The sequence below is a fragment of the Lagopus leucura genome, unplaced genomic scaffold (genome assembly GCF_019238085.1).
Source record: "Lagopus leucura isolate 7727_CA_CO unplaced genomic scaffold, USGS_WTPT01 Super-Scaffold_100015, whole genome shotgun sequence".
In the NCBI taxonomy this organism is placed as follows: domain Eukaryota; kingdom Metazoa; phylum Chordata; class Aves; order Galliformes; family Phasianidae; genus Lagopus; species Lagopus leucura.
Window position 1 is genome coordinate 7,076,410 of NW_024962269.1, and position 72,089 is coordinate 7,148,498.

The 72,089-nt window shown below is 38.9% G+C and overlaps 1 long non-coding RNA gene across 1 annotated transcript; it reads left to right on the forward strand.

The window, feature by feature from the left end:
* Positions 1–30,115: 30,115 nt before the first annotated feature.
* Positions 30,116–43,571, forward strand: LOC122182570. Its single transcript, XR_006179859.1, has 3 exons — positions 30,116–30,260; positions 43,260–43,340; positions 43,457–43,571. It is a non-coding gene; the product is annotated as an uncharacterized LOC122182570 (long non-coding RNA).
* The last annotated feature ends 28,518 nt before the right edge of the window (positions 43,572–72,089 follow it).

Here is a 72,089-nt window from a genome sequence, read left to right on the forward strand (position 1 = left end):
TTTCTATTTAATTTACTCTTGCTGTTTTCAGCTCCTTTGTCTCGAAAGCTGAAATTTCCCATTTTCCCCAGAAAGCTGTTACAGACTCATGTTGTTGCCTTTTTTGTAAACAGTGATTGTAATCTTTCTGTAAGTCTGTCAGCATCCTGATAATATCACAGCTTGACACCCTACCAGAAGAGAAATCAACGATGCAGAATTTTTATAACTTATTTTATTACATGCAAATGCTGAAGCTGTGGAAAAGGAGGCGGATGCAATCACCACACTGGCATTCTTGTTTTCTAGAAGTCTCACTTCCCAACACCCAGTTTCCAGGGATTGCTTCCAAATAAATAGAATTTCTCCACCATTTCTCTCAGAGTGCCCTTGCACTCTGAGAAAACCTTCCTTCTTGTAGAGGCTAAATATTGCTCACACTGTGGGAGAACTTGTAGGCCTGTGTATAATCCTAATTTTTTTAATTTCTGAAGATAGAGGTTATGCTTAATGCTCTGTTGAATAAGGATGGCTGTGTGATGCTCTGTTAGGAAATTACATGTAAATTATTCAGTTCTGTAGCCATATTTATGTTCAAAGAGACAGGTAAGATCTGATCCTGTGAGTTGCCTACTGCTTTGTGCCAAATACCTTCAACCTCCTCGCCTTTAAAAACACAGCCACCTGTTTTTGTGTTGCCCTCAGTTTACACTCTTCAGACATACAGCCACACAAAGCATTTTATCACTCATGTTTTGGGTACAGGCCATATCTGCTCGAACAGTTTGAAGTGTTGGCCCTGGCCTGTAATCATGAAAGCACTTGAAGGGAGCACAAACCAAGAATTTCCAGAGCGAGAGGGAGATCTGTGCCAGGAAAAAATGCAGGGCTCTAACTGTGACAAATTCAGGTTGGTAAACTCTATGGGAAAGGTGAGATAGATGGAGATAACAGGATTTGTAGCAGGTGGAGGCTATTGAGCGTGGCAACCAGGAGAAAATCTCTTCCAGTCTTTTCTGTTCTCAGTGATTATAAAGTTTTGATTTTATGAGTTAGGGAGCAGCAGCCAGTGAGGCTGCACCTTCTTTAGTGCAAGTAGTTTAAGAACTTGTGATCTAGACCAAGTTTGTGTTTTCTTCAGCAATTTAATGGAGTGGACTGCCGGAAAAAGGATGGAAATAGGAGTTGTTGGTGTAGAAGAAAAAGCATTGGGTTCTTTGGGGGCTTGTTAAATCGAGTGTGGTGAGGGTTTTTCTGTAGCTAAAGAGATTTCTGAAGGTTTTATTTGGATGTGGTAAGTCTTCACTAAGTAGAGTCTTTGATAGTCAGGAGAGACACTTCTGTAGATCAGCATACCTGAAACCAAACAGGGAAGAGGCTTGATTGATACCTGCTGCATTGAGAAACACGGCCTTTTAGAATGTTAATTTGTGAAGCATTGTGTAGCAGAGCTTCAGCCAATGGAAATCCACAGGCCACAACCCCACCTGCTATTCATTCAAGTTTTAATTAATGAGTTTGGAAAATCAGCAAATTATTAGACTCCAAAAGGAGGCTGATTTGGAGTACTGCGTGTCTACAAAATCAGAGGAAACGTGGAGCATCTTCTGAATAAGCATACCGCATTTTCATTTTCTGCACATCTTAGAAAGATAATACCTATTCCAGGTTTAAATTTGCAACATCAAATAAGTTGCAATTGCCAGAAGTCCACAATGTAAAAATGTATTCAATAAAATCCTCTAAAATTATTAGAGGAAACAGGATTTTTAAGCAATTTGTATGCAATGACTACATTATGTACCTTTGCATGGAGAGGCTTACCCTTCTTGTAGTTCAGTCATTCATTTTTGTTTCCTCAGAGGAGAATAATGGGTGTTTGTTTTTCATAGAAAAAATCAGAACCGTTTTTCAATCGTTGGGTAAAGAAGAGCTAATGCCAAGTTTGTGACAGGCTTTGTCTTAAATGGATAAGATTTTCTGGCTTTTTACTGGGAACAGAGGGAGCCCAGAACGAGGCTCCAAACCAGGTCCTGATACTGAGTGATAGATGACTCTGTCTAAAGCGCTTGCAGCTTCTTCTATGCCTTCCCTCTAGCGACAGAGAGAACATTAATTTTCTGTAAGTGCATTGCTGCAAATGCAACTTTAATACAATTCTCAGATGTTTGAGTAAAACCCTAATGTCTTCCAGTAATTTTCTTCTATAATCCTGTGTCACTGATGATTGTAGACAATGACAAATGGCAGGTTGTGTCTGATGGCTGTTTTTTTTTGTCTCCTGCTTCCAGTTACCTTACTGGTTTGGGTAATGCAATATTCTTTGTTAGACTCTTCTAAGTTTATTATCCTTCCCATAAAAGGGGTACAGGCACTTGATGGATAGGCATATCCAACAGCAGATCAAGAGTTGCTAACCACCAGAGAAGGGCACACAAGTAGCTGGAGGCAGAGAATGCTGCAGCTGAAGTTATAAACAGATGTGTGTTTGTGGCCTCTTTGTGCATGTTCTTCCCCAAACCATTACTTCACAGAAGACAACCTTTTTTTCCATTCCTTTCTGTTGCATGTATACAATGCATATCTTAGTACTGTTCATCTGTTGTATCACTAGGCTTTGTTGCCTATATTTATACTTTTCATTACTGAAATCTAAATGGTCTTGCATATGTTTATAGAGTCCTGAAGTTCCCATGGTCTGCTTGTACTTTTTTATTCTTGCATGTGCATTTCAGCCTCCATTTTATTCACTGTCTGTGGCTGGAAAATAAATGTAGACAAGGCACAGATCTGCAAGGAGTAAGATTGTCTGCTGCAAGTCTTCTATGTTTTAGCATCTCTCATAGAGAAAAATACTTAAAAATGGCATAAAAAGACTACGGCTCTAAACAGTGTCCCAGATACTAAGAGACTACTTGTGTAGTCACTGAACTCTACTTGTGTAATTGAATTTGGATTTGTAGGAAATTTTGAAGGCTTTCAGGAATGGTATTTGGCATTAAATTGCTTTGAACATTAGGAATCCAAGCAAGTGCTGCTGCCCATTTGCCATTATGAAAAACCTCTATAAGAAGTACAGCATCTGAGAGGCACTACTTTGTGGAAAAAAACATTAAAGGAAATGGATTTTCAAATGCAATTGCCACTAATTTCTTAGCTGCTGGGCAGAAAAATAACTGGAACTAACTTTCTATATGATCACACTTACAATGTGAAGTCAGAAACCACTGCCAGTGTATTACTTCAGAGAATTTAATCATAAATGCTATTTTGATTTTGACCAAAGTAAATTTATCTGGCTTAATAAAAAATACTGTGCATTTTGCTGTCTGAAGAGGAAAGACACTGTTTAGTTTGAAACAAAAATTGTGAGTCTATGAATATTGGGAGGCATGTGAAGTTTGACTGGGCTTCTTAATTATTAACATAATTTTGTTGCTGGATAATTCACGGAATCCTCTGTGTGCAGGTGTATCTAAGTCAGTTGTTTTTGGTTTTAGTTTCTATATTGAAGAGAACACAATGAGTTTGCCAAACTGCGTTCAGAATGTTTTGGAGTGGTTATTATTAGAACATCCTTGTTCTTTGCGTGATGGACATGCGTGTTGCCTTGAGACAATAAGGGAAGCATGTCTGGTGGGCCAAAAGCCTTGTCTGTGAGACAGTGCAAGTGTGTTAAATGGGTAGATCTCGTGAAGGTAAGGGAAAACAAGCAATGGCCTTCCAAGCCAACAGGAACTGGCCTGTGACGGTAGGGTTAGTGTTCCTTTGGAGTTTAGGAGCATCTGTTGTGATAAGAAAGTTATCAGGAACAGAGGAGCGGTCATAATGCTGAACTGAGATGTGGCTTCCTGCTAAAGTTTTCCAGGTTTTGCAGATTTTTCCAGTGCTGCTTTTTCTACACACGCACCCCTACCTCTCCCATCATTGGGACTACAAGGATCAGAGTGACAGAGAGAATCACCATTCAGAGCAGGGCTATTGTGTCAGAAGAGAGTTGGCAGAAAAGGTGAACAAGAGAGAATATATAGAGGGCCAGGTGTTCTCTAAAGAAACCTGAAGCATTTCATCACTGAGAAAAGGGGTTCATGCTGTTTGGAGACAGCATTATTTCTGTCAGTGGCAATCTTTCTTACAACCTCTCTGTGTCTCTCTCGTTAACTTGTCTACTATCCACTCTTTGGGCAAGAAGACATTCTGCTCTCCACTGATGCTGAAATTATTTTGGAGGCACAGTCATAAGGGAATCTATGACTTCTGTAGGCAGAAGTCAGAGCAGCTCTAGGCATTGACAGATGTCACACATTGCTTTAAACTGTAAATCTGCTCATAACTAGGAAAGCAGTAAAGATGGCAGTTCGTTAAGAAAAGAAATATTTAGAGAGAATTAAACAGATAATCAAATTTCTAGTAAGGAAGAAGTGTTCCCTTTCTACCTGTTAGCACTGACAAAAAAGAATGTTTCCTTTCTAGAACTGTTGTCAATAGCTCTCATTTCATGCCTTCATATTTTACAGATATGTAGGACTCTTACTGATAATGTTGTTGATTTGTGTTTTGTTTTGTTTTGTTTTGCTTTGCTTTTTTGGGAACAGTAGAGTTGCAACTGGCTCTATCTAAAATCTAACTGGTATCTATCTAAAAGGGTAATGCCTTTCTGTCTGCCTTTGTGATGTTTGTCTTGTGATTCTCTTAGTACCATGATGTCATGAGATTAAAGAAGTCCATCACCTTGTTCTTGACCGTTATCCTTAATCTGGTCCTGATGTCTGAGTATCTTATAGACATTGTTTCCTTGGCAAAAGACTGCTCCCAGAAAAATGGGGCATTCGTGCCACGGTTGAATACCAGTTTCAATCCTTTTATTTCCATCAGCTGGCAAACAATAGCCCTTAGTAAACTGAGATGTGTAATTTAATTCAAAGCATATCTTCTGTAGAGTTGACGTGTACCATGTAAGTACGGAAGCTGATAATCTTTACGATGACAATTCTAGTGACTCTATGGATGTGTTCATTAAAGCTGTCACCATTCTTTCACTGAATGGCATCATTTTATGCATGTAGTCCTATTGCACTTAATTGAATAATTTAATGAATGGGGAGGTAAAGAGCTTTCTTCAGCAGGACTAAGATAGCAGAATCAAACACATAACCGAACAATGATACTGTAGGGAGGAGCATTAGACCTTAATAGCTGTGATATTGCCACCAAGATAAGCATCTTAAGCTAAATTCTCAAAGGTTTGCAAAGGGTTTAACCACATGTCCCATTCAAATCAAGGGGAGTCACAGAACTAAAACCCCATGTAATGTTTTGAGAATGCATCTCCTGGGTGATAATTTCATCATCTAAAATATATAGCATAATGGATAGTTGCTGCATGAATATGGAGTTTTAAGTCCCTCTAGGGGCTCTGCTAACAGCTCAAACCATGAGAGTGTATCTGAGTTGTTTATGAGCAGAAGCAGAGTCCCAAGAGTGATACACAACTATAAATTCACTCCAGTATGTGCCTATCTTTTGTTATTTGTAATAACAGAAAGAGCAGTTTTCCTCTAAAACTGCTTCCTTTAAGAGCCTTAAGTGAGGAGCTCTGCTTGAAAATCAGATCTGGCAGCTGAGTTTTTTTGCTGGTGAAAAGACTCCATTTTCTCTATCAACATTTGTGTGTGTTATCACACTTTTTAATTTTGTGCCTAACACAGTTATTTAGCGAACTCACATGACCGTGCCAAGTATTTGCAAATAATTTTAGGAAAATGTTTTATTTACTTTCTGGACCTGATTTGATACTATATATTCTAGTGAGCTAATTAGAATTTTCTTTAAAATATAACATTGATATACCAGCAATAAAGACCTATCTAAAAGACCTCTTTACGCAACCAGAACATTGTGTTGTGAGGTTTTTTGCTACTTAAGAAAAATTAGATGAAAAGCCAAATTACATTTGCGGCTGTGACATGCATGAGGAAAACTTATGTGCTTTGTGGCCCACATGAACCTCATGAAGTTCAACAAGGCTAAGTGCAAGGTGCTGCACTTGGGCTGGGGCAATGCCAGCTATGAATATTGACTGGGTGAATAACTCCTTGAGAGCAGTCCTTTGGAGGAGGACTTGGGGGTCCTGGGAGATGAAAAAACTGGAGTCAAGTCTAGCAGTGTGCGCTGACAGCATCAAGGGCCAACTGTATCCTGGGCTGCATCAAAGGAGGGGTGGCAGCAGGGCAGGGAGGTGATTGTCCCATTCTGCTTTGCCCTCACGTGTCCCTGTCTGGATACTGCATCTAGACTGGCACCCCAAGCACACAAAAGATGTGGAGTTTTCAGAGCTGGTCCAGATGAGTGCCATGAAGATGAATGAAGGGCTGGAGCACCTCTCCTGTGAAGAAAGGCTGAGGGAGCTGGGCTAGAGAAGAGAAGGCTCTAGGAAGTCCTTGTTGCAGTCTTCTAGTACTTAAAGGGAGCTTACAAGCAGGAGGGAACAACGTTTTATATGGGCAGATATTGATCAGACAAGAATTGTTTTAAACTGAAAGAGGGGAGATTTAGATTAGACTTTATTAGGAAATTCTTCACACAGAGGGCAGAGAGACCTGGGCATGGGCTGCCCAGAGCTGTGGCTGCCCCATCCCCAGGGGTGCTCAAGGCCAGGTTGGGTGGGCCCTGGGCAGCTGAGCTGGGGGGCACTTGGCCTACAACAGGAGGTTGGGACTGGATGATCTTTAAAGATCATTTCCAACTCAAACCATTCTATTCTATGAACAACTGGAGAATTCTGTTATTTTTAATTGTGAAATACTTGCATCCTTTTCTTGATACCAAACCCAGCTTAGATCCAGTCAAAGAAAAGGAATAACACTGGAATGGACAAATTGATTCTTAACCTTAGAATTTTCTATTACAAGTTTCCGACAAGAGATTTTATGAACACAGAATTTTATATAAGATGTAATTTGTATTAAAATGATCAAATGCTGCTGTGGCTGTCATGGTGACCTAAGTAGTAGCATATTATTACTTTAATTGGTGTTATATATAGACATAAAAATAGATATTATTCAGCATGTGACACTGTGCATGAGTGCTGCTTAAATTCGTAACATTGGCTGACAGCCATAGCTGTGCAGGAGTGAAAGCCATGCCTTGTCATGGGGCTATGGACAGGGAGGAACAGCACTAACCTGCTCTGGGAAACACAGATGGAGAAAATGTAGTGCAGCAGGGATTGCTAGTAGCAAAGAAAGCCCATAGTGCTGGTGAGACCCACAGAGAAACAAACAAGCCACTATACACACTGCTTCCATATTTGTTGGGAGGAGGGTCTTTGTTCTCATCCTGCAGTTTTGGCTGCTACCTGGAAGAATTTACCAGGTCTTGCCTTTTCAGCATTTTGGGGAGTTGCTGGGAGGGTAAATTCCCACATTGTATTTATTTTTAAAAGTGAGGTTCTTTGGAGCTGGGAATAGGCTGTGCTTTTAACAAACAAATGTAGTCTTTGAAGCTCCATCTTCAGTAGATAAAACAAAGAAGGCTTTAAATTCATTCTAGGTCAGTGACAGTAAGAAACTTGTGTGTTTTAGAATAGATATGATTCTGTTTCTTCAGAACTAGAGCTTTGGGTAAAATGTGTCTCTGCAGTAGTTCTTGAGATTGTTTAAGTTAAGAGCCCGTGAAGTTGCCAGCTATCAAAACAAACTTGCATTTACTGTGAAGCCGCATAGTAGGAAGCAACTCACAAACAATTCATGTATCCTGGATGTTATTTTTAAAAACTAACTGCGAAGGTTTCCATTGTGTCCCTGTTATTTCTTTCTTTCTTTTTTTTTTTCTTTTTTTTTTTAAGTCATTTCTCTGAAATAACTGAAATATGGTCTTTTCAAAACCTTATTTTGGACTGCTGTGTTTAGTTTGATGGAGAGAGATTTTCCTAAAGAGATTTCTGTGATAGCACTACAGCTGAGCACACCATATAGGTAGCAGCTCTTTTAGGCAGCCCAGTTTTTTTTCCTTAGTGAAAAGCAGCAATTGAAAAGGGCAAGTTCATGTAATACACATTGCAATCAAAATTCACAGGGAAGTTTCATCTCTAGCTTAATATTAAAACAATGCAAAATCAGTAAGTTTAAAAACACGGTAGATGTTTCCCTCAGTCGGTAATCCTCTGTAAATTGAAGTGCCTAAGCAACCAGGACAGGAGCTATTCTTTACAGCTTGTCTTCATCTTGTCTAGTATCTTTTTAAAAAAATCTAATTCTTCAAAGAAGGCAGCTGAAACTGTTCTGTCACCAAAGATGCAGTCAGCAGAAAAAAATGTGAGTCAGCTGATGTCATCCCATTCAGTTCAGTGTTTATTAGATTGGGCTGAATGGCATGTGGTATTTTTCCTTTTATCGGACCCCGAATACAAGTAAATTCCAAGAACTTGTGGAAATGACATAAATTTTAAAAGTAACTTATAAGTAAAAACTTCTTTTCAGCTGTTCAGAATTTCTACATATCACCATGTTGATGCTCTATTAGTGTGTTGTTGCCTATCTATTGTTGTAGAGACAGTCTCAAATGGAGGCCATTTCAGAATCTTTATAATATATATCTACTGTGCATCTCCAGCAGCAAATTCCAGTGCCTTCATCCCAGTGAAACTTACTTTCAGTATTTCTGGAAAGAAATATAAAGTCTAATATTAGAAAACATGGGTGAGTAAAAATATTCTGATGTAACACAAAAACCTGTGTTGAAAAGCTGTTATCCTAGTTGTGTGACTTTCACCTTTAGTGAGAAGTTTGCGGTGTGCCATCAGCTATTAGCGTGCACAGTGCAGTGTGTTAGCAGGTAGAGCCATGTTCCTCAAAGGCAAACCGAGGTACAAAAATGGGCAACGTGTCTGTTGCTCAGTGCCCGGCAACCACCATAGGCTGGGCAGGTGACAGGGCCTTCCTGCTCCATGTACACCCAGGCAGAGGCCGCGGTCTTGGCACAAAGCAGCGCTCCCCAGGCTCATGCCAGGGCTGTTCAGCCCGGAACTGGGCTGATGCAGTCATTTTCCATACTACAACGTAACTCTGAAAAGCAGTTTTGTGCTGCTTCTTAAAAAGAAAAAAGTCTCTCCAGGGTGTGAGGGAGGAAGCGTCTGCTTGGTTCCTACATCGCCTGTGAAGTTTGAGAACTGAGCAAAGCACATAAGCTGGATCCAGGGATGGTGACTGTAAGACCTGCGATGCCAAAGCTGTGCCACCGTGAGAGTTCAACCCTAAACTATTGCATTCAGATTTACTTCTCTTAATTGAGGCAAGTAGCATAATGAGAAAGGTTCAGCTGACTATTACACATAGCAGATCTTCAGAACTTGTGTTCTAAAGTCTATCTGAAAGTCTACAAAATGTGGCCTAAAGGAGCCAATTCATAAAATATTATTTGGTTTGTTTCCATGGGATTTCCAAGTATTTCCTACTGATAACCGCTCTTTGTTTACAGTTTCTAAGACAGTTTTCACTCTCTTGGAGTTCTTCCACAGTTCTTTCTGCTCCTATTTTTAACTAAGCTTTTATTTCCGTTTTCTTGAGGGATTCCTTTTTGAAAATTTTGAGTATGCAGCAGGGAAAATCTTTCATCTCTCTACATTTAGTGACTTCTGACCTCAAAAAAGAAAAAAAGTCATTATCTTTAATTACATTTTGTAAAACTTTGCTAGCTATTGCACAATAGGTATTGCTTTAAACAATTTACTTTGGAGTTTATTAATGGAGCTCCCAATGATATTCAGTGCAGTGGCAGTGTAGTGATTGGCATGAAGCAGGAAATGAGATTGTACAGCAGAACGGAAAAGCAGCATGGCATTTGCCAATATTCAATCTTTTGGTTCATCAGACTTGGAAAAAATATTGTTCTGCTCTACTGCTCATTTATTTTGCATTCGCTAAGATTTTAATGTAATGTGAACAACTCTTTGCACCTTTTTCATTCTGTCTTGAACAGATATAGGTACCTGTGCACGTCACAAGCAATGCTGATAAAGCTTGAATCTGGATGGACATATGAACAAAATGGCAAACAGGGAATTTTTGAGAAATATAGCTATGTATGGGAGCTCATTTAAGCAACAGGAGATTCTTTCGGAATTAAATAGTCCAAGCTATTTCAGTAGTTTTGTAACTTACTGAATAGAAAAATCGCATATGAGGAAAATCACAGGTTCTGTCCAGCCATATGTAAATAGCAGGACTCACAGCATTCCATGGCCTCTGCCATATGATTTTGTCTCTACTTACGTGATACTCTTAATAAAAATATCTAATGTGCCACCATATTTTACACATTAAAAATTATATCTTAGAAAGATATCTCTTTGCCTTTTTTCTTAATTTTTGCCAAAAGGAAATGAAAAGGTTTATCCCATAAATGTTATTTCCTGCTTAAATGTGAGCTGTTAGAACTTAATGTTACTTACTCGGAAGACGTCTTACATGGTTGTCATCTGAGATAAAGGCAGATAGTCGTCATAGTTAGAAATGGCTGCTTGCCATTCTGTTTAAAAGAACAACTTGTGCAGTTTTTCTAAAGGGCTTAAAATCCACATTGAGCCAACCTCTAAGGCTGGCAGCATCCGTATAGAAAAGAGAAACCAAGTAGGTTTATTTAACCATTTAATCTGCCTAAAATGTGTGTGTCCACTTGTTCATCTCCTTGGAATAAAAATGCTCAGAGAACAGGTTCTGAATTCATTCTGAGTTTATCGTCGACATTCTGCACATCCCTTCAAACCCATTTAAGCTAAGAAATAGCAGGAATTAAAGCGAAGTTGGACCTGATTAAAGATGGCAAAGGTTTAGCTTTTCCCATGAACAGTACCCGTCTACCTTGTCCTGCCAACTAGTGCTCTGTATTCTCTCCTTTTATACAGAAATGACCTCAAATATGCATGAGGTGATAAAAAGTAAGCTTTTGATAAGTTAGATGTTAGGAGAGGACAAAATCTAGAGGTTTATAGTATTAATATTTATACAGAATTAAGTCTCCCTTGCAATTTCCATCAATTTCAAGATTTACTGCAATCTTCTCTTCCCCTCCCTTGTTCTCCTGGAACAAAAGGAAAATCACTCTATCTGTCAGTGATCGTTTTCCCACATTGAACAGTATCTAGCTCTGTGAAATTGTCATATTGAAATTAGAATCGAGACTGACAAATATGCAGTGAAAGCACGACTTGACATATCTATTTTTATACTTTATTCTAATCAGTTAAAGAAGTATGACTTTATCTGTGATCTATTTATCATAGGCAGCGCAAGCCATAACCAATGAGCAGTTAATTGTGTGTTTTTTGCTTATAAAAATTTATACATTTTCTGCAATTAAGCAAACCGTGGTGAAAGTGGAGGAAATCAATGAATATTTAAAGCTTAGGTTAATGTTCACATGGCTGTAAGTGAGAACAGCTGTATAAAGAGATCCAAGGACTTTTGTTATGTAGATTACAAGCCAGTGGCTTGAAGTATGCCCACTACTGAAATTTCTATATATTGCAATACTATTTGAGAATAAAAAAATCACAACTTTGAAATATATATGTGTACTCATTTTCATGAACACTCTACAGGGCAGTATTTCACCGTGCGCTGACTTTTTTCCTGATGACTGGTTTTTGATCCTAAGTTTTCTTATGTGCTGTACTGGTGTAATAGTTTAGGTATCTTAGGATGCCTCTACGTTTTCATTTTAGTTTGTGCCAAAAGTGCACTTCTGAAGTGAATCTGCCAGTTGTTCTTGGTGTGTTTTCATTTGGTGACTGACAGCAACTGTGACATGCAGGCTGAATAATCTCTTCTGCATGAAACTAGAGGATGCGGCATGGGAGCAGGCTTTATGCCAGAATGCTAGCTGGTGGTTAGCCTGTGGGACCAGAGTAGAACAACCTAAGATGTACGTTGTGTAGCTGTGAAGTCCTCCTTACAAACCATGACTGCATGTGTACTGTAGCTGTGCTCCGCAGTTTTCTTCCTTTTTGGATACCAGGAAAGCTCTACAGAAAAAACAGAATTTAATTCTCACTCTAGTGTCTGTAAGTTTCATACTTCAGGGTTTCTTGTTTCTCTGCAAGTTGAGGGAAAAACTAGCCAAAAGTAGGCTTTTCTCAGAACAAACTTTGTTCTGATGAAAATTTGACTGTTTTGGTGGAACATTTGGGCAACCAGTCCAGTTACATATCAAGTTAAAAAGTACTCAGGTGCTTAGTCTCATTCTGGATCCATTGCACTAACAGTAATGGGAAGACTGGAACTTGTGTGGAGTTTCCTCTCATTATTTGAGTCATACTGTGGAAACACTTTTTGCCCCAGTTATCCTGACTTACTCTGTTCCCTGACTTTCATAATGGGGGCATATTTGGTTGCTTGGTTACCCATTTCAAAGTACTGTATTTCAGACAATCTCTGATGGAACTGTTCTGTAGAAGGTGACTAATTAGCATGATGCAGATTTTCAACAGATCTCAAATGTAAATACATATATATGCAAGCAGTAGTGCAATTGTAATCAATAATTAGAATTTGCATATTCGCACTCTATCTAAACTAGATATGTTTATACATTGTTTATATGTGCCACTTTGTTGTTCCTGCATCCTAAAGCTAAAAGAAAGAAGATGTTAAAGAAATGTGTGGTTGGCATCAGCAGGAGTAATGATTATGGGTATCCCATAAGATTTTAATAGAGAAGAAATTGACAATGTGTAATGGAGAAATCAAGCTCTTGTACTTGATTAGCAATCCCTTTATTCTAGAGCGAGCAGCAGCTCAATTGATCTTTATTTTATAAGGAAAAGTTTGATTTGTTTACAAAACATGACAAGTACAATTTGGGACATGTGAAATAAAAGATTCACTGAAATGTTTCTGATGAGAGCTGCCAGCTGTTTGACACGACATAGAGCAGCAGTTTAAGATTAAGCCAGCTTAGAAGTGAAGTTGCACTGTTTGGTGCAGTGACATGGAGTATTTATATGAGTCACATATGTTTAATTCATTTCATCAAGTTTTAATAAACGTATCTGCTAATTTTGCTGTTATAATGGAATTTCTGCTGGCATGGCTCAAAATAATTAAGGAGAATGGCATATATGTATATTCCAGGTGAGCATTTTAAACTGCTTCCCCTGCATTAAACCTCAGAACCACAGTGTGGTCAGTGCTTATGATAGTGGGTTTTTCTCCCTAAGGCTTAGCTTCTGAAATCCTATAATAATCATAGATCTGAGTGAGCATTTAGAAAGTAAAAGGAGGATTCTCTCTGTCACGACTGCACCAGTTCTTGAGAGGACAAACAAAACATGACCAGAAGATGGAAAAGGATAAGGAAACAAACAGAGAATGAATATGGTGGGCATAAAAGAAATCCGAAAACATTTAGAGAGATCTTCAGTGTCTCTTTGGGCACAAGGGCCATTAAATGTCCATTAATATTTAATGTTGTAAATCTGTATTATTTTGAACTGAAATTAATGTTTCAGTCTTTAAGCTGAGATGAGGGTGTTAACTGATTATTTTCTGCCCCAGAAATGCTGATTATGAGTAATTGATAAGAGCCAGAATGGCAGTTCCCAATGCTTTCATGCGGGCTGACAGTTATAGTAGCAGCTCCTGCATTCTCCATCCAGATCTGAGTCTTACTATATGCTGACAACTGTGCCAGTATCTAGCATAAGACATTCTTCATTTGAAAGATTCTGCCATCTGGTGAAGACTAAAGGCAATTTATAGGCATAAACAAAATGAGTATAATAGGGAGAATGGCATAAAAGTGATTGTGGTTGTCAGCATTTTTAGTTTTTGGAAGGGAGAAGTAGTGGAGTGTGTGGGTGAAAGCAGCCATGACTATAGGTTAGTGCTCCGTGATATTTCCAGAGGATGAAGTTGAAAAGAGTTTTCTTCTCTGCAATTCTGCATATTCAAAAGCATATACATCATTGTCCAAATTGCTTCAGATTTGCTGGGTTTTTTTGTTGGTTTTTTTATTTCTTTCCCTCCAGATAGGAATTGTTTGCATTCAGGCTTTCAAAGTTATGCTATTTTCAGGCTTCTGTCTCATGCATATAAGAGCTAGTAATCTCCCGTTTGCTGTTTGCAGTGGAGTTTGGATTTTATTTTTGTTTTAAGGAAAGCAGAGGTGCTCGTTCAATTGCTTGACTCCAGGATCTTGAGATTCCAGGAAACAAACCTGCAGAGCTAGAAGTTAAAAACTGCAAGTTAGCAGTTAAGACGGAGTCTAATTACTGCACAATCCTTGAAAACATTCTGGGGGGAAGATGAAGAGTCTAATACTAGGGATGGCCTTAGGTAATAAGACAGATGAGGTAACAGTATTAGATCAAAACAGGGACGCTTATTCTTTTGGAATACACAAAGCTCTTGAACCACAGCTAATTCAGATGTGTACTGCTAGATTTTCCCACCCACTGGGACAGAGTGATTTCTTGTTGGCAGTGTTTGGATGTTTTGTGTGCGCTTCCTTTCAGGAAGAGATGAAAAGGGAAGTGGTGTAAGCTTGAGCTGAATGCAGCCAGTGCAGTTCATCATCTTCAAATATGCCAGAATCTTTCTGACCTACTTTTATTATGTTAATTCATTTTTCCTTTTTAAAAACATGAAATAATTTACACTCCACTTCAACATATATCTTGTTTTCCTTTCAGTCTCTACCATGGTAGAAAAAGATTTCTGTCAAAAACACATCTCTTTTCAGTCATTAGAAACCCTACAGCCATACAGCAGCTATTTAGTGTTCAAACTGCTGTGGTACTTCTGCCTTGTGAGCCTTTGTATTGATTTTCCTTGTGGGAAATTTAACCCTATCATTCAAGAGTAAATAGTGGAACCAACTGTTTACAGAGTGAAATCACTTCTTTGACATCAGAAAGGGCAGTGTACATTGTGGCTGTCCTCCTGCTAGTTATTGATAGCATTTTGAAGAGCAGTGGCTTGTACGTGCAGCCATATCAAGACTAGCAACTAAAATTACTTTCCAAGAGCATCTAACACCAGGTTGTCTTCTTGCATGATCTTGAGTGCAGATACAGTATGGGGCAGTGGTGCCACCAGGCAGATGACTACTCTGCTCCTAGGAAGAAGAGCTTGGTTGTAACATGGTGTGTATGGACAACGGTACTGTACTCAGCTCTTACTCATGACAAAAAATTCTGCTGTGTAACTTCAAAGTGACTTTTGTTACTTGATAACGTAACTAGACTAGCTCTGTGAGTAAGACTTTCAATCTTTTTTTGTTCAGCCATGCCCTACTTGTTGTAGTGGAGTTGCTCTTTCTTGGCCTTCTGTTGCTCTTAATGCGGTGCTTATATATAGAAAGCTATCTATATGCAGGTTTCAGTTTAATATACTTTGCCTTTTCATACTGCAGCAGAACATTTAACAGATGTCACTTGTTTTCCATACCAGTGGTAACAAACATATGCCTTCATTTTTTAGCAAAGGACTATTAGAGTATTTATATATGTGTGATATTAGATGGAACGGTTTTGTTTTAGCAAAAGCACATTTCACTTCTGCTTTAACTCTTTTCTGATAATAAAGTCTGAATTTACTGATCATTCAACTCATCTTGGAAGAGACTTTACCTGGAATTTTCTTCCTCTGGGTTGTATAAAAATAGGATTATAGAACATCTGGCTGCACAGTAGGAATATTTCATTCTAAAGTACAAAAATAAAACTGCAAAATATAAAGAGAATAGCATTCCTGGCAGAAGTTACCCTTTCTTTATGTTCCTTGTATCCATCAGGCGCTAGCATCTTAGAGATAGAAGGCAGGAGACAACAAAAGAAAAACGGAGAGAATTAAGGAGCCACATCATATCATTACTTGAGCAGTTCTGACAGTCATGCGTAGCCCTGAAAAACAGTATTGTTTCAAAGTCTGTGATTAATAGGGAGCTCGGGGTGCCCTCAGAATCAGACCCTCAGCACAAACTCATGCTGCCATTGGATGGTGTACTCATGAGCAGAAAATTTAAATGATCAATTGTATTTATGAAATAATTCCCAAAATGTATATGTGAAAGTCTGTAACTACCACCGAGAGTTCTTGTTTGTTTGTTTGTTTTTTCAATTCCATGGAATTTTTATTTAAAAAAAAAGTCTGACTTTCAGGAGTATTTGCTGACATCTTGTTTGGTAATTTTCTGTAGCTCATAGTTTTTGAAGAAGACAGCCATGGGAGCGTTTTTTTTGGAGGTGAGCAAATGTATTTACTCTCCCATTTGTACATTTGCTTAATCATAAAGATATCACAACGATACATGGTCTGTTGTATTTTCATTAACACCTTGTCAACCCAAGAGAAACTTGTCACCAACAGTTGTTAGTAGCATAATATAGTGGCTTAAATCTTGGATATTAGTTAAATGCTAGTTAGATGATGATGGAGCAAAGAAGCGTGTCAATAATTTTTTAAAAATCATTATTTAATTGCAATATAAAAATGTTAAATATCATGAAACTTTTAATTAAAGACTTGAAATACCCATTTAAATTAAATAGGTAACATTTTCACACGGGGAACAAAAATTTTTTATGGGTAGGCATGTTTTATATACAAACAGCTAACTACTGTATTTCGTGCTTATGAATGTGACTTGTGCCTCAGATTTACACAGAAATGACTGTAAAAGTGAACTGCAGTTGAGTTGTACTTTAGACAATATAGCTTAGCAGTATCATATAACAAAACCATGGAGCGTGCATGGTTAAAAAATACTTACTGTATGGAACAATCCAGATAAAAATACCCTTTGTACTCACATATTGGTGAAGCTGAGTTCAACAGTCTGGGCTAGGACATGTTGGCTCAAGACATGAGAGCTCTCAGGGAATTAGCTCCCATTCATAGGCTTTCTTGCCTGCTGGGTGCCACTCACCACCTTTCAGCAGTACATGTGTTTAAACCTCATGCTCCAAAGCTTTGCCTGCAGACAGGCCTCTGGTCCTGCTGTTGCCCTCCACTGGTTTTCTGGCTGCTTCCTCTGTCTGTGTAGAGAGAGTGTAAAACGCTGTAACAGTCTGGTAAAAAGCAAGAGCTCCTTGTCTTGTATTTTCTGTGTTAACTTGCTTCAAAAGTCGTTTTAGATGACCCTTCACTTGGAGTTTGTTGATACTCCAGAAGCCAAGTTATTGTTATTGCTGTTTTTAAAGGAGGTTCTTGTAGGATCGTGTCTGTCCAGCACTTGTGCCTGTGCAGTGCTGGCTGACTTTACCAATCATCTGCTTTGACTGGAGGGAGATTAGAAGCTATCATCAGGTGTTTATCTGGTGTTCTTCTGTGCCTCCTCATCTTCATCTTTAGTGGGAAGCTGAATGTGCTGGACTCTGCCATGTTCCTCTGTTGTTTAATGTCTCCTGTTTTCAGGGAAGGAGGAATGTGTTTCCTTGTTTGTTGTTGACAGCTCTGACGTCATTAAACATTTCAATTAAATAAGGTTGAAGCGATCTTCTGGTTATTCCTGTATGGCTGACAACATCTCACAATTACTTCCACTGGACAAAATGAGCCCCACTTTCTGCAGGAGCCCCCAGTAGCTTATCATCTCCAGCATCCCTTCACTGCTGCGTTTGCTGCCCACAGCAGCTGCTGGGGCATCATTCAGCCTGATGGGAAGGCTGCAGAGAACTTTGGCAGAGCCAGCTTTCCTCTCTGCATCATGGTGCTTTAGTAGTGCAATCTAATGCAAAACGTCCAGCTGATTTTAGGCAGGCTCCTGTTTCTCCCAAAGCGGATAGGATCTTTTAGAGTTATGAGGAATTTTGTGTAATTTCTTTCAAATTGTTTGACACATTTATAATATATTAAGGGCTTGCTAAGGAAAGACAATAATCATTTGTAATAGATGTAATATCTTCTTAGCAAATTTCTTTGCCATGTGTTTTAATGTTCCGCGATGTTTCACCCACACTACTTAGTGAGCAAAACCTAAAACTGCTGTAGTGATTTTAAATTCTTTTCAATTGAAGTTGAAAAGGTTTTTCTTCAATACTAAAAGATGGCAATTATCTTGATATGGCATTCAGGCTGAATCTTGCTGATTATTGCAGTGATCACAGACTACATTTTAATGCAAGCATAAAAGTTAACATATTAGAATACTTTTTTTGGATTTTACCTCTATCTTAAAACACACTAAATAGTAGAAATATATCTTCTTTTTTTGTTGTTATTTAAAAATTGACAGTTTGCATTATTAAGCTTTTTCTTGTTGGAGATAAGAGGGTCTTAAATATTTAGTGCACATGGGTCAGAATCTTCTATATACATGCATCACAGCAGAAGGGTTTCAGTTATAATACACCTATGAAAAAATACTTAGTGTTTTACACTTATTCTCTCTGTATTAAATGTCATTATAATCCTTCATGTTCTAACACGAAGGACCTGTGTTCTGGAGATGTATGTGTGAAATAGGTGAGAGAGTAATTTAACAGCACAGCCATTTTCCAGATGAATGCTCTGCAATGCTAAGATACTCTGTATGAAAGATATTTACTGTAGACAGAAATTATTACATGGGATTTTCATGCAAGATGATCATTTGCAGTGTGAAAAAAAAAAAAATATTCCATATTAACTATTAGCTATAATTAAAACAGACAAGCATTAGATTGTTACATAGCTATTTATATTACAACAACTCACAGAAATCCTACAGGGATTGGTGTCCAGATGTCCTAGATACTGCAAAAAGTTGTCATAAATGATGATCTTCATTCATAATCACACAAAAGGTAAATGAGTCATAAAGCTAGATGGGGCACAAAAATACCAAAGTGACTTGCTCAGAGTTGCACTGGGACCATGTGGAAGATCTCACTATAGAATTTAGGTTTCTGTAATGTAGTAGTCCAGTGCTGCAGGCAGTTTTGTCTTTGCCCTAGATACAGCATAGCATTAGCTTCTGTTGCTTACCCACAGCTTTCTGCAATGGCCTTTTGAAGAAATGTGCCATGTGACAACATGCTGCCTGCACTGCACCGTGTCTCCTTTTACCCTAGTAACTTCTAAACCAATGAGTCTATTCCAGTGAAATTAAGCAAAGAGCTCAAGATCTTCAAGCTAAGTCAGTTCTTCAAATGGATAAAGAGAGACACTGTGTGAAAAGCTGTGTAAGGAAACCCTGCTCAAAAGATGAAGATCACAGTTCCAAAAGGTCTGTGCCCTAATCTGGGAGAGATTAGTTAGCAGTTGCACCTTACTAGACAGATAAAAGTTGAAGAAAAATATCTGCAGGAAAAAAAAAAAGCAGATTTCTTTAGCTCAAAACTTCTGATAATTTTCTAAGCAAATGGAACGTGAACAGTACGGAGTGGGTTACCAGATCCTTATGTAGCAGCAAAAATAAAGCCTAAATGGGGAAAGATTATTTCAGGTGATGCAGGTTCAGCTTTCCCTTGCTTTGAAATATTGACCAAGGAGCAGGGTATGCCATCCTGATATTGCATGTAAGAAAAAGCAGAAGTTTCATATTTTAGTTGTCCACAGCTCCAAGAAGAGAAACGTGGAAACAAGTAGCATGGAATGAAAAAGAGAAAGGGCATATGCACTTAACTTGAAAGTATTACTCAGGTAATCCATCCAAATGAGCAGCTCTGATGCTCTCATTAAAACAGACATTTACAGCTGTCTAGTTTCATGCTCCTACAGCAAGGAAAAATTCCCAAGGTGAGGAAATACTGAGCAAGTTCTCAGTACTGTGGTGAAATGGTCCTGAGAGTAGTTCTCACCAAATCGACCATTGGAGCCACGTGAATGTTTGTGAGGAGAGGATCTATAAGTTGACTCTGCTCTGTGGAGTAACCAGAGAATCACTTAATACCCAATTTATGTTCTTTGTACTCATTTTTTCCAGTTTCTGTATTAGTTCAGTTAAATGAATACACCAAAGAACTGTTTTACTAGCTTACAGAAGTAATATTAACGGGGAAAAATGTGTGACTAATCACGTAATGAAAACATGAACTCCAAAGTAGCTTCTTTAAGACAGCCATCTAAACTATCATTAGCAGCACCACCATTTCTGTTTCAAGTGTTTATCAAGAAAGGCTTTAGCATCATATAACTGTGATTAACTTATTTATTTTTATCCTCTGCTGTTACTTGTAATTAACTCTCAGAGAACAGACTTTACTGTTTAAGGGCTGAGTGTTGATGTTGTGTTTAAAAGGTTTTTTCCTTTGGCAACCGAGTAAATTCAGCCATACATAGGATGTTCTAAAGTTTCCAGAGCATCTACTCTATGCCATGGTTTTTGTACAACTCTTCCTTTATGTGTTTTAAACCTAGAAATGACCTTTTTTTCAGCAAAGAAATTGGACAGTTCAGCTGGACTGAAAATGCTAAAAGTTCTGCAAAGTTAAATGCATGTTGCAGCAGTGATATCACAGCTTTAAGAGTTGTGGAAAGATCTATTTGTACATGGAGCATAGAGGATATTGTGGTCCCTTGACTTTGCCATCAAAAGTTTTTGTAGTTGTCAATGTTTCCAACCTGGCTGCACTGAAGAGTGGCACTTCCCATCGCATCAGGGCACGCGTGTCTTGCACTGACTTTGCCAGATTCAGTTTGCATATATACTCACTTCAGTCTTCTCCCCTCCTTTTTTGCCTTCTGTAGAGGCACAGTGCTATTATACCTGTGGTCATCATTTTGCAAATTGCTGTTTCCAGATCAGTTCATTGTCAGAAGTTTTGGAAATGTGTAACAAGCTATAAGTAACACGATTCCACCCCTTCCTGCAGCCCCCTTACAGTTACAGGGCTCTTCATCTAATGTGGTCCTGAAAAAAAAATTTTGAGGGAATTAAGTTGCTGCCAAGGAGGAATTTTTGTAATATCCTTTTCCAACCAACTTGTATCTGTTAATTATAGTGTTCTGTGATATTTATGTCTGTTTTTTTCTTGAGGCATTGACTTTGTAGGGAGTTGCTCAATAGCAACATTTCTGAATGCTGATTGCAATCTAAACATTCTGGTTAACATAGGGCATCTCTGACAGAGTAGGAATAAGCAATAGACATCATTTATAGAGGGAGAGGAGACGCTGGTGCTGTCTTTTATTCTGTGTAGAAGAGAAAGGATGGCCTGATAGCGTAGAAGCGGTCATTTTTCATAACATCTGGAGTTCAACCTCTTGTTCTGTGTCTATTTAAATGTTTTGTATGAAGACAAGTACTTTTCATAGAGCAGCTGGACAAAAAAGCTCCATTTCTCAGTACTGTCCTAAATGACAGCTTGTTTCTAGGGCCTCTCTCAAATCAGGAAGAGTGACTTTAGAATGGGCTTCCTCCATCTGGCATGATTCCCCTGACTGCTAGTCTGAAAAAAATAACGGAAGGATCACTGCTCTCCCTTCCAGTTTTATGAGCAGCATCCAGGCTGTCCTGGGAAGGTGTCTGTGCTAGGCTGAGCAGTCATGCACTCAGGTTTCTGATGTGCACTGGACAGATACATCACCATTCCCCGAGTATGTTTTAATGTCATTGCCTGAGGACTGATCTGTATTAGGCCAGTGCCAGCACCGGCACCACAGGCACTGTCTGTAGGCTGCATCAGTTGCTCTGGGCTTGTTTTTGCCTTTGCTCCCCAATCAGGGGAAGGTTGATGGTATATGAACTGTCCAAAGCTTTGCAGCTCTTCTGCTGTGGTTGGTTAGCCCAGCTTCAGTGCAGCAATTTGCTTACAAGAGGGGTGCCCAAGTCTTCATATGGAAGCTTAGCTGATGTCTCTTACTGTTACTAATGTTGCTAATATTTATCACTGAGATTCTTCTTCGATCCGTCAACATAATAATAATTTTGGAGTGTAGAAGTGTGAGCTGATAATGTTGAATGTGTTTAGATTGTGAGCTGATTTTTTTAATATAAGTGAAGAGGTCAAAGATGCAGTGATCCTGTTGGTTCAGAAGTGACGCCAGATCCCTAGATAGTGTCTGCCCACGTGAAATGCGAGATGCGTCTGAGTAGGAGAACAACAAAGTGCAGCAGAGATAAAGGATTGACATGGTTTGAAAGGGATATCCATTATCATTTTCTAAAAGAGTAGATAACATTAGCTTCAAGACAAACACGAAAGATAGCAATCTTTTTTAAAAAAGAGTTAATCGTGTACTTAGCAGCTGATCGATTCACTACGGTTCAAAGAATTAGTAGGAGAAAATTAGGAAAAAGAGAGAAGCTTTCCTTGCCTAATGCATGCTCTTTTTGTATGCCTTTCTAATTCAGATCTTCGTATTATATTACCAATTTGTTGCTTTTTATGGTGCTGTTACCTTTATTTCAACAGCATTAATTCATTTTGATCTTAGCACAGTGGGTTGCAAACTGCTGTATCTCTGTTAGAAATTAACCTGTCCTTTTTAAAAAAAAAGAGACAGACAGAAATGTCAAACTTGTTTCACAACAGAAATGTTGAACATAGAAGTTGGCTCCAGCACAGTGTCCACCCAGTGGTTCTATGAATAAGTGTTTATAGATTGCACTGAGCTTTCTAGCCAACTCCTAGCGTCCCCTATAATTGCTACTGTAGGAAACAAAATTGTTAATCTCAAAAAGCAAACTCTCTGTCTGAGCTGTGTAAAGCTATTGTTCTTCTTTTTCTGCAGTTTGCTGAAGTGCAATAAATTTATGTATTTAAAGAATAAAGAAATACAAGATTGACTCACTGTAAATCTTATTCTGACTCCAGTGATTGTTGACAATAGCACTCTGTCTTCTTGACTTCTCACAGATCCCTTTGGATTTGTTTGGTAATTCTGTGGGGGTTGGAGGAAGCGGTCCATATATCTATTTTGGTGGCCATGTGGGTTTTTTGGTTTGAATGTTGGATTTTTTTGTATGTGTGTGTTTAGTTTTTTTGGTTGGGTTGGGTTTGTTTTTTTTTTGTCTGTTGTTTTGTTTATATATAATGTGTTTTGTGTTCTTGGCTTTTTTGGTGAAATTCTGCTCTTTCCTCGTTAATCCTCCTCTCTGTGTATGTGTGCATTTGTTCTCTGCTTTTTCCTGTTTTTTAAAAAGGTAGATGAGACAAGTTCAGGAGAAAAAAAAAAAAAGGAAAAGAAATCATAACTGTATTGACAAAGGTAAGCATTTGCAGTGGTCAAAATAGCAGAGAAAATCTTTAAAAGTCTGCCTGGTAGCTACTGGAATGATGCTCAAAAGCATGTACTTGTGCTTATCTTATGGGATATGCAAGCAATAGTTTCCTTCTCTACCATTCATATGCAGTTACTCATGAACTGGCTAGTATTGCTGTAGCTGACTGATACTGCTAATTGCTCTTTGAATGTATTAACATGGGACATATGATAGATCTCTCAGTAGCTCATAGCTATAGCCCCTGTGAGTAGAAAACAGTTACCAAATGATATACAGGCAAGAGTCACTAAAAACTCTGAAATACGTGCTGTAGAAGCTGGCATTGTCCTGCAGTACCACTCTGCTTCTGCTTCTTAAATATGATGGTCCTATCTAAACACACAATGTGCTATACAGTAATAGAGGGGGAAAAATAAGGAAAAATTGTGTACCACCTGCTGATGTGTGAATTGGATAGCTATCCAGGAAACAACGTGTGCTAAATTACTGATAGAAAGAAGAAAAGTTTGAAAGTAAAGGATTTATTGTAAAACTCTGAATTAGAACATAATACGTGTTCAAATTGAAATACAATAGCTCAATTCAATATAACATTGGCTGCTGACATTTAAAGTTTGAACAGATTTAATGGTTCTAGATCTTAGACATGAAATGATAGTCAGAGCAAACTGCTATAATGCATGCAAAGGATTAAAGATTATACTTCATTAAATTTGAATTACAATTCTGAAAGACTTTCAGCGTTAAGGTCCACGTATGCAGGAAAATGTGTGCCTGGCTAAGTGTACTTGTACAGTTGGAATGCAGTCAGCTTTTCCAAAGTTCCTTGGACAATGTACTTGTGGTGTCATGAATGTTGAGTGTCAGGGAGGGATCTTTGCATGGAGTTACTAGATCTTTAACTTTGCAGTATGTATGCGTTTTTCAGTACAAAACTGAAGTAGGATTCCAGATAGTAAAATATTCATTCACGCTGTGTGATTCCCTATATTTTTGTCACCCTTTAACTGAGGCATGTTGCTGTGTGTCAAAAATGTCAAACTTGTATTTTTTTTTAATTAGAAATTTTAATCACAAGATAAGCAGCTTTTTTTGATGTTACTAGGAGAGGTATGCTTGGTTACAGAAAAACTTCTCTTCAATACAAGTCTGTTTTCTAGGAATTTATTATTATGAAATTGCAGAGGAGTAGGGATGCAGAAAACAGACAAAAATAGAAAATTAAACCAAGACTTATTAGGGAAGAATGCACTTAGTGGTCAGAGAGCCCCAAATGTTCTTTCAAGAATGAAGGAAGCTTTGGATTAAAGGCTACTCTGATTCAGCTCTGAAATGAGGCCTGGAATTGATAAGAAATTAATAACAGGTATGTGACAGTGGGGAGAAAAAAAGAGAGTGATAGTAATCCACATGAAGAATTCATGAAACAGAGAAAAATGAAATGGAAAGACAGGTCTATCAGGAGAAAACATATAGTGAATACAGTCACGGAAATGTATGAATTAGGAACAGGTCACATTTTGGAAGCAGTTTTGACCTGTTGGTAGATTGATGGCAGGGTCATGAACAAAATGACAAAATGAAGAGTGAAGTGTGTGCTTAGTATTAATTTTCTGTTCTGGGATGGATGCAAGATAATATACTTTTACTATATAAAGAAAATTAATAGTTTGAAGTCAGATAATAAGCAAGCAAAGATATTAAATGCTATTTCTGTCTCAACAATTTGTGCAGCTGCTATTTCATGCTCTAATTCTGAAGCCCAAAATTTTACGTGATGCAGATAAATCAAGGAAGGTGCTGAAAAGAGAAATGATGTGGTTATAGTGTTTCCTCTTCATGAGAGAGACTTCACTTTATTCCATGTAGTTATGTCATGTAGAGGTAAAATCATAAGAATCATCATTGGAAACTGAAACATAATAAATTCAAATGAGAAATCAAACAACAGCTGAACAGTGCTGCTGATTAAGCTCAAACAAACCCAAGGATGGTACCGAGGTTTTCCTGCTCTTGATAGACTGAGGTCAGAAGTCAGTGCCTTTTTGGAAGGTCATAGAAGATTTTAAGCCCAATAGTGGAGCCCAGCTAAGGAAAAGTAATGATTTGTGGTCTTGTAATTGTCTCTAACTTAAAAACATTTGAATTTATTAATCTTGGAGTGCTGATGAAAGTTGAAACTCTGTATTGGTCCATATATGATGGTGGATCAAAAGGATCAGGCTCCAAGGCTGTTTCCTTATCACCTGTTGAAGGAAGGCTGGCAGGGGAATGGTTGCCCAGGGGCAATGCTGGGCCATACTGTCACTGCAGATAGGAAACCAAGCAGCATTTCAAGGTGTGTCTGCAGAAGCTCTTCTTTTAGTGGCCACCCCTTGGGGCTGCCCCATTCTCCTTCAAATTCAGTTTGTAGTAATGCTGAATGAGCTGCTGTCCTGATGCATAGGAAGTAGTGAAAAACTTTTAAATCAAACATCTGCCAGCAACATATTTCCTGTGGTTGTCCTAGCCATGAATTTTTCACTTTGCTCTGCCTTCCCTCTTGCATATTGCTAATCTCCAATCGTGCTTCTCTCTTCCCTTTTATTCGCTGATGTTCAGCTCAATTTTAATGCGGAGATCATCTTGCACTGCTCATCACTGCTGGTTTTTTTCTGTATCGAATGGAAAGACTAGGTCAGGTTGTTATTCCTACACTGGCTGGTTATGCTCAGTATGTGACATTCTCTGCAGTTGTTCTGATTATGCCACGTCCTACTTCATTCCTCAGACTGCATGAAGAGCCAGGTTTGCAATAGTCTCATTTTTCCTGTGCCTTGCTCCATTGAGAAAAGCAGATCTGCCCATCTTTTTAAGATGGTAAAAACTGTCATATATACAGCACTAGTAATTGGACTTTTTACTGCTGTCAGCAGCTAGTAACTGCTAGTAACTCTCACACTGATGTGTTGTACAACTGGCATTAGGAAAATGAGGAAACCACAGAAATACAGCTGTGTTCCAAAGTAACTCTTGTGTACTGCTCTGTATAAACATGCGTAGCTTGTCTGTTTAGTTTTTACAACAGACCACAGGAAGAGCACTTTGAATTGTATAAATAAAACTGACTGCTCAATTCTAGCACCTGTAATGGTAAAAAAATGAAGTTTAACAAATCGATATGTATATAAATACTCTTTTTAACTTAAATGGATTTTTTTTAACCCATAATGAAATGAGGCATTTATATCAAAATGGTTTGGAAATGGACACGGATCTTTCACAGATTCTTCTGGCAATGAAGTAAAAATGGGCACACTGCATCCCACTGAGCTAAGTGATTTGATGCGTAACTCATGAAATAGAAGGAAAATATATTCAAAGAGACCGATAAATTCTGTTGACACAGAAACTGGGTGAAAATCTGGGATGGGTAAGGGAAGGGAATTATTTTCTTCTCCTTGGGAGCTTGTATCCAAAACAGAAAGATGGATTGACACAAAGGGAATAGTGTACTGAGGAATGCCTAAGACTGAAGTATTGTTCTTTTTGCACGAGAGAAGTGTAAAGGCTGCTTGATAAAGAGAAGGGAATACAAAAAACAGAGAGAAAAAAAGTGATAGAGAAGCAGGCATACTGAAACAATAACATCAATAAGCTGCTATTCCAAGGAGATGGAAAAGCAGGCTGTAATTTTGATACCACTAAAAATGACAGCAAGTTTATTGAAACAGTGGAAAAGAGGGGAGGGAAGGGGGACAGGGAATAGAAAGGAGCATTGAGGGTGAGGGGTGTTTCTTGTTGGTTTTTTGGTTTGTTTATTTGTTTTTCAGGAAATGTGCTAAGTTTGGGAATCATTCTGAGGTTGATGACCACATGATGGTTTGAAGAAAACACTGTGTGAGGCCTTTTATTGAAAAGGTGATGAAATTGTCGCTTCTAACAAAATATCCATGTTTTCTTTTGTCAGTGGCAGAGCACAGAGTCCTGCATCACAGTACTCAACTCGGGAGGGGGCCTGTGCATCTTGAATTTTTTTAGTGCTGTAATGATCCAGTCTGAGATGGCAATTCATGTTTAGCAATTCTGATTTAATTTACAACTCAGCTAGAATATAATTATTTGCTGATTATACTTTAGATTTTGTGGTAGAAGAAAGATTGTTTTTGAAGTCTGTCGGAAGAGGAAAGACTCATAACTTTACATAGTCAACATTTATTTCCAGAAAACTGATTTTTCCACTAATGAAGGGCAAACAATGAATTTTCTGAGTTTTGTTTATCCTAAAGTGAGAACTGATGCCAAGCTGAAGCATTGGGGTAATGGACGTCTTCATAATAAATTTGAAATCCTAATGCCTACACAAAAGAGTTCTGTTAATTTGTACTGATGACTGAAAGATTTGCAAATTAGACAGTAAGTAAGAATAGGAAAAAAGAAAAAAAAGCAAGCTTATTCACTGTGAAGTTCTGTGCATTCATTATTCATTGACAGATACTCCATAGGATTTGGATATTTATAATAAATATACTTATTACCAAACATGGAACGTAGATGCAGGAGATGTCAGTTCAGCCCTATGTTTTCACTTGAAGCAGCTGGTTATATTCATGTAGCATTAGTAGTGGGAGTATGTTGTGTGGCTTTCCTGTCAGTTACTGGCAAACAGTATCCCTGAGGGATGTATCCAGCCTTACAGACTTTTTGCATCGTACAAAGAATGTGGAAGACCATGTGTGCTTTCTCTGTGCAGGCAGCTGTCTTCAGGTTCAGGTTTTCTATTCAGAAAACTCCATTGTTCTACCATACAACTTCTCTCCTTTAATTGCAATTCATTTCATATATTTAACATATTCTTGCTTTGCTCTGTAAGTTACAGAATCACAGAATGGCTTAGTTTGGAAGGGATCTCAAAGATCATCTAGTTCCAACTCCCTTGCCATGAGTAGGGTTGCCAGATACTAAATCCAGCACCAAATTGCTGAGGGCCTCATCCAACCCAGCCTTGAGCCTCCAAGGATGGGATGTCCACAACATCTCTGGGCAGCCTGTGCTATGGCCTCACCACTCTCTCCCTCTGACATCTAGTTTAAATCTCCCTTCTTTCAGTTTAAATCTATTCCCCCTTGATCTATCACTATCTACCCATGTCAAAAGTTCATTTCCATTCCATTTATAATCTTCCTTCAAGTATTGTAAGACTGCAATGAGGTCTCCCATGAGCCTTCTCCAGACTGAACAAGCCCAAGCTTCCTCAGCCTATCTGTGCTTTTTGCCAGACCCCTCCTCCTCAAGATCACAAACTACCAGGGCATGGTTACTACAGCCCAAAGTGCCACAAATCTTAACTCTTTAATAATCAACTCTGCATTGGTCAGCACCAGGTCCAGTAATACTTCTCCTCTGGTTGTTCTGTCTAATATCTGGAGCAGGAAGTTACCCTCAATGGACTCCAGAAGTCTCCCGGTCTGCTTGCAGCTCTCCATGCTGTTTTCCCAGCAGATGACAAGGTGGTTGAAATCCTCTATCAGGATGAGAGTCTGCTTCATGCAGTTGAAGCAATAAAGCCTCACCAGCCTCATCATGGCTTTTCTCAGAGGCAGCTTTTTGCACTCTATCCACCTGTTAATGTGGGGGACAACTCCCCCATACCTACTGCCTTGCTTATCTCTTCTGAAAAGCTTGTAACCTTAATTGCATTATCAAGGCCACTAGCATTGTTTCAAAATGGCTGTACCAGTTCAAAGAAGATGCTGTATGCAACTCTGGTTCTTGGGAGAAACTAGTGGCTGGATAGCACATTCATCTGCTTAACAGGAGGCACCACGCAGAATACTAGGACTTCCCAATTGTTCCTCAGTAGTCAAAGTTACAATGATGGATTTGTTGTCTAATGAAAAACCTGCATCTGCTCTGTGGATGTGCATAAGTATGGCTGAGAAATCTTCACTGGAGAAATGAGGAACAGATGGATTTTCAGTGAGAGATCCTCCTGAAATTTTCCTCTTCCAGAATAAGATTTCTCTTCTCACACTCTGATCCTATTCCAGTGTCTTGGTCTCAAATCTCTTCTGGCAGCTGGTACATACTGTAGCATTGGAAACTGTTGCTGCAGCTTCTGCTCTGAAGTTGTGACCTCCACTGGCACAAATGTCAGAGCTAGTACAGGTCCTTACGGCATTAATTCATCACTGCAATCAAATGACACTTGTTAGCCTGTGGAAATGAGAAATTGCAATGCTGGCAGACGTGTTTCTTGCTCAAAATTCTGATTTTGTGCTGCTCTTCTGGCTTTGCATGACCTGTGATGCTAGGGTTGCCAGTCCCAGGCTGGTAGACAGAGACAGGGATTAGTGATGCTTCCCTGGCCTTGTAACAGCTTCTCTATCTGTTTCTTCCATCACAGTTGCCCTAAGATCTCCTCTATGGACAAAGAATAGTGAGTTCTGTTGTATGTATAACTGCTTTTGACAGCTATCACTGTCCAAAACAAAGATGGAAAGATTTCTTCATTCAACCAATGCAAATTCTGTATTCACTGACCGAATCACTGTGTTCAGAGAAGGGTTTGTTCCTCTCAAGTACCTCCAGCGCAGTGAAGGGCCCTGATCTGCTGGCTCCAGAAACTGCAGCAACTGAAGGGTGTGCTGGGCTGGGTGAGGAGGTGCTCCTGCTGTGCATGGACAGCTGCACAGCCTTGTAACCACCAAGAGCAGAGGGTGTGCTGGCAGCTTCTCAGCAGTTAGGATGCAGTTAGTTGTAGTGTCTTGTGATTTCTGTGAGGTAACAACATTGTGCATGTAACTTGGGCTCTTTTGCACGCTGGAATTCTGCAGCTGAAGTAAAGCAGGTTAAAAGAAAGCTAGTTTTGAGGAGAGAACTAATTCTGCTACAGCAATTAATGCCTGAGGTATCTGCGGCCCAAGTTCTGGGCCAGGTGGTGGGGCTGAATGGGCCCAAGAGAGCCTGATTCCACCTGGGCTGGGGTGGTTCTGGTGGGCCTCGCTTCAGGCACAGGTGGGCTCATTAGCAAGGCTGGAGCTCTCTCTGTGGAAACGTGTGGGAGAAAGGGCAGAATCCAGCATGGCAGCGAGGGACAAGGAGTGGTGTGAGAGAGCAGCTCTGCAGTACGCAGCTCAGAGGAACGGCAGGTAGGAGGAAGGCATTTTAGTCTTTGTTTCCTGCTCTGAAACCTTTTCTGCTCATGCTCGTGTCTGTTGTGTGATCTCCCGCTCGCTGTGAGCTCACACATCCTCTCCTGCCCTGCTGAGTAGAGGAGTGAGAGTGGATGGCAGCTCCGCCTTCCACCAGCTCTTGAAGGTTGATCTCCAAAACATTCAGAATTTGCATCAAAATATGTCTATGGTTTCTGTGGGTGGTACAAATAGTGCTTAGTTATTACAGCTTTGAAGCAATACAAGTGGGAATGAGTATCACGGCAAAAAAACTTATGGTGATCCCTGATTTTGGGGGTGAGGGATTGCAGAGAGAGCTGCTGCCTGCCCAGTGCAGCTGCCCTGTGCATAGAAGAGAAGGTCTGTTCTGTTGCTACTGCCCATGGGGGCAGGTGTTGGTTTTGGATCTAGGTCTGCTCTGTTGGAGATCAGAACTGAGAGCTTGGGAGCTATACCATCAGACAAGCGTTTAACAGCGGAGCTGGCTCAGGACTCAGGGATCCCATAGATATAAGCAAAAGCTGTTGCACTTGAAGAGCAACATTTGTGTGTGCTAGCAACATATCTTCTTTGTGAATTGGTGCTGAGGGAGGTTGCAATACACGCTAATGGCTTCCACCAGCACTTTCCCCTTCTTGGTCCAGTTGGGTTAATTGGTCACACTTCACTGTAACATCCACCTGCAGAAGCTGAGAAATTCACCCTTGTGCAACACAGAAGTGAAATTTGAGGCCTCTCTTCACAGAGCTGAACTTAACCCTGGGGGAGTAGTAGCTTTGCACATTTTGCCAAAGTACTTTGATTTTCAGGCTATATAGCAACAGGGAAACAAATCAGTTAGAAACTGGAGGATGAAAACAGCCAACTACTGTTACAGCTATTATATTTAAAAAGTAGTTAAAAGTCCTGCTATGTAGATGAAATTGAAGTTCCTGATGACTCAATAACGTAATCCCATATTTAATAAATGTTTGGAAGAGTATAACTATGACGGTATTGTTTATCACTTACCAGAGGCTTGTAAAATCTCTCCAAGCATGCGATAGTTAGATGAGCAGATCTCCTCAATTAGGTTCCAATTTCACATCATTGGTAGTGGTTCTGTTATGGATATACACAGTCCTTCTATCTGTGTGAAGAGGGAGTGCCTATTCGGCACGTGCTTCCTGTTGATTTGCATGGAAAATGTAAGGATTAGAGAGACATACTTAATTTTACCATTCATGGTAACATCTTGAATTTCTTGATTTATGTATTCTTGATAGATAAACAAACTTGATTAAAATTTGTAGTGTAGGACTTTGAGTCATATAAACAAATTCATTAAGTGTATATTTAAATACTTTAGCAAAACTTATGTCAACAGGCAAAAAAAATCATTTGATTATGTTCTTTTAAAATAAGGTTAATTTACAGAAAAAGAAGTGAAGGGGCAAGAGAGATGGCATAAGAAGGTAATAGAGGTTAGAACACCTTTCATTTCAGTAATGCTAGTCTTTTTCTGTTCTCCTATTTAAAAGGTGGAATTAGATTACTAATGTCTCTCAAAGGATACTTAAACTAATCAGGAAATATCTGAAAGAGCTTCTCTTCTCTCAAAAGGACCTGATAGGGTTGTCCCATCTGCCATGCATTATTTGCAATAGCAAAAAGCTTCTAGGACTACTTAATAAGAAAAGATAATGGAATCATATGTATTAATGGTCAAAACCCAAGTAAGAGCTGATGTCCCCTAAAACAAGGGCTTGATGTGTCATTTGGGAAACATTTCTTACATAGTTTTTTGTTGTTGTTTCTTTTTAACATGCATAGAAAACGTAATAGGCAAAATCATTTCCAAAACTGAGAGGTTTGCACAGGTAGTGAATCCTGATACCCAGATTACCTACATCTTGTACCAGTTTCATTAGAGGTTTAATTCAAGATAGATCTAGTTATCTATCTCCTTGTATTTCATAAATCCCTGAATTCCACTTGGTTACAGCAGCATGGGTTTTAATAGGTTTCCTTAAGTAAAACATATTACTGAACCATAACCATCCCCAGTCCAATTTGCTAGTCAGTGCATCAGTCCTCTTCACTGTCTCTAATGATTAAGAAAAAAGGAGCATTGTCTTTCAGCTTCCCGTTTTCCTTGATATTAAAGAACCTCTTTGTAACATATATTCTCTCCTCAGTTCCGGTCGCTTTTTATTTTTCTTTTGTAAAAGCATGGCAGGTAGAGCTCTTAAAGACATTCTCTCCTGCTCTCAAAGCATTTTTCTGGTTCATTTTTACATTTCTTGATGAGCTATGGCTTAACAGTGGATTCCTCCCCTTAAAGAAGTAACTAATTCTTTAAATGCTGTACTTGTTTGGAAGCCCTCGCCTCAGTCTCCCATAGAATAGACTTTGCCAGGACTGATTATCGTTTATGTTGATTAATTATAATTTATTTTCACAAGGAAACAGTGCATCTAAACCAAGAATATTCATTTTTGTACAGCATTTTTAAGTTTTTTCTTTAGTTTTGTTCTCTTAAAAACATTTTTAGACAGTGAAAGTACAACTTAATTATAAAATTGAGAATACAAAGGTAACTAATGCTTCTCCTCTTCCACTCCTCACCCCATGCACACTTAGATCCTGCTGCTTCTCTTGTCACCAGCTGTTAGCATTACTCCATAGCTGCACACCTGGCCCCTCGTTTCGTCCACACCTGTGTGTCCCAACGAAGGCCTTTAAAGACAACTCTCAGTGTATACAGCTTTGGATTATTTCAATTTTAAAAAACAACAGCATATCTCCACTGATTTTACAGAAATAACAGGTTTTCTTTTGTGTAGCCAAACTTTCATTTTCTTAAAAACAGTGAAAGGTAGATGTTTAAACACAGCTTAAGCCTTATGTCCGCTGCAACAAAGCTCTTAATTCAGTAATTGTTTGAAAATGAATTTATCTTATGGCATATTCAAGTAAAGTGTTTTCTGAAGAGTTTACCTCTGGAAGTGAGCACAGCATAGAGAATTTCTCCCACTTTTCAGAATATGAGAAGTAATGGGTCAATGACATAAACCCCTTGGTCCTCCTAAGACAAGAATCAACTGGGTACATGCAGCTGTAAAACTCTAGGCAATGGGAATTTTGAGACCTCTGAAGTTTAGGCACTTTCTAAGTGTACTGACCAGTAAAAAGGATTTTCAGACTTTGTGTTTTGGGCGCAGGGACCAAAGTCCTTGACAGATTTTGTCACAAATAACCCGAAAAATCTAGGAAACTCAGAATCAGTGATGAAATTCTAGCTGATAAAGTATGGGTGATTCCAGGCTTTTACAAATCATTTGGCTCCTTAGTCATTTATTGTTATTTCACAGAACAGAAGAGAACATGCTTCACAGGAGGAACAGTTGATGAAATCCCTGATGAAATACATAATTAGAACAGCCATAACATACACAGTCTGCTGCTCTTTCACCATTTGTCTACTTCCAAAACAACTGGTTGGTAATTTTCATTTTTTTCAAACGTACATTTTCTATATTGTGTAGCAGTCAGTTTCTTCTTTCCCCCTTTCATTTCCATGTGGATTTTACTACACAGTGTTAGGAGTTACCACAGAACTTTTTAAGGAATGGTATTGAGCAGTTAGTCGTGATGCCCTAACCACTACAGCTGTAGAACAGTATTGAAATAGTTTTCTTTTCAATCTGTAAGATGATGACCGCGCTTGTACTTCAGGATTTTAATTTTATTCCAACCCCAAGTTTTGTTTCCCAGGCCAGCTTGTGACACTTCATTTTCACTGCCTGACAAATGTCACATGCATCTGTTTCTTTGTGTTGCAAATCTCAAGATTTGCATAAGTAAATAGCTTTCTGCATTACTGAAACCACAAAAGTGTACAGACGTGCTGGAAACTGGTGCGCTAAAAATTACATTTGACTGCCCTGCGAAGAGTAAAGATTTAAAGGACTGAAAATGTTATTAATGATATCAGTGTAATGTCTTATTACTGGTGTGATCAGAATGGCTGGTTGACCTGATGTAAATCAGTTTTGGTCCTTTATTTTTAGAAGCTTCAAGTAAGAAGTATAGAATAGGGCAGAGATGTAACTGCATGCTGAATTTACCTGGCACATAGTTCACAGGCTTTCTGGAGAAAAACTGAAACAAAAATGATAGGCAGTCAGGGAATTGCCTGTGGGGAGAAAATTACCAAGTGAGATGTTCTGGACTCTTGCAGCTGGTGTCTTCCTTAGGTGGTTCCTCTTGGTTCTTCTTTGAAAGTGCATCTGGCACTCTGTGTATCTTCGTAGTTGCATGCAGAGAAAAAGAGCCTCAAAACTATGCATGTGAAGATACAATATAACCACTGTTAAAACTTTATTTTCAGGGGATTTACTTGCTGCTACATGACCATGGCATTTCACTGTTGTCGTCCTGCCTTTCCTGCATCAACCTGTTGCTTTTTTAGTCTCTTATTTAGGAAGGTAATTTAAGAGATGATGCCTTTAATGATGTTCTGAAGGTAGCTGTCAGATGTGGGGTTGCTGTGTGTGGTGACAACCAGCCCCAAAGCCTGAAATGATGTGATGGTAAATGGGAAGCCTGTAGAGCCCCAGTTTCTCTGAAGCCTGTCAGTTATCTTTAAGTTATCTCCTAAGTAAGGAGCAGAATTGTGAAAAGAGTTTCATGTAAGAGCTGCAGAAAAGATTTGACTGCCAAGATAGTGAAATAAATGTCTAATATCCAATTTACTTGACGGATATGAAAAGCCAAAATAACTGTTTACAAGTCCATTTTCTCAGTCCATTTACTGAGATTCTTGCTGCTTTGTTAGTGTAATGTATGTATGTGAATTGGTCCCAAATGATTTTGCTGATAATTATTTTCATTTACTACTTAACTATATTATATATGCAGCACATCAGTTACTTTTTAAAGAAAGATCTTTGAAAAACCTGTACTGGTATCTGGAGGAACAAATGCATTGTTCTGCATGTTCAGCCTTTAACTTAATGTGCAAACCATTGCATGAAAGTGGTGGGCACTGCAAGTCAGCCACACACAAATCACTGCCTCAGCAAAAGACATTGTTGCTGGCTGGCTGCAGGATGGATAAATAGCAAATCACTTCATACACTTTACATTTATTCATTTCACAGCTTAATCACTGTTCCACCTTTCCTCTGCAAAATGGCAGTGCTCCTTGCTTTGCGCAGGAAGTAGAAATTGCTCATGGAATCTCCTATTTGTTTTAAGTGAATGAGCAACACAGTTTGTGCCCACTGGGTCTTGAAATGAGGCGCTGTCATAGCATGGTGGCTGCACTGAATATTTATATCGAAAATTTTTTAAGAGAGCCTCTGACGGATTATTGTGCTGCTTTGTGCATTCCAGTTTCAGTACTTTGTTATCTGTGAAGACGGCCATAATGTAACTTTGCAGGTAGAAGTGCAGGCAGGAATCTTGTGAAGGATGAGCCTCCTGGGATACTGATTGCATTACCATGCTCAACAAAGTTGCTTTAACAAAAAATGTTTAGCCAAATCTCCACAGAAAAGGGCAGCATTCATCCAAATGAATTTTCGAAGGGGATCTTCTGAAATAGGGGGAGTACATAAAAATGCCTTTGAAATAACTAAGTATACAGAGCGAAAATAAGCATTCGACATACCTTGCTTTCAAGCTGTAATGTGGAGTTTTAACTTTATTAAGAAAGAGAGCAATGCCCTAAATACTTATTGACATCAATACTTCTCTGCACCAAAAAAGCAACTTTCTATAGGAGAGGCTTGAGATACAGGCATTTTGGTGCTAGAGCCAATATTCTGTTGACTTCACTGATTCAGGCTTACATCTTGCAAAGAAAAAAGGCTGTTTCAAGTCTGTAGACTTTAGGTCTCTTTCTCTAAGTTTTTTAGTATGCTACATCCTTTTGTAGCCTATCATTAGGTGAAACAAAGTCTTAATGCTTTGCTTTGATTTGTAGGAGTTTCTTTATCTCTTAACCTAACAACTTCTGAGTTATAATTTGAGCGTTATTATCATTTAGTTATGTGAGCCAACTGTCTTGGAAAGAGGAAGATATGATTTTAATGCAGAGGTGTTCAGGCTCACAAAATGGGACTTGGAAGGTGCTGAATCCTTGCCTGCATAAATATTTCAGATCCTGTTAGCTGAATAACTTACTGCTATTAACGATGAGATCAAAGGTTTATGATGGTCCTTTGTAAATCAGTTGCAAGAAAAATCAAAGTACAACAAACACATTACCTTAAACCAGAATTTTCAAAACCATCACGCATACAGTTGCATATAAATAAGTACATTCTAGGCATGCAGTTAAGTTGGCTGTGATGCAGCTAATGAAATGCAAGCATTGTTTTTTACATACACCCTCCCAAACATTCAAACCTTATCATATTCTTGTGCTTACAGCATGGTGGAAAAAAGTTATTGCCCATTAGGCTCAAAGGTAGGAGAGGATAATATTGCTATAAAACACTAAGGATATTTTGATACAGAGGTGATAAAATAAAAGCTGTTCGATTAATTATAATTTTAAATGATAAATGATAGCATATCTCTTCCAACATAAGCAAGTAATGGCTGTTAATAAAAGTGTTATGTGTCATTATTGCTGTTTTTCATGCTGTTTGTAATCACATTGTTCTTTGCTATTAACTCTCTGTGCCCTTTCCTGAGCTTGTAGGGTCCATCTCTTTAAAGTACGGGTCATTGATTTTGGTGTCACACAAAATCTTTCAGGAGTTATCCCTCATAAGAGTTTTCCCTGCCTTAGTATTTTGGTGTTCCTTCAGGATCCTGCCTGAGTGGCCTCTGTGTCACATTAAGCCGTGTACTTATTAGTTAGGAGCTCTGAACTTTGCATCTTTTGGAAATAGCAGCTAGGTAGAGAATATAGCTAAAGAGTCTGCATCATATTGGAAAGGACTAATTGTTGGAGAACTGGGGATGGGTATGTTGTGGAAGAGACTACTAATACTTAAGTGGAAAAGAGTACAGTTACAAAATGGCTCATCTGTACCTGGCCTGGGCTATTAACTGCTTCATGCTTAGCAGGCAGCCTGAGCATTTCACCACTGCTGCCCGATAAAAGCACAGAAAGAGCATTCCTAGAGGACAGAGGTTGACTGTGCATCCTTGCAGCTGTGGTGGGTGAAGGGGTGCTGAGGCAGAGAGGAGCTGCTGCATGAAGTCCTCTGCATCTCCGGTGAGGTGACTGTACAATGGAGTTCAGGTGTTCTTGACTCATCTCTGACTCCAAAAACCTCCCCTTCTGGCCTAGAGGGAATGTTAAGCATAGAAGCTTAAGAACAAGAAGCTTTGACAAAAGAAGAGGGGCTTACTGTTCTCTGGGGTGGGAAGAATAGGTAATCTATAAAGTGTTTCTGTGCTGGTGATTTTTTTCTCTGTTCCAGGCCTTCAGAATATTCCAGTTTAGTAATACCTATTATCTGCTTCTACTTCTTCATTTCTTCAACTAATGTGCACTGAAAATGTTCACTTATCCACCTGGGCTCAATGGAGCTTTATACACCATGTGTATTCCTGTTAAAAGCTGAACTTATTTTTATATTACTTCAGGTTTTCAATTAACCTTGCCTTCATGTATTTCGCAGTGTTAAGAGCAGTGCAGCGTTAAGCATAACTCGCATCTCCACACACCTCCTCCCCTCCCCCCATAAAATTTTAAAACACAGCTTTTCTCCGCTGTTCTGAAGCCTCGTGATATGTGAGTTACATAACCAACTCAATATTGGATTTCCATTATTTCTAGGAAATAACACCAGGGGAAATTTTCCAGTGTTTTATACCATGGCTAGGTGTACTAGCCAGTGTTAATGTACCAAACTGCATTTATTCTCAGTAAAGCATGGACATCAACTTTTATTCGAGGTAGATAAGATAGGCAGAAGCAATTTCTTCACATATGTTTATTCATCTAAATAAATACAAATTATTATTATTTTTTTAATATTCTGTAAAAATCAGTGCATTTACATGGAAATGGATTAAGAATACATTTGTGAAGGTGAGCAAAAATACCTAGAAAAATTATATTTAGCCCCTGTAGATTTCTTACGCTGCTACACACAAGTATCTCACAGAGACCAGTCTAAAGGATATATAAATTAATGAGCAATTTATGGTAACTCATTTAAATCAAGTTGACTACATTAAGATGTAAAATTAAGCATTCGGTTATTATCAAATTTTAGGACATTATCAATTCAACCATTTGTTAGTCTTTCTCACCTCTAACTTCTTGAAAGTCAGTGTTTGGTCAAGACTGATGTTTCTCTTGTTAAAGCATTTCTCTTTGTTGTGCTTGAAGCCATCTTCTGTGATGTATAAGTTAAGCAGCTGAAGTCATTGGTGCCATCACAGACCCTATTGATTTGCAGTATAAATTGTGTCTGTAGGGAATCATCTACTCAGTCCTCTGGGCTGAATGTTTCCACCTGAATGAACATTTGGATGTCACTTAAGATTGAGATCATCATTCTTAAAGCCTCTTAATTTAGATTCTTTTTTTACTTTTTTTCTCATTCTCCTTTAGTCTCAGTTCCTGACTCTGCAAAAATAGTTAAATTTTTGTCCTAGTCATTGATAAGAAAATATCTTCATCCAAAAAAATCCATTCTTAATGTCTTACAATAGTTCACTTTCACTAAGCTTTCTTGAACTTATGTGCTTATATTTTCCTTAAGCTCTTCCTTGCTTCCCAGGACTATAAAGTTGCCTGATATAAATCATAACACCAGCTTTCTGTACCAGCTATTTGTCTACCAATGCTCTGGGAGATCTTAAGCTGCCTCTACTCAAGATGTGTGCCAAAATCCTTCTGCATTATAGAAATGTGCTAAGATGGCTAACATTCATCTTTCTTGATGGACCAGATCCTTGAATCCACTGAATGAAGAAAATAGAGATTTCAGTGTGAACTCCTGAATATTAGACAGTTTAAGTTGAAAGTTACGTACCATGCATGTGAAATATTTCATGTTTTTCTTCAAAGTGCAAATCACGGGACGTTTGTTTTTGCTGTGATTTCTTGCCTGATTTGTTATTGTTTGGGTTGTTTTCTTTGTTTGTTTTAGGATTAAAACCCTACTGGGATAAATATGCCTTTATCTTGAGCCAGGTCAGGTGGCAGAATGTAAGCAAAGTATTCAAAGATCTTTTATAGATTTGAAAGGATTTTTGAAGTGCTGCAGCTCTATGATGAATTCAACTCATCCATACGTCAAGTTGTTTCCATCAGTGACAGACACCATGAGTTTAAAATAGATTCACTCATGACTGGGTCTAGAAAGGGCTGAAAAAGCAACTTCTTCTTTGTCTTTCCCCTCTTTGCTTACTTCAGTGTGGGGAGATGATGTTCCTGAACTTTTTTTTCAGCACTTGGCTTCTTTGTGAATCTCTTGAAGTCCTCATCACCACAGTTCTTGTGGATACTTTCTGTGCTTGTCTTGTGTAACAGAGCATTTCAGAAGTCTTGTGACCAAGCTAACTTCCTCCACTGCTGTCACCCTTCTCAGTTCTGCCAAATGCCTATGGCTACATAATTGAAATCTGCACCCACAGTCCTAACCTCCTCTTTACCTCTTTGGATTCAACCCTCAAACACTCTTCTCCTACCAGAATTTTAATCTGATATGCCTTGACAATTTTTTCGCAGTGAAAACTAATGAATGTACAATCCTCATCTTGGTAACTCATCCATTCACTGATCCTGTCCTGAAACAGACCTCTAGGCTGCCACAAATGATATTCCGCATCTGCTTTCTTCCTCTGTTCGTCCACTTTATGAAATGACCCCATCTGATCCCTTCCTTTCCTCGCTTTTCTTACTCTTTTTGTTCACAATTCAACTTGCATTGATCTTTCACTTCAGCATGTCTTGATCTTTACCCTGCTTGCTCTTCTAATAAGTTCTCATCGTTTAATTCATGGACCACACTTTACAGTCACTGTCCTCTAATTCCCTCTCTTTGTAGTAGACATACTGCTCAAACAAGTCTCTAATAACTTTTTCCAGTCTGCAGAGAATCAGTGCTGCACCTTTGGGCACCTGAACCTATCAGATGTTTCAGCTTCAGTAATCTTCTGATGGCTACCTGGGCTCTGTCCTTTCCTTTGTGTGCCCTTTGAATTTGCATTATCGTTTCTCCATAAGCTCCAGGTTCAGGAGCTTATAGGAGAGTGAGCTTTTGACTTCCCTTCGAATGTATCCACGAGTCACATTTGCAAGCACAAGTTCAGCTGTCATGTTTATAAGGTTAATTAGAAAACACATGAACCTCTGTACTTCGTCTGCCTCTCTACTCAAATTAACATCTAAGTCTCTTTCTATGCAAACACCGAAGTGATATTTAAAATGAACATCACTAAAACATTGGTCCTCACTCTTCCTGCAGAAGCCCTCTCAGCTACTCTATTTCATAATGTCTATAAATAGCTTACCATCTATCACCTACATTCATTACTTGAGCATTGTCTTCAACTGAAACTTCTTTTCCACTTCAAATCCAGCTGGCATCTAAAGTCTTTTAGGTAGTGTTTCCTGGCCATCTGTGTTGGCTGTTAGATTTCTCCTACTGTGAATTTCCTGTCTTAGATATCAAGAAATGTAATCTTACCAAGCTCAAATAATGCTCTAAGAAAGGTCGTGCTCCTGGCTTCTTTTTTGGCCACATTACTTTCTGACTATAGCACTCAAGTGGTATCTGACTTCCCTTTCCCATTTTACACAGCTGATTTTTCTTTTTCTGGTCTTTCATCACTTTGTCAGTATGAAAGCAGAAGCCACAGCCTCAGCTTGATTCATGGTGTCCATTTCTACCTCAGCTCTCGCTTTCAAGCCAGCACCTTCCTGCTTTCTCCTGTCAAAACTCTTAAGAATGTCTGCAAAACTGATTCTTCAAATTTCTTCTCGAAGTGTGCCTTCACCACTCTACTTAGAAAAAAATTATTACCTGTCATAATGACTACTATTATTGTATTTTTTCCTCCTACCTGCATTCTGTCCTAAATTTCTTTTATAAATTCTTAGAGGTTTTTTCCACTGTGCTTTGGATAGGGTTCATACTGTGAAGTCGTGGTCCAAAAGTAGGACTCAGAGGTGCTGTGGTAAAGTAAACAGCACGGAAGGGAACAGTAAAGGCCAGGAGGAGTTGAAGTCATGGCTATATCCCTGCAGAAAGGGCCTGGCACACTATTCCTGCAGTTAATATTTTTGGCAAAAAAACACAGATATGGAAACTATGTCCATGGCCAGATGTGCACACAGAGAGCTGCCAAAGCAGAGCAGTATACGCTATAAGATGTGTTGTCTTCCCCAGTAGAGTATGCAGTCCTTACTCTACTGGTCCTTACCTCGGAAAATGTGAAGCATTGAATAAACTCTGGTATCTACAGCTACAATTCTGGAGTGATTTACGGTACTGCAAACTGATGCTTAAGCAGCTAAGTCATTCCCTCCAGCACCCATTTGTTGTAATCTCCCTCCAAAGATATTAAAAATGCAGAAACCTTGGCTAGGTTGTAGTTGATCTAATTTATAAAACATTTTCTGGGTATTAAAAGCTAGGGCAATGCACTAGTAGATTTTAAATTGTGTTAAATATACTGTAAACTCCCAGAAAGTACCTTTCATTGAAGATTATTGTATGAAGATTTGAAGATTAAAGTGTCTAGATTAAAGATTAATGTGAAGTGCACTGGGAAATGGTTTGATGTATAAGGAGCTATATAAGATATTAATCTTGCACTTTTCAAAACTGCCTGAGGGAATTAGACACCCAGTTCTCTTACATGGCTTTGAAAGTCTCACTAGAAGGAATTTGTTGTTATAAAGTGAAAATGGCAGTATATTCATTGGAAGCTTGATGAGAAGAGGAAAGAAGAGATAGGGGATGCTCTGTGCTATTCTAGAGCTCGATGTTAACTCAGTTAACTTACAGTTTTTTCTTGTTTTGAATTTGTTCCACAGGTTTTAGTGGTTTTTAGATCTTCTGTTACTGTATGGAGGCAACTTGGGTTTTAGTGCTACTGGTTGATAAAACTGATGTGATCCATGTATCTCCATATTTCTTGTCATCAAGTCCATTTCTATTTTGCTTTCATTCAAAACAGTTTTCACGTTCTAGTGATTATGAGCAATTTGAATAAATTGGCAAATAACAATGTGAACCTCAAGGAAACACATTTATATGTAGTTATATTTACAAAATACTGTGCATGAATTAAAAATAGCAATTTATTGTGGAAAAAAAAATTCTTACATGTGTATTTAGTAAGTATTCCTTCTGATGGAGTTTTTCTCAGTCATGTTTTTTGTATAGGAACTTCAGTACTGTTATAAAAGAAGCGTTTCACATATGGTAGAAATTACAAGTTTGCTTGTCCCTGGAGTGCTGCAGTACAAATAAGGTGTTAAATGCCAACCCTGAATGTTATTTTTTAGATGTTAAGAGGGATAATCCTGTACTGAAACTATTTGGAGGCAAATCTATTTGAACTTCAAACATCTTTGATCTGGAATAAAAATCAACTGCATTTGAGTGCATGCTTTATTACTTTGGGGTTGGCCAATAGTGTGTATTTTTGGTTTTTTTGGTTTGTTGTTTTTTTTGGTTTTTTTTTTTTTTTTGTGAGCCATCTTTCCAACAGTTTATGAAATGGATCGTGCACTGTTACTTCTCCTGGTAAAATTTGTTTGTTTCCCTTTATGAAAGGACAGATATTTTTTTTTATATAAAAAGTACCACATGGGAACCAGTGTTCAGATTCACAGTCATTTGAAGATTCAGTATGCCTAGGTTGTTGCATTCAGATCCATTTTAGTGGTCTTACCATTAAGGCTTCAGTAAGTGTTTATAAAGCAAATCTTCCATGGGTATTAGGAAGGTGTGATTAAAAATAATCATCTGTCTAATGAATATTTTCCTCTGATTTTTTTGGCAGGATCACCCATTTGAATTCATGCCAGTCTCAATAGGGTTACTGATGCCAGCGATTTAAGGATCTTCGCATCCAGTCTCAGTGGTAAGATCTAAAGCCATACTAAAACACATTAGAATATTGCTGTTTTCTTTCATGTCGCACTAAAACCGAATGTGTGTGGAGAAAAAAAATGAAGTATTTCTCCTTGATCAATACAGAGATATGAGAACATGCATTGATCTGCAAGAGGCTGAGCTCAGGACACAAGATCTGAGCAATTTTCATCAGAGTAAAATCAGAAAGGTCACTTCTTTCTGTCCTCTCTACTAAAGTAACTGCTCTCAAAAGGTTTGATATTGTACATTTTGAAGTATGTAACCATTTACACAAGGATGGTGGACAGGCTCCAAAGACAAAGTAAAATGCACAAAAAGGAAGTTCAGTGGCTTCTTCTTGAAAACTGAGAAAACAAGTTGTAAAATTACAAATTATTTTTGCCTCTGACGCTGTCTTCATTTTAACTGGTCTGTTCGAACATTGAGTCACATTCTCGGATGCTGCTCCCATATGCTGTGCTGCTGTGGAGATTTTGCAAAGAAATGTAATGTTGTTGCACTTTGATGCTCAGAATTTCCTGCTGTAGAGGGAAACTTACAGCTGTAGTGTAAAAGAGAAAAGGAGTAGAGCAGAGTCCCACAGTACTTTTGTTTCGGTTTGGAAGATATTGTATAGGAAACTGGAGTTGGGTATTGCAGAGTAGTTCTTTAACAGGAAATAAGCACTTCGTACGTGTTCAGTTTTTCTGGTAGGAAAATCTAATTTTTAGATGATAATATTATCCTTCATGCCTTTTTCATGAGAATTATTCTCACCAATTTTGCCACAAGTTGCATTAATCATTTTTGGACTTGGAGAAGTAGGAGGTAAGGAGACATTTCAATGCATGCATGGTCTTCCCCTTAGCATCAACTCTCGTGTGGTGTTAGAGGCAGGATGTGGACAGCCCTTTGACTTCACCTAGGCCAGCTGGTTTTAGTTCACTTTGAAGACACAAGTACCACCACTTCCAAGTCCTGCCCATTCTAGGCTATGGAAGAGTAAATATTTTTTAATAGATTGCCCCTCAAAATTTAAGATTCTTCTAATGTGGAAACAAAACATTTATTCATCATTCCTCAAGTAATTTAGCATCATTAACCAAGTAGTTCAATAAAATCTCTGCTTCAGTTTGAAGATGTATTCAACAACAATAGCAGCCCTGTCCAATCTTACTCTTTTCATATGAAAATGAGCATAGTAATGTGTTATCATGAATCATCAAGACAGATTACATTTCATTATTGCTGGGTAACTTTTATAATGTTGAAACGTGTCCCTAATAAAGGATAGTATCTTCCTCAGAGCCAACTGCTCCTTATCAGAAGTAATGTGATATAAACGTTGTACTCTTTTACTTGATCACACAGCCAAGGTGAAGAACAACAAATTACCAAGGCAGTTTTGTGAGGAAATAATATGATCCTTGTAGCACTACTCTAATTTTTTCAAATCATTTTTTGACACTGCTAAATTCTGTATGTAGTTGAAAGTCAATGTAGATCTGCCAGAGAGTTCATGGCAGCTAGAAGTGACGAGAGATGAACCACTAGATCTTTTTACTCTGAAAATAGAAGACACTAATGACCTAATAAATGAAAGCTGAAGTGTGTGTCTTTGTTGAGGCAAATGAAAATCCTCTACAAGCCTTGTGACAGAACTCCTGTTCCCTGTAGCAGTAGCAAGTAACAGATTTAAGCACTAAAAAGTATAACAGTCTTTAGCTAAAGTTTCTTAGAATCTAGGAGAAAAAATTGAGCATCTGTACAAGTACATAATAGGAGAGAGGAAAAAGTTGCATCTCCATGTTTTCTGTAAATGTGCAACAGCTGTCTCAAGGATTAGTGATCTTCAGGGCATACGGTTGACCAGTTTACTTTTGGAGTCAAAAAATAATTCAATATAATATATTGTGCTGTGTATTATATGCATATAATACAGGTAAAGGGAAAGCATCTGTGTGCCTAAGTGTGTTAAAATGAGGGAAAAAAAAGAAAGCTCCTCCTGACTGCGTTTCTTTTTTTGACTATCCCTTCACACTTCATTTCAGCCTTTGTGTGGTTTTTGTATTCATACTTTATTATATTTTCTTGAGGCAAAAAAGGTTTTCAATGAGAACTTGATAAATGTCCATATTAAAGTGGATCCTCTTTTTTAATTAAGTTCATCTAAATTTAATTTTGCAATTTTACTTCAGTAAACTCATATGACTCCAGATGTTGAATGTGTTTTTCCCATTGGTGCTCTCACATAATTGTACCTGTAAAAGATTTATGACTTAGAGAGGCATTTCTGAAAACTTCTGTGTTTTCAGCATATGTTTCATGGATGGCTAGGAACATGAGCAATTAGTATCCTAAAATACTGTTCTGCATCCAGGACTACTTCTAATAGGATATTACTGCTGTGAGCTTGAACTTAAAAGGAATAATCAGTATAAAAATACATTGTTATCAAAGCATTTCAAATGATACAGGGCTATGGCCTCCTCCAGAGCTTTTAAAGATGAAAGAGAAGACTTCAGAAGGTATGGGATGTCATCAGGTGTAACTGAGAATTATTTGCTTTAATTAAAGAAAACCCCAAACAGTTTGCGTGTTTTGTGGCCCTTCCCTTTCATTACAGCTGCTATGGTAATTTGTTTAGTGGCATTTGAATGTTGCTTGAAGTTGTATGGGAAATATATGCTCAAGTGCTTTCTGGTCTTAAAGACTTCACTAATTTTGCTAAAACAAGCAATAACTTTGCACATTAAGTTAATATCACTTTTCTTATCCACTTACAAGTGTAAATGACTCTAAATAACTACCTGGAATTTATCCCTTAAATCTAGACTTATCCAGTAACGTTGTACAGAAGTTACTCTGAAAGTATTGCCTCCTATTTATTCCCATGGAAACTACAACAGATACAAAGAGCACAATAACACTATTTGATAGAGCAAATTCTCAGATACAAAACGCTGTTTTTCAATGTGTTCACCACTACTAGCTATGCATTTTTGCCAGTGGTGGGTAAGAACCTATATGCTGAACTTGTAAAAGGCTGCAATCTGGAATGTTGCTTGTCTTTCACATTGCTGTCACTGCTGCTGAAGTGCATCACCTGCTCATGGTGCTCACGTCCACTGTTTTGTCTCCAGGTATGTTCAGCAAGCATCAATGAATGTCAGTGGATGCCATTTTTTTCCATCTGGAGGAATACAATTCCTCAACTTTGATTCATCTTCAATGTCAAATGCTGTTCTATCAGACTGCCCCTCAGCTGCCGTCTGTCACATGGCAACAGAACGTAATGAAATGTTGATGGGAAGGTTTACCCTCTACTGCTATCCCACCAACATCAGCCTCTGACATCATGGGCAACATAGTAAAATAGGAGACGTTGTTCTTATAGAATACAAAGTGCTCTAGGTGGGATCAACAGCCTGTCACCCCAGCTTCTTTTGGAGATCACTTAAAAACAGGTAGAAACCAGTGCCAAATATCAGTAGTGTAAATATCAATCTGTTGTCTTCTATATTCCTACCAGCCTCCATAATATAACTTGGCGTTTACTAAAGAGTTCTAATTTGTGTTGTCATTCTTTGATCCACTTGTTAGGTAGGAGTATGTGCCCTATAAGTCCCATTTGCACTAGAGATTTCAGCACAAAGGAAAGCTGCAGAGCAGCATCCTCAGTGACGTTCTGTAGGCAGTAAAGGAAGTCAGTTGGGAGAGTTTCCGCAGTCAGAGCAAACCTGTGAGTCCTGGATGTTTGGCTTTTCCTTTGTGCTTTCTAGTAAAAGATGACATTCTAGTGAAAGTTTCGCTTCTGTGAGAGTTACTCTGGGCTTCTTTCTGTCAAGAATGATCTTTATGCCACTTTTCTAAAAGGACTTTTCTCCATACATCAACAAAGAGTGGAATTTTGCACCATTTTCTTTTCCCCAGAATTCTCAGTGATGCTGGGTTAAAATAACTGCAGTACATAAAGCAAAGCAAGTCCACGCTTACGAAATTGTAGCAAAGAAACTCAAATACACCACTTAATTTCCAGTAGAAAAAAGAAACATAACAATCCTCCATTGGGTGAAATGCTTCTGAGCTTTAAAGACTTTATGTAGGAGTCTGGATGGGACCCAAAGAAGGAACACTTCAGAATTACAAAATGACGCAGTTTATGTTATTGTTAAATTGTCAGGATTTGCTATATATTTGTGGGATGGTAACCATACAAGATGTTTTCAAAGACACTAACTAGAGGATATGTTAAACTTGCGAAGTCTTAAGAATGGTTAATGACTGCCTGCCAATACAGCTGAATCCCACTGGGTAATGGGGGAATGCCTACCATGTAAATATAAAGGGGGTTATTTAGGAGACCAAGTGAGCTGTGAATTATTGCCTAGGTTGTCACAAAAAAAAAAAAAAAAAAAAAAAAAAAAAAATTAATTTTAAAAAAAAAAAAATGTTTATTAATTTTTTAAATTATTTTTTGGTTTTTTTTTAAAAAAAAAAAAAAAAAAAAAAAAAAAAAGAAAATGAATTGTGAAGAAGAAGAAACGTGTACTGAGTTCTGAATAGCTTTGTGAGGCTTTTTTTGAAATAGATGAGAAAACTTAGATACACTCTCTGCAATAACAGATATCTGTTTTGTCAGATTGCAAATGCACCAACCAGCTAGATTGCTGTGAAAAAAACATTAGAGAATCAAAGCTGGGTTATTTTTATGCTTGATAAATGCATGCATTGGAGAAAATAATATTTTTCTAATAACTGAAGTAACATCTGTGTTGATTGAGGTTCCAGTGAAGTAAGTGGGAACCCTTCCACTGGTTTTAAGGGGATATAGTCTGAATCCTTGGGGAATAAGACAGCTAAGAGCTGGATTGACAGGAGAGGTTGCAATGAATACCTTCCAAGATCAGTTGAATTGTTCATTGTTATCACAGAGCTGATAAACTTGGAAATTTAAAAATGATTTGTTACTGAATATGCTGAAGCTCATATCCTAAATCTCAGATGAGTAGTCTGAAAATCTTACTAATGTAAGATTATATAGACACAAATGGATCTTTTAAAATGGAAAGATGTTTACCTAAATTACGTGGCTCATCTTTCTGTTCCATTCAGGTGCTCATCACAGACCGGGGGGAAGAAAATACCAGGGGTGTTTGGGAAGCGATGTCTTGGGTTGGAACTCAGTAAATTTAGATCCAAGTACCCAGTGTATTAGGACCTAGAGAGCACATTGCTTCTACTATATTGAACTAATACAGTCTTGGTATTTTCTGTTCTATTATATAGTAACTGGAGCTTAAGACTCTTCTTATCTCTTTAAAGAGAGTATACAAGTTGTATAAGTATGGTGACAGGGAGTAGAAAATGAAAGTAGCGTAGGTCAGCTGTGTTACTTTTTGGTAGCTTTTCATACAGCTGGTTCCTTTAAACAGGTGAAGCTCGAAACAATGTTTTGTTTTTGAAAGAGGCTTTTCAAATTAAAGCTTTTATATATATATCCTGTTTTCAGCAAAATAAATAATATATTATGCAAACAAGAACTGAAGAAAAGAGGAGCCAATTCGTGGTTGCTACGGGCACAGAAAATAATACTTGTCAAGGGATTGGCTTTATATCTTTAATTAAAAAAATGTTTGAGATTTCAGTGCTGAAAATGAACAGATGAAATTAGCAGGAAAAAATAAGTGTTTCATTATCCATATTTGGAGGTAGAGTAGAATTCTTCTGATCTCCTCTCAGTTATTGTTAGTAAGGACTTTTGCTGCTGAGCTGAGTAATTCCAAATTAAATGATCTGTTTTTCAATATGAATAAGATTGTCTTACCAGACAGCTTCCATGTAATCAACTTAAATGGCAGTTTTAGAAAGAGATGAAACATGTTAATGCAATTCCCAAAATGAGAAATGAATACCTGATCAACCTCATTTTTCTAACACAGAAAAATAATACAGTATTTTAGCTTTCTCTCTTTTGTTTTTTGGTGATTTTGTTTAATAGAAGACATGAGGTGTGTCCTTGTTGTACTGTGTGAAAAACATTCTCTACATATATACGCACTTTTCTTATACTATAATTCCATTAATATTGCACTTTCCCTGAATATTTGAAAGGTTTTATAAACTGACCTATTTCAGAGCACTGAAAGATAAGTTTAACAGAATGCATTAGGCTAACCAAATGGGGAGGTGGGTTTTGAACAAAAATGATTGTGTAATCAAATGTGATGGACAGACTTTGAATCATTGCCTTACTTTTGTTTTGCCTGACAAAGGTGAATGTGAAAAAGTAGTCCAAAAGTAAACCCAATCTCCAGAGAGGAGAGAGATGCTTATGGTAGTGAAGAAAGCGAGGTAGAGTGGAATTTTCTGAATTTTCTTCATATGGATTTTGTGACATCAACAGAGAATCAGTGAGATCTTGGAGAGGGCTGCAGGCAGTCATTTGGGTACCTTCTGCCCAATTTGGGCTAGTCCTTAACTATGCTGCTAAGAAAAAAATACCGAAAGTGCTGTGTGGGAGGAATTATAATATAAAAGCAAATCAATAAGAAATCTTTCCTGCATGTGCTGTATATTCATAAAGCATTGTGTTGAAAAATCTCTTTAAAAAAGAAAAAAGCTTTTACCAAGATCCAGGTTAATGGCCTGCTGGATCTCCATGACATGGACTGATGTGGTGTTATTGTAACCTATAAAAATAGAATATTTTTTCATTCATGAGAATTAATAATATACAGTACAATAAACTGATTTGTTATTGTTTTATTAGTAAATGTTCACAGTCAAAGTGCAAACAATGAATAGTAACAAAAAAAACCCACCCCAGTGGTCCTTCAATTGTATCCATTACATGTTAGTGCAGAATTTCTAATGAGAACATATTTATGTATAAATAAATCTTTTATCCTCATTATAACTGCGCTGTGTTCCTACAGTGAAGTCATCTTCATGGAGCTCCTTATGGGTTGAAAGCCTCAATAGCCTCTTTTATTTATTATAAATATTGCATACTAATGTTAACAATGTCATTGTGTGATGTCTCAATGGAGGATTATGACTTCATGTAATCAGCTTGATGTCACTTCTCTCCTGTAATGGAGTCAATTTTCCATACAAAGTAGACGAGAATCACTTGTTCACAAGCCTTCTAACAAATATTATATATGTATATGTGTGTGTGTGTATATATATATAAATATATATATATTGTACTAACACAAAGCTAAGGTATAGAAAGCCATAAAATACAGTGTTAAAATTCAGTGCTTAATCTATCCTTTTTGTGTTGCAGTGAAATTTACTTTAAAGTTAGCAATCCTTATTTTCTCCCCCCCAAATAGTATTTCAGGTGTGAAATATACAATTTTCAAGCGTATTTCCAGATACAGTTATGTAGAATATTCCCGAAATGTGCATGACTATAAATAACATAATCATAAAAATGGTTTTGCAGCACCGTAGCTAGTGCAAAGAGAGGATAAAGTGTATTTATATTAATGAGCAAAGAGGAAAGCAATCTTCCATCATCTACTGGAGATGAACGGCACATTGGGGAATAGGGGCCCATCTCGAACAGCACTTATGCACATGCTTAACCTCAATTATTGCATCCACGGGACTTTGGTGCAATCTTAAACTTAAACACCAAGGGGAAAAAGGAACTAAAGCATTGGCATAAAGACTCGTATTTATATAATAATGCAAAATATTAAGTAAACTGTAGCACAGTCATTTGCGATGCATGAATATAGATATCTTGTAATATTAACATAATACAATTGGATCCTTAGCTCTTGAACGCCTTCAAAATAATTTATCTGAATGCTCATGAGAGAAGTTCAGGCTAAGATGAAAAGCATAAATCCACCAAACAGCCAACAAATAATTCATATTACTGTCTGAAGACATGTTCAGAATACAGGATTTTATGATAACGAAAGAGCAGAATATTCCAGCTCTTATAGAAATACCAGCTCTTCATTTGTGTGTTTGCAACTTAACACGAAAAAAAAATCAAATTAAACAAGAGTTATACTGGAACAAAACTCAGAAATTGAGTTCTCTTTAATGGAATTGGTCAGCCCTGATAGGAAATAATGTCAGAACCAATGCTATCATCCCATTTGTTCACATCTGTACACGATAATGGTTGTGGCTTCATATAGGCCAGCACAGGCTCTGAAAATGCATGTATACTTCTTAGGAGGAAGGAATTTGTGATGCTTAAGTAATACTTCTCTTTCAATTATCCTAAATCTATGGTATTTTCATCAGAGTATTTATTTTATCTGCTATGTAATCTTTTATGATGTGCCTGGAAATCTGCAACATGCAAATATTTTTATCTGCTCTGCAAATGTATTCCTCAAGAGCTATTACTTCATTTAGTGAAAGAGATGATTTATTGCTGCGAGGAGAAAGTTTGGTTAGTAATCAGGTGTGGTATTCTTGCTTGTAGTCACTGTGATGATGTGCACCAGGTTTAAATGTGAATGAAGTGATGGGGAGAAAGGAGCAGGTGTAGTTTCGGCTTGCTATGGACAATGTGGGTGTCAGCAGGTACCATGGCAGGGATATTGTCATTGGTGCCCAGGTGAGTGTAGAAGTGTTTACCTGAGGAATTTGTTACCTCTGCTGATAGTTCAGCCACAAAAATCTAGACGCTGTTCAGTTGAGTCCAAAATGAGTCACTTCTGGGCTTGCACAAGGCTCACTGTATACTCAGAGAGAACTGAACAATTTTGTTGCGTATAAACAAAGCTAAAATTTCCATTACCTCTGACTTAATTTCATTTTGTGCTACTTCCGTGGGGACTGTCTGCCTTCATACAATCAAATATATTGTAAATATCTACAGGATTCGAGCATTTGATCACAGTTCTTTCAGACTGCACTGTGCTCAGTGTGGGTGGGGGCAGGCAGAACAGTGCCTTGATGTAAATAAGTGAAATGTGAAGCTCTGAACTTAGCCAGCTTCAGAGTGCTCTGGGAAAATCACTATTTTCTCACAAAGGGTGGTCAGGCATTGGAATGGCTGCCCAGGGAGGTGGTGGAGTCGCCGTCCCTGGCAGTGTTCAAGAGGCACCTGGATGAGGAGCTCCAAGATATGGTTTAGTAGCTTGTGGTACTAATAGGAATGGGAGGGTGGTTGGGCTAGATGATCTTGCAGGTCGTTTCCAACCTTCTGATTCTGTGATTCAGTCATTGAAATTCCAACATTAAAAACTCTGTAGGGATTTTCCTTTGAATTTCACAAATATCTGTTGAAATCATGTAATAATTCTGGTTTTGAGAATTCAAAAACAATTGAAAACAGATTTTTGCTGTTATGACGCCCCCATACTTCAGTTTGTGGGATGCGTTTCTAACTGGATTTCCACTCATCGTAACAAGCAAGGACCCCGAACTCCCCATCTGTGAGGAAATTCCCCATTTGTACAGGTTCGCTCTGGCCACCTTTGTGGACTTGAAAGCAAAGGTGGGAGGGCCTGGAGCTGGCCTGGAGCTCTCACCCACTGGGCTTTGCTTCTGATGGAGGCCCATTTCAGATTGCCCGCAGCCTGCATGGTAGGGCTGTGGCTCAGCAGGAACCTCCTGCCTGGCAGCAGTGTTGGTGTTAGGCTCAGATTACAGCCCGACTGCACAGCCTCTCTGCAGTGAAAGCAATGCATTAAGAGTACTTGTAAACAGATAATTAACTTCACGCTTAATTATATGTCCAAAAATTGTCTGAAAATTGATGTTCTAAAATTAAAAATTAAAAACTAATTGAAATTTCTTAGCTGCACTCACCACGCTCATTAGGAAAATCCTCCCCCAAAAAATCTCTCAGAAATAAATAAGCCTCCACTTTCATAAAGGAGCCGTATTTAGATTCCAGCTCAACATGCAGGAGAATCTAATGTAATGCTCTCAGATCAGCTTGGTATCTGTTATGAGAATAACATCAGTGGAAAGGTCACTCTTTTCTTTTAATCTTTAAAAATGTAAAGGAGAAAGAAGAAAATATTACTTGATAAAGAAGGAAGGCAGTGCTTTAAATAACTAGAACAGTGATAATGCAAAGAGCTTCTAAAAAAGTATGAGGTGTGAAGATTTTCTTAAACTCCAAATGAAAATTATATATTCACCAGGACAGCTTTAAATTTTGTGAAACAGGACAGCAATATATTTGAGAGTTTTGAGCAAGGAAGCATAGTCTTGCCATAATTGAATATGTACCATATCCCAGAGAAAGAGGAAAAATAACAGCAATATCTAAAATGTTTTCACCTTGACCAAAAGACTTTGATAAGCTAGCAGTAATTTTGATTTCACCACAATAAAAGAACCTCAGAATTTGGACTTTGATAAAATCATTCTGTTGGCTGGGAAATTTGCCTTTCAACTGTGTTTGATGTGATATTCGGTTAATTTTGCCAAAATATTTTATGCCAAGTACTGCTATTAAATCTTTTATGTTGCAGACATTTTTGTCAACAGACACCCAAGAATTAGGGTTTAAGTGGAGTTAATCATTGAACTTGGAGAAGAGAAACACTGGGGGAGTACTTCACTTACACAAACAAACCACCACGCAAGCTTTAGCCACTTCTGTAATTGTTAGTCTCTTTTCAGAATTGTTTAGGCAAAACATAAAATCTGGCTCCCCCTCTGATCTCCATTCACGTTTAAGACTTGTAGAACCTATTAGGAGAAAGGGATAATTAAAAGAGAAAAAGCCATGCGTTTGCTGCGGCTGCTGGTGTATCAAGGCTTTTGAAGTCTACTTTGAGCAATTACATCTGAGTGCTTCTTTTGGAAACCTAAGAAATAACACAGAACTCTCTAAGATATCATTGTTTTCTGACTCTTTCAGATCTCTGTAAATACCATCTATCAGTAGAATGGTAGATTAAATGCTAATCATTTTTCCTGCAAAAATGAAACTTAAGAGCAAGAAACGATCTCCATGGAAGGAAGTAGTGCCTGTCTCTTTTCCCTATACCCTCTGGTGTGTCCAAAACAGTCACGTTTTAAAATAATATTTTTAATTGGTGCTTGCGGTTTCATTTTACTGTTTGATTTCTGTTGTGAAGTCTCTTATACATGCAAAGGTAAATATATATTGTGAAGGTGTGGTTCAGTGTTTTTGTTATTACTTGTACTCAGGCGTATGTAATCGCTGAGTTAGATGAGGTCTGTGATGGGAGCTGCCAGTAACTGTAGGGTTTCAGCAAGCAATCCCTTTCCATGCAGAGGGAAGTAAGGGCATTCTTGTACGTGCAGAAAACTAGTAGTGTTTAGCAAATACTACTATGGTGTTACTGAAACTCTAGCTTGTAATTCTTAAAGCAGGATCTATCCATCATTACCTGAAACGGTGATCTGCAGTAGTGGAGTGACTGGGATGTGGGAGAGAGAATATGTGACACATATCGAAGGTAAAAAATAGATCATAGCCTGACAACAGGCAGCTCTTGCTGCCTAATGAAGGTATCATTCTTAATGAGCTTGTCCTTCTGCACCATAGTGGATAATGTATCTATGCAATTCTTTCCCTGTTTCACTAGGCCCTGGTCCAACTAGGAGGCACTAGGGCATAAAGGGATGGATACCATTTTCTAGTGCAGATTCTTCAGTGAAAATGATTTGCCCTTTGTTTCTTACTCTCCATAATAATCAGTATCATAACTCTGTGTCCAGTGGCATCTGGCTATGAAAATGACACCCATGCTCGGGAGTATGTCTGCAAATGGAGCAGATGACATGACAGTCAGTGCTATAGCAGCATCATGCCTGATAAGCTTGTAGCACACTATCTTAAACTGACAAAAACTTGGAGCAAAACATGGAGAAAAGTCAACAAGCCCAGGCCCTACAGTTTACCAGGATCAGCTTCAGGCCATGCCCAGCTTGGGTTTTGCATGTGGCAGTGGGGAATGTCCATTCATTTGATAACATGCACCTGGTCAGAAGGCCCATGGAGAGCTGAAATGCACAGTGGGATCCCAGATATTGGTTAGGAACCAGCAGCAGGGTACAACAACGGATGCTGATGTTTGTAGGCTTTCTTCTGGTATGCTAATGGCTCCTTGATAAAGCTGGCATGTGTTAGGAATGGCTTAACAGCACAACATAAAACCTCCCAGCACAAATTTTACAAGTACTTGCTCTTCCTGGATGCCGAGTTTTACAGGAATAGTAGCTCTAGTCTGGCCTGGTAGCACCCAGAAATATTAGCTTTGTCACTGCTCCTCTTTGGCTGCCACTGTTCCTGCTTCAGAACAAGCCAGCAGCTAAGGTGGCCAGATCCTCCACCAGGGAGCTGGCTGTTCTGCCAAAGGCAAAAGTCAGGCAAGGAGCAATCCCAGTGAGGCGGTGGGTAAGAAATCTTGGGCCTGCAGGGGATAGAACAGACATAAAAGTCATTCTTCTGCTCCATTGCTTCTTGAGGAAGGTGGTGTGACTGCCTTCAAGAATGTGTATTAAGGAGTATAAGTATAACAGCTTTCTGAGCTGTTTTAAGCATTTTAAATGTATTAATGGGGAAGAATTTTTTTTCCAGGAAAATTCTTTCAGCAGAGACACATCTATCAATTACTTAAAAATAGATCCCTGAACTGAATTTTCCAATTTAAAAGTTTTATTTCTAAATAAAACACTTGGTCTCGTTTTCCCTGAGGTAGCTCTGATATTTATGCTTGGTTTCAGTTGTATGGGGGCTGTGGTGTGGAGCGGTGGAGCCCCTCACCCTGCTCTCACCCACAGTTGGTGGCTGCAGCTAATGCATGAAAACAACGCAGTTCACTACTGAGTCCCACCAGTATCTGTTTTGGGGGCAGTACAAAGGCAGAAATGAGGAAAAAGATGCAGAAAATACCTATTTACTTTTTAGCTTAGAACACTTTCTTCCTTGCATACCTGGGTAACAGCATGTAGCCAAGGCTCCTTTAGCAGTTGTTGCTGTGGAAGGAAACTTGTGAAGAAAAAATCCCTGGATCCAAGTTCTGAGAAGTCCAGACAAGCCAGGAGTGTCTGGATCGTGCCCCCTTCTGGGTCCACGGGAGCTGAGGCTTGAGTCCATTACTAAAACCTGTTGTCAGTGTTCCCATTTTTGCCTGAATCCTAACATTCAGCCTCTTTTCTAACTAGATGTCCAGCAGGTGCAGCAGTGCTATCCTGGCACAGATACATAAGGAGTATTTTTCCATCCAGAAGTGGAAACAGGTGCTCAGTAATGGCTCTGAGTTCCCTTGAAAGAAGAGCCAGAGAAACTGCCGTGTGTCCCCTTGCCTGTAAAATCCCTCTGAGACTTTAACTTTGTTCACATCAAAAGGTTTTACCCTCCAAAATTACTCCTCAGTTAAAAAGAGGAAAGATGCCCTTTGCTACTTTTGCCTGAAGCCCAATATCTTCCTGCATTCAATAGCAGCTGTGGCAGTGCTCCGCTTAATACAGGGAACATCTGGGCTGCCTGCAGTTCTGCAGAGAGGTGTCAAAAGTGTCATAGACATCCTTGAGCAAAGAAGGATCTTCACGTTTATTGCACAGAAGTGTCAAAAACAGCATTATTGAACATCAGGTTCCAATTTGGCACAGAGAGTATAACTCTGAAAAGATGTGACAAAAGCCCTTCTAGGAAATTGCTACTTAGCATTATTTTTTCATAGTTTCGAATTTGCATTTAAAGGAAAGAACAAATGGGGAGCAGCTAGGTAACCCTGACAGTGAAAGCTGCTGTCATTCAGTTTTTTGGTGCTTGCTTTGCAACCTCATTGCCGTCCCCCGAGTGACTGAGATTGATTAAATCATTGTCATCATCAGTGAGATGTGCTGCATTGATCCAGCCTCACTCCCAAAGCCAACCAATGTGATGCAGCTAATTCGGCATAATTGAAAGTTCCAGCTCCAGAAGGTCACTGAGCTGGACCGGGATACAAGTTATCATTTTATCCTTGGAACAGGGTCAGTTCTCCTGATCAGATACGATGGGTTTGTGTCACACTCTTAATTGCTTTTTCATGGTTCATGTAGGGTAAATCCGAGCTTTTATATTTTGATTGAGTTTTTGTGGTGGGCAGAAAATAATTATTGCCTGTTTTTTTTCATTCTAGCCCAAAACACGTGGCTCAGCTCTTGTTTCTTACTCAAGTACAATTCCTTTAATGAGACATTCAGATCAGGACAATTAATGTATTTAGATAAAGGATGGTATTATGATAAACATTGTTAAGTATTTAAGAAGGAAAGTGTAGCACCAGTTAAAAGCTGTCTGGAACAATATTGAGAAGAGCCTCCTGTCTTCTCTTACCACATCTCTGCCTCTCATTCCTTCTTCCATTTTCTGCAATTCTGTCCTGTGGTTGGAATGCTGCAATCGTGTTCTCGAGATGAACCAAATCTGAGACCATCGAGTTAAGTAAACTCAAAGGTCGCACCGTCAGAGGGCAGAGGAGTTGCAAGAAGACATACAGGCAGGCATCAAGACTGAGTTGTCAAGTTGTTAGGAACAGCAAATGTCACTGTTACTGCTGAAATGCCTCTGAACAGGAGCCAGGCTCCTGATGAAAGGTTGAACCTTTCAGAGTATGGCTATCAGGGCATTCACTTCATACTTAAGGATGGAGACCAAAATCTAAAGCCGCTTTCAAAACGTGTAGTTTATGTAAGCGGTACAGTGTGTGTGCATATGTTAAACCAATATCTTATAAAGAAAAACAGTCAAACACTGAAGTGTTTGGCAAAAACCATTTTTTTATACTTTACAGAATCAAGTGGGCAAAGCTAGGAATTCAGGTGGGTCTATCAAGCTGTGTAATTGCTTTGTTGGCCCTTTGCTCATAATGAAACTAGCAGCATATCTTTTATTTCCTTCCCTTTGTTTACTGTTAAAAAGTCAGCGTATTCCAATAGCTTCCATTGCTTTCTGTTTCAAGTGCAGGCCAACATGCCAGCTTTCTAATTATAAATGTCACGTGTACTTCATCACAGAAGAGGAGCTTGATAGAATCATTTGAGCAGGTTTGGTTTGGGGTTGTTTGGGGTTGTTTTCGGTTGATTGTTTTTTTGGAAGTATGTCTTCTATCAGCTATAAAGGAAGCAAGAAAATGCTAATGTGCTGGTAAATAAGATAAAGGACAGCTGTGGTACTGCAGTGGGACACTGGCTTGACACTCTTTTTGTAACAGATTAGTGTGCCTTAGTATTGGAGTCATTCAAAAGTGATTTGTGGGGAAGGGTTTTCACAGAGCAAGCAACATACAATTTTCATGAGTTTGAGGAAGCATTTTTTATGGTGATGAACAAAACAGTAAGACAGCTGGCTTAATGACAGAGTGTAAGATATTGGGGAAAAGAAAAAAAAAAGCAAAACTTTTCTATAGAGTTTTTAAACCCCAGTGTTTGGGCATTAGGATAGAAATAGGAGGTAGGTCTATGCTAAATCTGTAACTCTTTTCTGAAGTAAAAGTCTAATCTATGCCAAAGGGAAATAACCATCATAATGCAATAGTTCAGATTGGTTTATGTTTTGTAAGTCTTTCAAAAGTTTCATCCTAGCAGCTTTTCAAATGAAACTTGCAATCGGCAAATCTCACTGGGCTCCTATTTATAGCATCGTAATTTTCAAAGAAAGCAAATCAGGCAACAGTTTTGAACATGAATAATACTGCTCCCAGCACTCTGCCTACAGCCCACACATTGTGTTTTTTGGCACGATTATGGCAATTAAAAAAAATAAACAGCTCTTTTTAATATTTTTTATACATAAGCTATTAAAGTCAGCGCTGACACAGCTGGCAGAGAAACTCAGCGAAAGGTAAACATTCTGCTCCAAATACAATATAACATATTGTTGTGTTTGATTGTTAAAATGTGATCTTCCTGAAAGTATATTTTAAAAGTAGGTGTATTTTGTTTATTTCCTTACAGAATTTCAAATATATTGATAACTTTTTTAAAAAATTAGTTTGCTAAACGGCGCAGCACTGGCCATTTCAGTCAATGGTTTGTTGAATTTTTAAAAATATCCTTACCAAAAACCAGGAATGAAAATGAGGTATGGTGTTTTATCCTTCAGCAGAGTGTAAGAGTCTCAGCCAGTAAAATCAATTTATTTTAATAAAATTTTGTCAAAAGCAGGAAGTAATGAATGTCTTAGAGTAATTTAAAGGAAGAAAACTTCCTTTAAAAACAACAGAACTAAGATCAGCTTGAGACTTGCTTCAGTGACAGCTAGAGATTGTCTGATTCCTTGATCTAATTACTATGAGCATGTGTGAAATGAGATTGTGGAATTATGGCATGTGCTTTGTTAGAACAAAGAATGCAAAGATGTGTCCTTTAGGTAAGAACAATAAATGAAAACTATCTGTCGTGTATGTCCTGAAGCCCTATAACTCCTTTTATTTTATATCCCCCTGTGTGTGACAGCTTAACAATGAAGATGTGCCTTTGGCGTTTTATTCCCTGCGGGAGGGAATGCAGACGGAACCAAGAGGGGCTGGGGGCAGGAAGGCCTCCGATGTTGTCCTCGCGTAGGGAATGACAGGAAGCTTTTCCAGACCCTGTAGGTTTCAGTACAGACTAAGCTGCTAGGATGCGAGTTTGGAGGGGCACTGTACAGTTTTTCTGTCCATTCCATAATCTTGATAGGCATGCCCCACACAGTGCCGTGATGAGTGTGTTGGTAGGCTTGAGAGAGGTCATATACACTTGAGCCACGGCCAGTGTCTTGCTGTTCTGAGTTTCAGGGTGAGCTCCTTGCCAAATGCAAACTGGTGATGACTAAGTAGAGAACAATGCCGTATCAATCATCTGCTTTACAGACCCTCCACAAGCAGGACAAGTGCCCTTCTCTTCTATTGGCAGTACATAGGGGTTAGACTTCTGGAGCCATTGGTATTTGTTCTTCTGTGTTCTGCCAGTGTTTGTGGCAGCCCACGGTGGCCTGTAGGCAGGGAAAGGTCCTCTCTTGGCTTAGTCCTGGTAAGCAGGTCCCTGCAACTCTTCCCTCAGAGCTCCAGGTGAGCTTCTGGAGATCTTTGTAGGGCTGCCAATGGGCACTGTGTGGCATGGGTGGCAAGCTCTGCATTGCTGCTCTAGCCCAAAATAAGTAGGAAAGAAAGTATGCTGTTAATATATATATATATATATATATATATGTATGTATATTTTGATACAAAGCACCGTGGTTGCTCCTATGGATTCTGTATTAGGCAGAAGCAAAATGATCCATTGTCCAAGATCATTTTATGCCTGTTCAAAACGAAGAGGGGAGGAGGAGAAAAAAGGAGGTGGGGTGGAGAAATGCAAGGAATCAATGTTTGCTTAATAGGAAAAGACAGGGTCTGTGCGCACAAAATTATAATTCCAAGTTTTCTAAGACTATTAAAAAGAATAAAAATAGAGGTGGAAAAAGCAATAAAATCTATAAACATTAATTCATAGCCTGCTTTTTTTTTGAAGTGCATGACATTTTTTTTCCACAAACCCACTAATAGAGTTCTAAATATGAGTGAAAATAATGGATTGCTTTTTCCATTTCTGGAATCTATATCTTTACCTCTACACTTGAATAAAAACATTAACCAAGAGACAAATACTTATTTATTTTGTTTATGCTCAGCCTCAGGTACTTCTCAGCTGAAATCAATAATTAAAATGTTTATTAGCCATTGTAAGTGTTACAAATGCAACTTTGTTATACACAGATTATATATATTATCATGGATATATGAGGTATTTATGCTTAGACTTTTTGGCAAATTAACAGAATTTGAGGAGAAAAATAGTGTATAGCATATTTACTGGGTAGATACTGTGCTCACTTGAGATTCACACACACACACACACACACACACACACACACACACACACTCACATATATCTTTCCAGAATTTTAAGCAGTAGTCTGTTCTTAAGATGAAACAGATTCACACAGAGTTTATTTAAAAATCATTATAGCAAGCATGGGGTTTAATGTAAAAGCTTCTAAAACATCACAGAAGAAAGGTACTAAATGATTGCAGGAAGTAGGACTCCTGGTACAACCAGAACTTCAAACACTGTCTTGAATGAATACGTCTCTGATAAATCAAAAGTACTTACAGTACCTACCTGAGGTTACGTATGTACATATACACATACAGAACAAAACAGTCTCAGTGTGTATTTTAAAAGAGAGACTGAGACCTCAGTATTAAAATATATGTCTTGGGTTGTAATGCCTCTGCTGTTGTCTGTCTCTATTATTTCTCAGCGATTGTCTGCTATCTCTACTGTTGTCTTTGATGCTAACAAAAGAAAAGTGTTATTATAAAAATCTCTTAATTAGATGAATGCCATCTCTGTGTCAGATGGTACATGGTATCAGCATGCGAACCGATATTCAAACTGAGTGTTTGGGGGCATGCTTTGAATAGAAGAGGAATAATCACGTGTATGTACACAGCACTCTGTCATAGACAAAGGTTAAATAGAGCCACGCTTCTGATTCTCTTCTTTGCCTCTTGCTCTGACCAGGAGTGTTTTTCTTAAGCGAATATGGTATCTACCAAGTAAACACAATACTATACACTGTTTTTCTCTCCAGATTCTATTAATTTGTTAAAAAATCTGGGCATTAATATTTCATATATCCAGCTGGCAAGGTGCTGACAGACGTGTTACTGCTTTGGCAGGCAGCTGATGTCGCAGGCGGCTGCTGTCCCCTGTGTCCAGCCACAGTCCTTAGTGAGAGTCGCTCGAGCGCTGCTGGATTCCTTCTCCAGATCTAAATCCGCAAAGCAAGCAGGTTCACAGGCTGGGCTGCCCCCATGCTCTTCTCCGTATGCTGCTGGCTCTGCCTTGGAGTACTTCATTCTCACATGCATACCTGTTTTTACCCACAGCTTTTCAAATGAAATGCCTTACTTTAACAAACACTTGAAAAGCTCTTCTCTGAACCCCTCCTCAAAGCAGCCTCTGCTGTGATACCTCAAGAAGTCGCATCCAGGGACAGCAGGAGCTCTGTGATAGCCAAAATGAAAGGTGGAGATTTTGTTAAATTTTCTGATGATTTTGGAATCGTTAAACTGTGAAATAGCTATTTCTTTAGATTATGTTTTTTTATACCTAACATTTATTCCTCTTCATCATTCCCTCTTTTTGCTTCTCACAGCTATCTGTGGCATCTTGCTTCAGATGAAAGTGTAAATTCTGAATAAGTCTTACCTTTTCTGCTTACCAACCTAGCACAGTGAAGCCGATGGCAATGTCACTGCAAATAAATTAGCTCAAAGAGGACATAGGTGAGCTATACCCTTCTCAGTGTGAGCAATCACCAGATATAGGTGACGCTCATGCTGTAGTCCAGCTTTTTTCTTAAGAATTGTACCCTGTGAACTGTGCTTTAGGATTAATTTCTTATGTAAAAGCTTGTGTTATCTGAGAGGCCAAATGAATACGTCTAGATTTTGAAAGGAACTTAAACACATTTGAAAAGATTTAAATACTCAACCCTGTGTTTGCAAAAGTTTGGATAGGAAGCTCATGATTAGATATCTGGTTTAATGAACAGAAATGAGGAATTTCTAAAGGCTGTCCAAAATTTGCAGTAATATACCCTCTATTTTATTGTCAGTATGGCAATGATAATACAAATAAAATTCTTCTGGCTCTGTGGGTAGGCTTGCTCCACATTGATCAGATCTGAGCCTTTTGTTTGCACTGACAGTAATCTGTCGAAGTTCCTGACTGTAAAGAAGCTCCTTCAAGTTTTATGAAGGACCAGAGTACTGAAAGACTGCATGCTTCCGTAATCAAGGGCACTTTGTAGGCAATGACTCCTCTTAGCAAGCAGTGACAGCCTGAATTTTGCATTCTTAAATTAGCTTCTGGTTTCTGTAGGCTTCTGAAAGAATAAGTTTTAAATTATAAGTATTTTGTTAGAAGCTGAGCATGCTAAAAATATGTCCTTCTCTTTGTTTTATTCACTGTTGCAATGTGGAAATAAGCAGTACGGCTAGAAAAGTCTGCTATTTTGAATCTGATAATGGAAAAGTATCATGGTAGAACAAGGTTGTTATTTCTGTGTTTGCATTTAATTGTCAAAAAGTTTAGCTAGAATGTAGAAAAAACATTCGTGCTGTATAGAAACTGAGTGATGACTGCCATTTAATACTCATCCTCCCTTTTTCTTCTCAGCCATAAAGGACACGCTTAGTGCAATACTGATAGACTTAGACGTACCGATGCCAATAGACTTAGATTGATTTTCAGAGTTCTAGGTACATTGCATGCATCTGTCGAAAACTTAGAGGGAAGAAAAGTAAAAAGATGTTCTAGCAACAAATAATAATTTTCAGCTAAGTGAAGAAAACATGACTGGTGAAACTGTAAGATGCAAAGGATACTGAGTTCCTGCTCTGCCAGTTGGAGAGAAGATGGCCTTAGATCTGCTGTGGCATTCGTTACTTGTCCAGGAAAGTGCAGTGCTATTTAAAGCGGGCCTTGTGCTGGTGAGTTCACATGCCAGAGTTTCTTTTTGATGAATATGATCAAAGCCCATCATATGTTAGTATCTAAGTATATTAAAAATGTCACAGGAACTCTTTTTCTGCCAAAATACAAAACTTGGGAAAGTTAGTCCTGAATCCTGACACCCAAGTTTGAGATGTCATGGCTAGGAGCAGCTCCTTCTAGCTTAAATTTTGCTTGTATTAGCCCCAGTGCTCCTCTGTGCCCACACAGCTGGTCTGCTTCCTGTCCAGTAAAACTCAGTTATATCTGCCGAGCACAAGGGGAACGTACTTATTATAGGGCACTGGTCAGCTCTTAGACTTCTAAGTATTACAGAAATACAAATAATGCATTCTGTGAGGAGGCTTTGAAAAGAAATGTTTGACTGTATTGAGCAAGTCAAGACGTTTGATGTACCTCCAAGGTGGCAGTCAGCTGGTGAGCCTTGCAAAACTCAGCTGCTTGTCTCTCAGCAAGTTTCTGCCTTGTAAACAGTGCCTTTGTTTTCTGTTGATGTGGGCTCCGACGCTTTAGATTTCCCTTTGATGTAGGAATGAATCCAGTGCTTCAAACCGAAACTCAAACTAGAGCTGGAAGGGCACAGAGGGAGAGGAGAAAGAAGGGAAAAGGAAAATGCAGCCTTGAGAATCCACATTAACTGAAGTTGGTGAAATGATCCATGGACATATAAGATAGCTATGTACTTCCTACGTGTAACCATTTGGGGCAGTTCAGGCATGTGGATATACTTGAGGGTATATGAGGTTTTGTCTGCTCATTAACACCTATGTGTATGTGAACAGTGGCAACATAAAACAACAGTTATGACTGATTTCTCATCCAGAAACAGCCTGATTCGCAATGATTATTTGAAGCATGCAGTTGTGCAGACAGTGTGCAAATGGCCACAGTAAGCTATATGTAACCAGATCAGAGTGAGAATTTTGCTTGTACAAAGTGTCTAGAAAATCACTCCAACTGGCTGCTAATTCAGGTGAAAATAGTAATTTGGTCTTGGACAGTCTACAGACAGTCCAGGGGCCACAGACAAGGTTGTGGCTGGTGTAATGGGTAGCAACCTGACTGCCCCTACAGGGGAAGGAGGGTGCAGCTTTCTTAGCTCTCATTCATCCTGTGGCTCTTGGTCTCTAAGGAGCCTTTAACCAATCCGTTACCCGTATGGAAATGGGAAGGAGGGATATCCTTTCTCTTGCTATTGCCTGCCAGTCTGCCTGGACGGTGGGGTCTGTTTCCAGGGCTCGGGGTCTGGCAAGGCCACACGGCACACTGTGCAGGACAGGCTGCCCTTCTTCATTTCACTGAGCTGTGAAACAAGGCCCAGCTATATCTGGCCCTCAGCTGGGCTAGTAAAGTCACGTACTATAAATGGAGAAGCCAGTTGGGACTGGAACCACAATCCTCAGGGAACCTTTCAACAAATCTAGTTTGAGTTTCAAATTGCAGTGAAATGTGAAACGAGGTGGGTTTCATGCGGTTTCAGGTTTTGTTGAAAACCTTTCAACCAGCTCTAGTCAGTAGCTGTGGCTTTTTCAGTTTCCTCCTTCTAATGTGTCTCTGGTATTTCTAACTGAATGTGCCTCAGGCTGAGCCCAGTTATGAGGAGGGGTGGAAATAAAATCCCGGAACGTCACTCAGCGTGCTGGGAGCTAAGGAGGAGGGCAGCGGGTGCCTCCCCTTGTGGAGCTCCTCTTTGGTCATCCCGCTCCTTGCGGAGTTTAACCAAAGCTCCATGGAGCTTTTTGGAGCACTTAGCTGACTGCGATAACAGTGCTGCAGGCCCCTGACCGGCAGCGGCGGGTGGAAGAGGAGCCCTGCAGGCTGCATTTGGCACGTGGACAGGCGGTCTGGAGAAGCAGTTGCGTTCCCAGCTGGCCCGCAGCGCTCACAGCCGGGAAGGCCGTCTGCACGCGGCCCGCGTGGAGCCAGCGGGGCTCAGCTTCCCAGCTGGCGAGGGGAGCCGAGGCCTGCAGGAGCGGGATGCTTTCCGTTTGGCTTCCCAGGTTGTGCAGGAGGCCAAGAAATGAGGTTCAGTTCCCATTAGCCTGTCTGGTTCTTGATTTGCTTCCTTAGTTAAGAGGCAGAGAATACTGATGTTGTTTTGCCAGGCACAGGATTGAAGCTGAGTGGCATGGAAGAATAGAGACTTAAATAAGCACGGCTTGCTGTCTCCACTCGCTTTTGTCAGTTCGTGTAACAACCTTGCTGCCAGCAACCTTCCTTACTAAATGCAGGAAAGAACAGGGGTCATGGGGAGGTGATTGTGCAGTTCTACGCTTGGTATTAAGGGTTGCCTTGAATTATTATAGAACGGTTTATATCAGAAACACACTGTTAGCCTAGGCAGCATATTGATGATTTAAATGTTTAGAAAAAAGAAAAGTATTTAGTGATTCCTTCCCAGACGTATTGGAAAATATCTTTAATAGTGTGTCTGTTAGAAGGTTATTTAAATATATCACAGGTACTTTATGTGGCAGACAATTCTAGCTTCATCTCCCCTGAAAAGCATATTTGTAGCATAATAATTTTTTTTAAGGCGCAGTAGTTATGAGAAAGACAACAATAGATCTTCTGGTAATATGCAGCTATCCATTTAAAACCTGATTTCTTTTCCCTCATTGTCTGTAGTTATTCCTTTGGAATTTGTAGTCTGTTTTTAAAAATCATTCCTGATTTCTGTGCCAGTCTTTGCTGCAGATTGTAGTAACACACTATAATTTAGGCAGTGCTCCGAAGTCCCATGTGTAAAGTTATCTGTGTAGTGCTTGCATGATCAGCATCCAAGGCAGCCCCATTTTCAGCAAGTGCCAGATATTAACATTTTGAAATTATTTCAGATCCATGATTCAGTAGAAGCCAATGGAACCTGAACTTCAGGGCTGTCTGCACTGCAGGCGGTAGCACATCTGTTACCTCACTTGTAATAGAGCGCTAATAGCTAGGGCTGCAGAGCACATACTCCAACTGAGAAGCATCCGAAGCCTTTGGAAGGTGCAAGCAGCTTGGGCTGAAGCTGGGAGTGATGCTGTTTCCTTCCCTCTTGGTATCTGAGTCAGCAAATGAGTCTCATCTGGTGCATCTGCAGGTGCAACTTTTGGTATTATTTTGGTCCCACTGTAGATGCAATGTGAGTTCTTTTTGAGTTTTACTAGAAGTTTTTTGCAGGTTAATCCATATATGCATCCAGGGCGCTTTTTGTATCTGATTGACATTTTTTGGTAGTAGGCATACTCTTAAACTGGTCTCACAGTCTCAGTGCACCACAGCCAAATTTGTGACTGCAGATGAAGTTGCAAATGCAATGAATCAGGGGTGTGCTACTAATGTGCCAGCACATCTTGGGAACCATATGAATCTAAGGACATGTCTCCAGAAAGCTATAGGAGATTCAAATGAAAAAGTCTGTGCTGGTTCAGATACTACCCAAAGTACAGTCACATTTCTCTGGCAGTTTCTCTGGGCTCACTAATTGTACTGTCATGTTATAGCTGGTTTGTGGGTTCTGATCAAGCTGCTGGCCCTCCTCATGGGTCACTGTTGAGGAACTGTGAGTTTTATTTGTTGAACCCCACAGCCCTGAAGCATTTTATCAAGGGAAGCATATCGATAGGATAGCATCTTCTGAGTAGCACAATGTCTGTATGCAACACCATAAATGGCTAAGCAGAAACAAAGAAAAGGTAATGTATTCATGGCTATTAGGGATTAAAGGACCGTTTAGGAGGAAAACTGAAGTCCAGAATAGGTACTTTTGAGCCTTCCGTGATCTTCACCAGTATATTTTTATTGAAACACCCAGCATACATGTGGTGTGTGAGTATCCTGCCCTTTGTAACCATTTGTGATCACCTTTTTTCAGGAAGCTAGCTAGCTCCGGTGGTCTTTAAGGAAAGAATGCATGGCACTGTGTACGTGCCATTGGGGAACTGGTGACCTTGCAACACAGCCACCACAAACAACAGTGCATGAGATTACAAGGTAGTTTATACGTCCAAGTTTATGCATCCCAAGATGGACTCCAGCATCTGCCTGAGGGAGATGGGCTTGTTCTCTGTGCATAGCTCACCCTTGGTAGGAAACTGAGTATGTATGTATTTGGGCTGCCTTTACTGCCACAGAATTCCAGTTCTTCCATAACCATAATTTTAATCATAGTATTTACTAGTTAGTCCATTTTACTTTTTGTAGTAGCAGTTGATTGCCACGTTATGTGAGCAGTAACATACAAGCAGGGTTTGTTTTACTCTCATAAAGGCTTAAAATAGCAAGACTAATTTGTTTATAAAAAGTGATATATAAAAAGAGGCAATGCCCTGTGCTGAGTCTTTGTACACCACCTTTCATTCTGGAGTACATCTTTATAGTTGTGTTATAAACTTCCTCATAATGGGTTTTGTGGTGAAAGTGCTGACACAACTTCAGCTATAGAGATTTGAACAGCAGCATTGCAGTAAAAGGTCAAACAGCAATGCTACAATGTAAGTAAGCATATGCAAAAAAGCAAAAGGTTTTCTGAAGCAACAGATCCTAAAGCAAGGATCCTAGACACAGACAGAAGAAATACTCTGACAGTCTTTAACCATCCCCAGGAACATTTTCCATTTGGCTTTTAGACTGCCTGCCCAGAAGAAACTGGGCTGTTGGTATTCAGTGACCAGAGAACTGCTGGAGTTCAGCTCACTGTGGCAGGCTTCTGTCATTTGCTTCTGGCATGAGCAGCTGACCATATATGAACAATAGTATATTTGCACTGCACTAAGTAATCAGTAATCTAGGGACATGTGAGAATAAGTGCATCTGTAAGGTGTCTTTACTGAGACAAATCCAGTATAAGACAACCATGCTGCAAAGCAAGCTAGTTGCTGTCCGTGCTCTCGACAGCAGCTAAAACAGCATCCAAGTCAACAGCAGCTGTTTGTTGTAAGAGAATCCTTCTGGGGTACCATATGCCAAACAAATTTTTAGTATTGCTTTGCATTTAGCAGATTAAAGGTCTATTTGAATTAGCAGAAATTATGAGGAAGATTATGAGTTTTGCCAAAGAAAGATGTATGGCAATTGCATATTGTACCTGAAATGGCTGGGGGTGCAGTTTTGGAAGCAGTCTGTGTCAAGATGCTTTGTTGATGTTCAGCTTGGATGTACCTGTAACTTACTGTACCTCAGCAACTGCATATCAATTTGTTCTGTCTCAATTCTAAGCTCTCTCTCAAATTAAACTCTATAAAACATTGCAAATAGAACAAAGAAAGCTGACTGAAATAATATTTCATCTTCTGAAATATGGATTTGCCAAAGCCAGTTGCATTACAAATGGCAGAGGAGGACACTGTTCATTTGAAAGGCTATTGAGAATCTGAGAGCTCATAAGTTCAAGTCCATCTGCTGCAGACTTCATGCACTACTAGATATTACAGTAGCTTGACAATAATCTGAGCATCATCTTTTATTCCAGTCACAAATGGCTGTCAAAAAGCAAATAGTAAGAATTACTATAAACAGCAATGATTCAGCCTCAAAGGCAATGGCTCTCTATATTCTAGCAGTGTAATCTACTGCTCTACCCTTAAATTGGATATAGCATATGAAGTCCGTCAGCCATGCAGAAAGTGAAAATGTATATTGCCAAGGCCTTTGCTGTCTGGAAAACTGCTGATGAAGAGTCACAAAAGGAGTTTTAAATGCCCTAAAAGAAATTCCAAGAAACATTAAAGTCACAAATAGCAAATTTGACAACTCCCTCTGGACTAAGAAACTGCCTTCAAAAGTTTTATATTAGCTTCATGCATCATTGTTATAATTTATTAATGTACAATTTTGAGTTTTTTCAGTCTGCATGGCTGGGGAATGGTAACTGTAACTTCTTTTTCATGATAAACAGCTGTTGAAAGATTTGCCAATATTCTCTCCTCTTATAATTCAAAAATGCATGCATTGCTTTTCATATTTCAGTTTCCCCAAACGCGTAATAAGATACTATATTTATGATTTAATCAATGAAACCTGTTCTCTGTGGATATTACTACATTGTTTAGATTGCTAATGTGCATATTTGCACCTAAGCTATTAAAAATCATATATCAGGGCTGTAATAGAGCATATATTGGGTGAAAGGCATCTTTAACACTTTGGCTTTTTCAGTATTCAGTAATTCTCTGGCTATTTCTGTTCATCTTTGATTACAATCTCAGGAGCTTGGAAGAAAGAGAGAAAACTGATAGGCAGTAAAAATACAGAATTTTGAAAAGGTCACCTGCTAGAAGGATTAAAACTTTGATTCCACCTGCTCTTTATAGAGAATGTACCAAACATGAAATGGTATAACTTGAATCTGTTCTTGCAGCACTGATTGGTTTATACAGCTAGCAAATGCCACATACCATTCTCGTGGCAATCTACACACAGGAAGACTTTTACTCTGGCTGGGTATTTTTTGAGCACGCCAACATCTGATGCATGCGCTGCTCTATGGAAGGGCATTTTTTATTTTCTAGCCCCTGTAGCTGCTGAAATTTGCAGTGGAAGGCTGTTCATAGAATCATAGAATGACTTGAGTTTGAAGGCGCCTCAAAGATCATGTAGTTCCAACCCCCCTGCTGTGGGCAGGGTTGCCGCCCACCAAATCAGACAGTAGATCAGGGTGCCCTGGGCCCCATCCATCCTGACTTTGAACACCTTCACAACTTCTCTGGGCAGCTTGTTCCAGCACTACAGAATCACAGAAACACCAAGGTTGGAAAAGACCTACACGATCATCCAGTCCAACTATCCAGCTATCACCAATAGTTCTCACTAAACCATATCCCTCAACACGAAATCCAAACATTCCTTGAACACCTCCAGGGTTAATGACTCCACCACCTCCCTGGGCAGCCCGTTCCAGTGCCTGACCACTCTTTCAGAAAAGTAGCATTTCCTAACATTCAGCCTAAATCGCTGGACGCAGCTTGAAGCTGTTCCCTCTAGTTCTATCACCGGTTACATGACCCCCAGCTCACTACAACGTCCCTTCAGGTAAAGTCTCCCCTGAGCTGCCTCTTCTCCAGGCTGAACGTTCCCAGCTCCTTCAGCTGCTCCTCATAAGCCCTGTGCTCCAGACCCCTCACCAGCTTTGTTGCCCTTATTTGAACTCGTTCCAGGACCTCAGTGTCTTTCTTGCAGTGAGAGGCTCAAAACTGGACACAGTACTCGAGGTGCAGCCTCACCAGAGCTGAGTACAGGGGGACAATCACTGATGCAAGCCAGGATGCTTTTGGCCCTTCTTGGCCACCTGGGCACACTGCAGGCTCACGTTCAGCTGAGCATCAATCAATACTCCCAGGTCTATTTCCTCTGCCATGTACCACGTCTGCCATGTTGTTTTGCATCTAAGTTTCTCTGTGACCCTATAACATACTATTTCCAGTGTCTGTATAATATGTACTTGATGTTTTGTTCATTTCTGCGTGACGTGACAACTGAAACACCTCAAAGTTGTTTGAATTGTAGGATCTTTAATGTAGTCACACAATGAGACTTCACAACTGATGGATTTGACACATTTCCTTCAGAAAAAAAAAAAGAAGTGTTGTTTGGTTAAGGGTTTGACAAAAAGACTTAAAAAATTAATTAATGATCTTAATATTTATTATAGGCAAATTCTTCATTTGATCCTAAGCAAGTCTCAGAGCACGTTCAGGTAAATGAGAAGAGAGATATCATTCAGGAAAACTCTATAATTTTGTATTAAATCCTATCCAAAGTAATATAGAGATTGGGCAATGCCTACATCAGGTTCTTCCCACTGAACTCTGTGACAAAATTCCTGATTTTATTTCACCTTTTGTGTACCAGTTATTACGAGCAATCTACTTTTTGGTAATAGTTATTTGGAATCCTTATCTCTGTTCCTGAAATTGAGTGCTGTAACTGGCAATAGTAGGTCCTGGTACAGCGTGATTTAGCTACTGATACAAAAATGTAACACTTTTCTGCTTCCTTGCATCAGTGCACATAACAACACTTCTTGTTCTTCCCTCAAAGATGGATTCTTCTTGTATTCTTGAAACCTCTGCTAGTGCAGGGAAGTTCAGGAGAGAGTCCAAAGGGTCCTGCGTTACAAACCTTGCTGTTTACATACGAGATCACCTTGCCCTTAACTTTGGAGCAAAATTTGTCTGTATCAGAGAAGCGTTAGAGGGGACTTCCAAACAACTGAAGCAGAAATGGAGTTACTGAGTGAGGAAATATACCGTGAGAATGTGCATGAAAT